Source organism: Ciconia boyciana, chromosome 4, assembly GCF_034638445.1.
Source record: "Ciconia boyciana chromosome 4, ASM3463844v1, whole genome shotgun sequence".
NCBI lineage: Eukaryota > Metazoa > Chordata > Aves > Ciconiiformes > Ciconiidae > Ciconia > Ciconia boyciana.
In genome coordinates this window covers 33,880,198-33,934,157 of record NC_132937.1, presented here as the reverse complement: position 1 = coordinate 33,934,157, position 53,960 = coordinate 33,880,198, and the positions used below count along the sequence as shown (strand labels likewise).

Here is a 53,960-nt window from a genome sequence, read left to right as displayed (position 1 = left end):
ATTTCTGGAAGGGTAAGATACTGAAATAGGATAGTATCTCTCAGTAGAGATCCAAGAGAGTTGTTATGAATGCTAATGTGTCACCAAAATCGGGAATCAAACTCCTTAACACCAATGTAGTATTAAGAAGCAGGCATTCTTTATTACAGCACTGGATGCACAGGGGATAGTTCCACCTAGCGTGCATACCGCAGGTTGCATCAGCCGAAACATATATTCTTCAATTACAAATTTCCTGGAATGACCATACATATTCATTCTATTTCCTGGAACTAATTATCATATTTGCATGGTCATTACGCATGCGTCCTTGAGCTCCGAGGGGCTTCTGTGGGGGTCTCTGGTGGTCCTGGGTGGTCGTACAGGCGTGTCCTTTAGTTGACCCTTTCTTCTGGACATGCGCAATCCCACCTTGCTTATGTAACTTGCTTCCCTTCTTCATGGTGCATGGTCCCTAACAATGATTTGGCACCCTTAACACAAACCAATTATTCTAACCACCCTTGACTCTGTCAAGATGGGCTGGGGCTGTACTGGGAGCATAGCAGCATGTCCGTACTACTCCTTGTCCTACTGTCTTTGGGCATAGTAGCATATCCATAGCCATAGGTGTACAAACACAATATTAAAGCATTGTCTAACCTGCTCCTATCTCTGTGTTGCCTAGTTACAAAAGAACGAACTAATCATTTTGGTTATGTCTGGTTACATTTCCCCCCTTTGGAAGTTTTGAAATAATCATCTTTTCAATACTTCCACTCTTAATCTTTCATATCTCAACATAAGCAGGTGGCTTCTCTCCCGGCATTGGTGTACGATGCTTCATCACTGATTTAAAAATTGCTACAGAATTCCTAGACATTGTCTGTGTCAACATTTTCTTTAAACATTGATAAACCAAACAAATCACCAAAACAACTATCATCAAAATGATTAGTGTCTGTAACAACTCAGTTATCCATCTTTTAAGAGGAAATCCAAAATGTCCCAAAATTTGGCCTAACCAATTTGTTTGCATTTCACTCCTTAAACCTTGAGTCTGCTGTGCCACCCTCTTTGTATCATCTATTTGTTCATTCAAAGCAGCTGTAACATTTGGGATGTGCACACAGCAATCTTGCTTTCTGTAAATCCACAATCATCGCTTCAATTCCCCCATGTGTTTCTCTCTGTTTTTTCTCTGCTATTTTTATCATTATTTGTGGGGTAACTATGACTTGTCTGGTGGATGTTACCCACCTCATTTTCTACTGCTCTCAACTGTTCTGCCAATAATCTATCCAATTTACCATAATTTGGTTTCAGGGTTGGACGTTTTACCTGTTTTACTGGTACTAGGGCAAGGATGCTTTGCTCTGCTGCCTCTCTAGCAGTTTTATCAGCCAATCAGTTGCCCACATTTACCATGGTTTGTCCAAATTGATGTGCTTTACAATGCATTACCACTACTTCCTTGGGCTGCTGGATGTCCTGGAGGAGTTGAAGAATTTCTTCCTTATATTTAATGGGCGATCCTTGACCTGACAACAGTCCTCTTTCCTTCCAGATAGCTCCATTTGTGTGAATCTGCTTTCTGTGCTGATGTATTCACAGGGAGAGCTTCAGCTTTCATCACTTGGGTGGTGGTGACCACTGCATACCCCGCCATCCGTTTTCCATCTCGGACAAAGCTGCTTCCATCCATAAACAGCTCCAAATCAGGATTAGGCAGCGGTTCGTCCTTCAGGTCCTGTCTGCTAGAATATACCTGTTCAATAGTTTGCAAACAATCATGGTGTAAAGACTCACCCATTTCCGAGCTCAAAAACATTGCTGGGTTTACTGCTGTTGTAGTTTTAAGTTCCACATCATCCTGTTCCAAGAGAGTGACCTGGTATTTGAGCGTGTGGCTCGGGGACAGCCAATGCCCCCCTTTTTGCTCCAAGACAGAAATGACCATATGTGGGACATAAACCGTAATTTTCTGCCCCATGGTTAATTTCCTTGCTTCTTGGATTAAGAGTACAGTTGCTGCCACAGCTCGCAAACATCCAGGCCATTCCTTGCTGACATTATCCAATTGCTTAGAAAAATACCCAAGGGCCTGTTTCCAAGTTCCTAATTTTTGAGTCAACACACCCAAAGCAAGATGTTATCGCTCATGTACAAACATTCAAAAGGCTTTGCTAAATCTGGGAGTCCTAACGCAGGTGCGGACATCAAAGCCTTCTTCAGATTTTTAAAAGCTGTCCGACACTCAGGTGTCCACAACAGGTGATTCTCCTGGGATCCTTTCAAAGCTGCATAATTGAGGATTCACAGTCAGCGAAAGCTACGCAGGGTTGGGCTAAGAGGTACCTCGGTTGGTAAGTCTCTGCTAGGCGAAAGCCTGTGGAGCGGTGCCCAAGGGGGAGTCTTCAACAGGGGGTTGAAATCTCCAAGGTTGGGATTTCTGGCAGGGGGCTGGAATCCCAGAGGGAGCTCCAACAAGGGTTGGGGTCCCTCTGACTATTGCCTGTGATAGTGCACAATCACAACCACTAGTCTTTTGGGAGATGGGTACATTTCCGAGTAAGAAACCCATCCCACAAAGAACACCTTTGGGATGTATTTTAAAGCATTGGAAAGATCTGGGGGGTGATCCTTTGACTCGGAAACAATTAATTGAATATTGCAATCATTGGTGGCCAATGTATACTTTGGAAGGTGGGGAGAAATGGCCAAAGAATAGTCCATCACAATATAATACCATCTTCCAATTAATGTTATTTTGCAAAAGGTAAGGTAAATGGGATGAAATACCTTATGAGGTATTTATTTTTGCTTTGAGAAATCATCTGGAGTGGCAAAAACAGTGTGGGATTATCCAGTAAGATTTTATGGTATTGACTTTGGAAAAAAACAGGGAAGGAATAAGCGTTTAAGATGATGTTGCTTTGCCTGTAGCATTGGAAAAGGGAATGTCCCAAAGGGAGAGCATTGGATCCTTCGCTACAGGCAATTAAGTTGATGACTCTGAATGATGAGAACTGAAGGAGACCAGGGGAGTCAACCCCAGCTGAACGCCTGGTTACATTAAAGCTGGGGAATGATGAAGTAGAATTTTTAGTTGATACAGGGGCAACATATTTGGTATTAAATATATGCAAAGGGGGGTTTAGTCATAAAACTATAAGTGTTGTTGGGGTGACAGGGCAGAAGGAAAATCGTCCATTTTTACAACCTTTGAAATTCAAATTGGGAAAGCAATGGGTAACTCATCAATTTTTGTATATGCCAGAATGTCCATCATCTTTGTTAGGAAGAGATATATGGAGTAAATTGAATGCACAAAATAATTTTTTTTAAAAATGGGGAGACTCAGCTGTTAATACCTGAATCAAAAGCTGTGGAAGCGAGAATTTTTATGTTACAGAACACACCAAGACCGAAGGAAGAAATTCCTGCAGAAGTGGAGGATGCAGTAACACCCTTGGTATGGGCTAGTGGAATTCCAGGTCAGTCTAAATTGGCGGAACCAGTAAAGGTTGTTCTAAAATCTGGAACTAAACCAGTAAGACAAAACAGTATCCTATTAAGTGGGAAGCTAGAAAGGGGTTGGAAGAATTAATAATGAAATTTTTGAATTATGCATTATTGATAGAGTGTGAATCAGAATGTAATACCCTGATATTGCCAGTGAAAAACCAGAATGGCAAGGAATATAGGTTAGCTCAAGATTTAAGAGCCGTAAATCAGACTGTTCAAGACATTCACCCAGTAGTAGCTAACCCATATACCTTGCCGACATCCTTAAAAGAAAAGCATAAGTGGTTTAGTGTACTTGATCTCAAGGATGCTTTCTTCTGCATACCTCTAGACAAAGATAGCCAGGCATATTTGCCTTTGAATGGGAAAGCCCACCACTGGACGCAAGACACAACTGACCTGGACGGTGCTACCTCAAGGGTTCAAAAATAGTCCTACGATATTTGGTAATCAGTTGACAAAGGAATTGGAAGCGTGGAAAAAAGAAAATTCAGAAGGAATAATATTGCAGTATGTAGATGACATTTTGGTAGCAGCAGAGACTCGAGAGGACTGTTTACAAGTGACCATCAGCTTGCTGAATTTTTTGGGACAAGCAGGATACCAAGTATCAAAAAGCAAGGCCCAGATTGGGAAAGAGACTGTGATATATTTAGGCATTGAAATTTTGCAAGGACAAAGAAGATTGGGAGCAGGCAGAAAGGAAGCAATTTGTCAAGTTCCAGAACCCAGAATGATACAGGAATTGCAGACATTTTTGGGTATGGTCGGGTGGTGTCGACTGTGAATCCTCAATTATGCAGCTTTGAAAGGATCCCAGGAGAATCACCTGTTGTGGACACCTGAGTGTTGGACAGCTTTTAAAAATCTGAAGAAGGCTTTGATGTCCGCACCTGCGTTAGGACTCCCAGATTTAGCAAAGCCTTTTGAATGTTTGTACATGAGCGATAACATCTTGCTTTGGGTGTGTTGACTCAAAAATTAGGAACTTGGAAATGGGCCGTTGGGTATTTTTCTAAGCAATTGGATAATGTCAGCAAGGTGTTGCCGTGAAAAGCCGAAATCAGGACTCAAAGTAATAAGCTGTATTCAAGGGATGTATCAAGTGGCTCCCTTTCTGGGAACAAAATCAATGGGAGGTTAACCAAGTACCCATGTGGCAAAGGGAAAAAATGGGAGGAAATTTTGAATGTTGCTAAACAGGGGACCTTTTTGGTGGGATGGTTAGCTGCACATCAAAAGGGAGATCATCCAGCCCACATTTGGAACAACCAAGTAGATTCACTAACCCATTTAACTGCGCTTGCAGCAGAAGCTGAAGGAGAAAAGTGGGAACATCTGTTAGAATGGTTATACGTGAAATGTGGTCATTCTGGGGTTAAAGACCTTTTTAAAGAGGCTAGGAGCAGGGGTTGGCCTGTTACTCGGGAGCACTGTAACATGATCATTTCTGCTTGTGGTCAATGCTGAACCCGATTAGAAAAACATCCCTTGCAAGGACCACCCCCCTCCATGTGCGAAGCAGAAAGGGACTCTGGGAAACCTGGCAAGTTGATTATATAGGACCTTTTAAGAAGTCAGGTGGGAAACAGTATGTTCTTGTCAGGGTGGAAGTGGTGTCAGGGCTTACCCAAACTGAGGCCATTGCACAAGCAACTAGGGATAACACGGTAAAGGGGCTGAAGCTATGGTTTAGTTACCTACCAAAACCCCAATCAATTCAATCAGATAATGGTATCCACTTTACTGCCGGGGTGGTTCAGGAATGGGCAAAAGGCGAGGGGATACAATGGGTATTTCACACACCCTACTATCCTCAAGCTAATGGGATAGTGGAAAGAACAAACGGGTTGTTGAAGCGTGCCCTTAAACCCCACAATTCCAGATGACCTGCACGTCTCTCCGATGCTGTAACAAAAGTGAACAGTCGCTGGGGGGTAAATGGATGTCCTAGGCTCACTGCGTTTTGCCCTAAACCCCCTTCCCTTGTCCCTGGGAAAAGGGAAACAAGGGACCCGGTGAAACCACTCCACTATCCAGGACAACCTGTCTTGGTAGACTTACCAACGATAGGAGAAGTATCCTTAACTCTGAAACTCTGCTCAACCTCTATGCTTGGATAGCCACTGACTCCCACAGAAGGGATTACCGAATCAACACTAAGGATGTGTTGGATGTGTCGAATCAACACTAAGGATGGCACGATCCATCAACAAAAGGATGGATCGTGCCATCCTTTTAAGCCTGTTTATTTTGCTCTATATATTTGCAGGTCGTCGTAGAAACCTTCGTGAACCCTATGTTTAGATTGTTACCCTTAGTGGTCATTTGCGTCGTTTGTGTGAGTCTCTTTATTGGTTTTTTTTTTATGTTGTAACAAGGCGTGATGCTTTGGAAAGCCCTCTTCCTCCCCTTCGCTATCCTTGGGGAGGGAAGAGGAAATGAGTCTCTGAACCTTGCCTGGGAACCAATTCAAGGATTCGTGCACATTTGGAACCATACTAACCAAGGGGTTTGTGTTCAGATTCCCAAGTCTTCAGGAGAAGGTATTGATTTTTCTATTATTAATCTTAATCTCTCCAAGTTATTGGAGAATAAGTTAAATACAGTTGTTAAGAACTGTATTGCCAACTGTACTTGGGGCAGAGTAAGAACCCTGTTTGAGAGTTAACATAACAATGATTTTGCTTTTGATGAGGCCTGGAGAGTGAATCAGGATGCATTTTACCAAATTTCCTCAGCAAATTGGACTGATCTTTGGAACAAAACATGTTACAGATGGAATATGAGTGAACCGGTAACTCCTATATTGGGAGCTCCGTTTATATTACCATTATCTCTCTGTCTTGAAGATTTGATGGATATATATAATGCGTCAGGTAAATGGTGGAGCCAAACTCACTGCGAGAATCCCCACAGGATATCATGTACCCAAATCCCTTATTGGCCTCCACCCCCTGAAACAGAACCTTTTGAGCATCCCTGTATGGTTAAATGGTCTCCTATGTGGTGCATACAAATTCCCGATCTCCCAGGCCAAGAATATGGTAAAATTAACAGAACCAGATATGAATGGGCCTGGTCTATCAAACATATATGGTATGGAGACACCGATCCCAGTCGTCCCGTTGATGAGAAAAATGTTGAAATCCCGTCCCCTGAATACTCCCAGTTAATGAACTGTACCACAATCTTAAATTGCACCACTGGTGTGGGAAATCCTATTGAGACATGGTACATCCCCGAACTTCGAACTTTTATGCGGGATATGTGTACTTGCTGGGGATACCCTTCCCAAGGTTTCAGAAATTTAGACAACAGATGTAACGGAACCTGGAGAATGAGAAGAACTGTGATTAGATGCAGTATCCCTACTAGCCATGGTCCAGAACATCGAAAGGGTACCTGGGTACTCAGAAACTATTATTATCAATGTAATACAGCATCGTACCCAGCCCTGCAAGGAACATTATGGGGATGTTTGAATGGAAAAATATATTCCCAAATTAATGTGAGAAAACATGCCGGATTACAATGTGGAATAGGAATTCCCGCTATGTGCCCTTCTAGAGTGTTTGATTTCTCAATGCCTCATCAAATCAGAAGGCACCGAGAAAGTGATGGGCCCAAGGTGCGAACCAAGTGGGTGGTGCATGGAATATGAGTACCCGATTATTATACCTGGGGCATGACAACATCTGTGATGTTGGAGAATATATTTACCCCATATGTGACTCTTGAAAGGCACCAGTTGGTTTTAGAAAATTTGACCTGGCAAGTACACGTCCTAAGAAATTGGACCAATTATGCCTTTGGGGAAATGAATGTACATATTCAACAAGTGTCTAAAATGACGTTACAGAACAGACTAGCTTTGGATATGTTATTGTTAAAAGAACAAGGTGTATGTGGGATGTTAAATCTTTCTTACCGATGGAGAATGTTGTCTCACCATACACAATGCAATTACTACCCTGGAAGAAGCGCGGAAAAAGATGAAAGAGGTATCGGAGCAGACTGGAGAGCTTTTCCAAGCAATACAACCAAAAGACTGGTTTGACGGCTAGAACCCTAAATCTTGGGTTGCCTCTCTCTTAAGTTCACTGGGACTTACCAGTTGGGGCAAGTGGCTTTTGAATATTGTTATAATGTTAAGCTGTGGGTTCTTATTTTTGATTGTTGGCCTTGCCATTGTAAAATGTATGATTTCGTGAACTTTGTCTTCTCTATCCTCTCTATCCATTATGTGAAAATTACCACCCTGGATGAAGATTATATAGACAATGTTTGAGCCACGGGGTGGTGTGAGAGACTGAAAGAGTTAATGTCTCAAACATTGTGGCGAGGCGCGGTTTGCATGGCAACGGCAGGAGTCAGCTAGCACTGGACGTGGAAAGTGTGTCGGAGGACGCGCAGTTCTGGATTCTGATATATCTTACATAATGACTTACCATCTATGGCCAGAGGTCTCACAGAGTTTGTCTGAGGAAGAGGCTTGCGACCACCCGAGAGACACCTCATGACCACCACCCCCCCCAGTGCCTGCGCAGAAGATTGAGAACTTTCTAGAACAAGAACCATATAAGTCTTCAAGTGGTGTAACCGGAGGCGGGGACTAGAGTATTAAACGACATGCCCCCAGGGAACCAGGTGCACGCCCACCACCAGAGGATTGCCACGCCTGTCATTGCGGGATCCAAGGGTGGTGATACTTTTCCTTTCTCTATCCTCCTCTCTACTCCTTTCCTTTTCTCGCTTGTCTCTTCCTCTACTCTTCCAATATATGTAAGTTTGGGATAAATTGTGACAGGTTGCCCAGAAAATAGCTCCATTGCCAAATCGCCTCTGTTCATTCATTGGGCTTGCCAGTTCGTTAAGTTTGTCCGTTTGTTGAATTCGCCAGTTAATAAAGTTGCTGGCCAGACTGTTCCTCTGAGTCATTGTCGTGACTCTACCGACCACGCGGCTCTGTCGAGCAGAGATGGACCTTTGTCGGTACACAAACCGTCAGGGAATCAAAAAGATTCACCCATCTCGCAACCCACCGAGTGGGACAAGACAGGCAGTGATGCCATAAATGCTGGGGTTCTTGCCTTGCTGCAAGTTGGCCCAAAGAATGGCATCGTTTATCATATTCAGGAAGGAGACAACAGCATGCCAGACCTTGTTGTTGAACCACACCTACAAAGCACATCAGCATCAGAAAGGCACTATGCACACCAGCTACCTAACAGGCTCCAGAGCCCTGCAAAATGTCCCTACATATACTGAAGATGTATCATTTCTTCCCACCTCCCTCCTCCAGCTATGGTTTGCTGAGATAGGACATACAATTTGACCAATGACCAGCAGTGGTTGCTGGCAGCAAGAGCATGTCCCTTGCTCTAGCACAGAATTCCCACCAACTCCTGTGATTTTGGGTTGGACTCAAAGAAAGAAATAGATTTAGGGGGAATCCACCCAAGAACACAAGTTGTATTTGCTCCACGAGCAAGCAATTTAAACGCATACATCCCTGCTTTGCACAGTTGCAAAAGGCAAACTGCTAGGATATTGCTCATTAAAAGTAGCGCCAGGTTATCAGAGGTTCAAATAGCAGGCACAACAGGGGGATATGGATTGAATTTACCTTTACATTGTTCTTTGTATCCAGGCCTTTCATGAAACTCACCAAACCATTGAGAAACCTGTTGCCGTGAAAAGCCGAAATCAGGACTCAATAGTCGGGATGACTATTAAGCAGGTATTCTTTATTGCAGCGCTGAGCAGCACTGGGGAGCGCTCCGCCACAAGTGCTCTGCCAGGTTAGCACAGCACATCAGTTCATATACAGAAAAATCATACATATTCATCAGATTTCCTGAAAAGGGCAGTCTTATGGTGATGAGTTCCCAGAATTCATTTACATAGTCCAAGCATGCGCAGTAAAATTAGGGTTAGGGTCTTTTCACCCTCCCGGTGGTCTTCCATAGTCTTCCTCACATTGTCCACTAGTTGAACTTTGGGCTTCCTTTGTCCATATATAGTCATTGAATTAGCTCATCAGTCCTTCGGCCTCATCAGTCATTAGTCATTAGATTAGTCATTAGTCATCATTAGCCATTAGATTAGTCATTAGTCAGTCATTAGATTAGCTCATCAGTCCTTCGGCCTTGGAATGTTACAAGGGGGTCAATTTAAACTAGTTATTTGGTGCTTATCTTTGACACAAACCTCTTGAGTTCCTGTTATCAGTGATTTAATTAGGAAGCCTAAGGAGCTTGCTCAAGGCCTGTTTAGTCCTATCAGGTAAGAAGTCACAGGAAATGTCCTATCATCAACTCTGCTCAGCAGGTAACCAAAACTATCTTTGCAGGGGAAGAAAACAAAAGAGAACAGGGATGCAAGTGAAACTAAAAAAAAAAAAAGCAAGTCTATGTATCACAGTAAGGTCTTAGTCAGGGATTATCAGAGATTTAACTCTTTCATTCCCCCCTTTTCTTTTGAGGGCTTGTAGCTTACTTGCTACAGTCCTCAATATACAGTCTTATTACGTCTGAAATGAAGCTTATTACACAAAAACTACAATAAAATCAATAAAATCACTATTAAAATAGTAAGGCTCTTTAACTACGACTAGTAAAATATTTCAAAACTTTTTAGGCCTAAAAGGGTGTTATCCTTAATTATTTTACGTTTGCAAAATTCATAATATTTCATCCTTTTCAAGGGTCTGAGTAAAATACCTTCCCGTTTCTACTTGATGCCTAATCTTGTTTCTTTTCCAATCACTGTACGTCTCTGCTGAATTCGGTGACACCAAAGAAAACACTTAAGAAATACACAAACAAATATTCCTAAAATCACCAAAGTAATTAATCCAATGAATAATTGTTTCAACCATCCAAAGTTGGGAAGCCAAGAAGTCAATTTATCCCATAAATCTCAAAGCCCCAATGAAGTATCATCCGAAGATACTTCCTGGAATATTCGTGCTTTCTCCCAGAGTGCATTTAGATCTGCTTCTATCTGCTTATCTTTATTGATATATGCACAGCAACTGGTATTAATGATCATACATACACCTCCTTCTTTGGCAGTCAATAAATCTAATGCCATTCGATTTTGCAACACAACCTTACTAAGGGAAGATACTTCCGTCTGTAAAATTTTTATAGTATTTATGGTTAGATTTTCCATCTGCTCTAGAACTGCAGAAATATTTACTATGGCCTTTTCTAGCTTGCTTACTCCTAGCCACGGTAAGAACCATCTAACAAAGCTATGAAATTTTGTTCCCCTAATTACAAGTGGGTTGTCTTCTCGCTTAGCCCGTTTCCAGGATGTTCTCAAAATACCTCTAGGTATTTGGGACTGATTATATATTAGATGCTGACTAACTAAATGACCTATGGTACACATTCCCTTCCATCCTGCAGGGAGTTGCTTTCTGCTGATACCATCACCACACAGCCACCAATACCTGTCGGGTAGTTTGCAGGGTCCATCGGTGGCTGTGAGATTAGCTCCATAAAATGATCCTTTGCTTACCCATCCAACCGATGTATTTCTACTGGCATCCCACTTGGTAGGGCTATAGGTTTCTAACTGGGTTCTATTACAGAAATTAATATATGTCACATTCAATCCCGTCAAATTCCAAGTTCCTACTTCTACCGCAGTCTTGTTGATCCAATAATCATTCCACCCATTCCTACAGGAACAGTTATGATATTTGTTATCGGGGGGACGGCACGGACAATTATTGGATCTTGCCTTCCATAGGCAACTATTATTGCTAACTAGAATCTGGGTGTTATTTTTTTAGTATCTGCAGGCCGAATCTTGGTCCGATCCCATAGCTTGAATTATCATAACTACAATATCCTCCATCTTGTCTTTTCCAAAACTCGGGCCAAGTATTATTGTCGCAATTCTAATGAGTCGACCCTATGTCGTACAAAGGGAGTCTCATGTTACCTCTCGGTAGGGCAGTACAAATCCAACAATCCTTAGCCCCTGCGACATTCGCTATCATCTGAATCGCATTATAATACAAGTTCTTGTTCCAAGCATCTACTGATAAGCTTAAAGTCAATAAAGTTATCATCGTAAGCGTAATTTCAAATCTCCAACACTTTCAATGGTCCATCACAGTTGAGAAGCTTTCTTTACTTGGGAGCAATGGATCCAAGCTGTCTGCTCTTTAATCTTGATTGCAGTGACAGTGGTTAGCAACACCTGATAAGGTCCATTCCACTTCTCCTCCTATGGGTCACCTGAAAAATTCTTAACATAAACCCAATCCCCAGGGCTAAATGGGTGGATCAGGTGACCTAACCCTTTTGCTCTGGTTCCCAGAACACTCTTATTAATCTTTTCCAATTGTTTTCCTAAGGATATAACATAATTTTGTAAATAATTATTTCCCAGCTGATTCAAATCTTCCCCTTGATATTTGGCCTGATATGGCCTCCCATATAATATCTCAAAAGGGCTCAGATTTTCTTTGGCCCTAGGTTTTACATGTATCCGAAGTAGTGCAATAGGCAGTGCGTGATACCAATATAGGTTTGCTTCTTGACATATTTTAGCTATCTGTTGTTTTATCATGTTGTTCACTTTTTTCTACTTGCCTGCTGGCTTGTGGTCTGTAGGGTGTGTGTAATTGCCAATTGATTCCTAATAGCTTGCTGACCTGTTGCACTACTTATGCACAAAAATGTGTACCCCTATCTGATGAAATGACCGCAGGTACCCCGAATCAAGGTATTATTTCATTTAATAATACCTTAGTTCCTTCTCTTGCTTTGTTTGTCCTATAAGGGAATGCCTCTGGCCACCCAGAAAAGGTGTCTGTAAGTACCAATAAGTATCTGTACCCCCCTTTTCTTGGAAGTTCAGAGAAATCAATTTGCCAGTGGTCCCCTGGTACATTTCCTCTCCCAATACTTCCTAATTGTGCCCGGTTACCTGTATTGGGATCATTTTTCAAACATATTTCACATTGCTGAGTCACCTGTCGAACTACAGTATACAAATTTCTCCCTATTAATTTTTTATTTAAAAACTTATACAGGGAATCTGCCCCCCAATGTGTCTTATTGTGTTCTTCTTTAACGACTCCCCATACCTGTTTGGCAGGAATTACAATCCTGCCATCACTCAAGTGGGCCCATCCTTTGGAGGGAACCTGCCCTCCCATTTCTTCTATTAATTCTTTATCAGCCCTAGAATATTCAACATTTTCTTGGTCACCTAGACTCCTACTTCTATTATCCGGAATTAAGGTTAAAATCTTTTGCATTCTCTCCGCTGCCTGTTTAGCCTCATAATCAGCCAACCTGTTACCTTTTTCCTGGTCAGTGTTACCCTTCAGGTGTCCTAAAGATCCATTAAAGGGCCACTTTTCACCATCTTCTAATTTGTACAGGGGCCACCACTGATTACAATATTTGATGAGTGTTTTCTTATTCACGCTCCCACCTGGTTGTCCCCCTATCTCTTTCCAATGTGCTAAGATACATCCTAGGGGGCTTTTCTTTACAAGACCACCACTTTGCTGTCCCCCCATTCTACCTTATTGATTCTGTACTTCCGTTATTCTCCCACAGATTATTTTAATAATCTCAACCTGTCGCGCTTTATCCTTCCACTCTGACCACATTCCACAATTCTCACATTGAATATCTCATCCAAATACAACCCATAAATTTTGGTCACAAATAAAACAATTTATGAGGAAAAGCGGTTCACATTCATTTTCAGGATGAGACACACAGGTCTCCAGGTTTTCCACACTCACTTTGCAGTCACACCATGTCTCAGTCACTCACCAGTCACACCAGAGTTAACTCAGCTCATTCACACTTAGTTGCCGATTTCACAGTGCCCGACGAATATATCCAAATTTAATACCAATAAACCAATATCCGAGTTCGGTGCCAGTAAACCCGTACCGCCAACAGTACAAAACTCATGCCGGTTTCATAAGTGTACCAATACCAAAAGGCACGTTATTGCAGAAGTCCAAGGCTTAACCCGTGCCTGTACCAACGTACTAAATACCAAATGTATACCCTCAGGCACTAGTAGCCTGGTATACGGCGCTCAGCGTAGGACGTCTCCTACGACTTACGAGAACCTTCCAAAGGACCGGTCCCAAATTCCAAAACAGAAAAGATTTAAAGAATACCTTTTTTCCTTTAGATGGTCCTTGTCTGCTCCCGCAGTGATCCGACTGAGGCGAGGAGTCCCTCCAGGAAATCCCGCGGGTACCCTAGGGAGTCCTGTTCTCAGCGGGTCCTGCAGCCGAGCAGAGCGGGTCCCATCTGGGGTGCCAAACTGTTGCCGTGAAAAGCCGAAATCAGGACTCAATAGTCGGGATGACTATTAAGCAGGTATTCTTTATTGCAGCGCTGGGCAGCACTGGGGAGCGCTCCGCCACAAGTGCTCCGCCAGGTTAACACAGCACATCAGTTCATATACAGAAAAATCATACATATTCATCAGATTTCCTGAAAAGGGCAGTTTTATGGTGATGAGTTCCCGGAATTCATTTACATAGTCCAAGCATGCGCAGTAAAATTAGGGTTAGGGTCTTTTCACCCTCCCGGTGGTCTTCCATAGTCTTCCTCATGTTGTCCACTAGTTGAACTTTGGGCTTCCTTTGTCCATATATAGTCATTGAGTTAGCTCATCAGTCCTTCGGCCTTGGAATGTCATAAGGGGGTCGATTTAAGCTAGTTCTTTGGTGCTTATCTTTGGCACAAACCTCCTGAGTTCCTGTTATCAGTGATTTAATTAGGAAGCCTAAGGAGCTTGCTCAAGGCCTGCTTAGTCTTATCAGGTAAGAAGTCACAGGAAATGTCCTATCATCAACTCTGCTCAGCAGGTAACTAAAACTGTCTTTGCAGGGGAAGAGAACAAAAGAGAACAAGAATGCAAGTGAAACTAAAAATAAAATGCAAGTCTATGTATCACAGTAAGGTCCTAGTCAGTGGTTGTCAGGGATTTAACCCTTTCACTAGTCAAGGACTTTTCAGCTTCCCATGCTCTGCCAGGCGCACAAGAAATTGGGAGGGGATACAGCCAAGATAGTTGATCCAAACTGACCAAAGGTCTATTCCATACCATATGACGTCATGCTCAGCATATAAACTGGGGGGAGTTGTCCAGGGGGTAACGATTGCTGCTCGGGGACTGGCTGGGCATTGGTTGGCAGGTGGTGAGCGGTTGTATCACTTGTTTTTTCCTGGGTTTTGTTCCTCTCTTGGTCTCTCGTTGTTTTCCTTCTCATTACAAATTATTATTATTTTTTTTGTGTGTTCCAATTATTAAACTGTTCTTATCTCAACCCATGAGTTTTCTTACTTTTGCTCTTTTGATTCTCTCCCCCATCCCGCCAGAGGGGGAGGGTGAGCAAGCAGCTGTGTGGTACTTAATTGCCGACTGGGGCTAAACCACAACAACAGTAAATGTAATTACTTTTAAATTTAGTCACTTGCCTCTTATTAAAAACTGAAACAATAATGTACAAAGAAACTAAAAAGCCTCAAATACTTACCTACTTGGGAGAAGCTCATACAGTACTATAAAACTTTCATACTTAATCATGTATGGCAATGGAAACCAAATGAGCAGTTTGCAAATTATATATGTAGAACTGTATCCCATATTTCCCAAGTCATTAGCATTTCAGATAGATGAATTAAAAAATAATTTCCTGTTGCCTGTTGAAACTATTTTGTTTGGTTTTTATACTATTTATCAAAGATAAAAGTTGAAAAGAGTCTTCTACAGCAGAAAAGGTATTTTTATTCATGATGTTACTTTTTAAACATTTTTAAATTTTCAAAACAAAATTAAAGAATTTACCAAACAAAAAGCTACCTAGATAAACTAAATTAATAAGTTTGAAATGTTAAAATGAAACCTTAATTTATTTTCTATTCTTATTTTGAATTTTTCCCTAAAGGAAATATTCGGCAGCACTGATTGATACAAGATAGGGAAGCACTGAAACATTAAACCTTTATTTTTTCATAAAAAAAAAAAATATTGTGGGAGAAAGCTTAATTCAGTTGCCATGGGCTTGTGTACTGGACACATGCTAATTAAAATATTCATTGAAATGTTCAAAATTAATCATAGATTAAATTTTAAAAAATGGGTTAAGCTATAGTACAGTGCCACTAACTTTGCTTTCATGTACTTGTTAAACATGGGTTTTGATCTTTTATCTTTTCTATCCCAAGAGAACAGTGGAATAATCTCTTTCCAAAATGAATATGCTCCTATATTTAAATTAATATGATGTTCTTTTCTTAATTCGTAACTATTTGACAACTATGCTGAGAAAGTCATACTGGCTGTTTACGCTCCAATATATAGTGTTTTAGTTCATTAAGGTAGAGACTAAAATAAAAGTCTCTGCCTTCAGTTAAAGGGGAAAAAAATAAACGCACTTTCTAAAGTGTAGTATAATTAAATGCCATCATGTTATTTCACTTCTTTAAAAACAAAAAAATATTCCCTTAAAAAAAACCTCCAGATCACAAAAAAAGAAACTTGATACTTCTGAATTAAGTTTGCTCATTTCCATGCAATAACTGGCAAATATAATGGAAGTCAGGATTAAGGCAATGTCACCATTTGCACCAAGTTCTTGTCTTACTACTATAACATTTTTCTTACTGGTTTATAATCAGGAATACCATATGTATGGTATGTAACTAGTCATACTGTGCTTTCAGTCAAGTATGTAATCCACACACATATTTCTCATAAGGATTTACATATTGGTAAAGATGGTACAGGGCAGATTATTTGTATAGCAGAAGTCTAAGTATGGAGCTAAGATTTTAAGAAACTGAATACCCAGCTTAGAGTATGTGATTCTGCTTAAGAAGTAAAGCAGAGTTTTATGGAATTCAAATCTATTTACATTGCATATTGTTTGCAATGTGCATAATCAGGGTGGCAATAAAAGTTACTTTTCTTAGCTGGCAATTTCCTTGGTTGAGTGATGCTATGGAAAAATATCACAGCTATTTTGGCCTAACTTAACAAATGCATGCAAGAATTTCTCTATTAAATATGAATAAAATGTCTTCTGTGGGTAACTCATGATGTTCCAGTTCCATCCATTTGCTCAGGATGGAGTGTCACATTAGTTAATCCAGTTGAAAGAACAATCCGTATCAGGTGTCTGGACTGGAATGCCAACTCCCAAGATTTATTACCTCTTCACAGGGAAGTAAGAAATACTACTCAGCTGGAAGATAAACTTGCTGAAACTAAGCCCTCTTTGAATCATCCTCTGGAATATTCCTCAGGCACTAAAGTGCAGTGGGCTTTTCTGTGTCAAATTTCAAACTAGTGATATTTGTCCCCAGATGTCATAAGCTCTGAGAAATGCACAAGAGAAGAGATTTAAATTACTTATTTTCTGCAAACCAGTCCTACAATACCTAGAAAAATAAATGGAGTATCTTATAAAAAGTGTGTATATCAATTATTTCTGTGACTTTAATTCAATGAGGATCCAGTTTTCAGTGTAAAATTCCACCCATTACTACCTACGGAATTAGTAGGACACCATAATAAAACTGAATGCAGTCAGAATACAAGCAGCTAGAGGTGCTATGATATCATGAACTTTGTCCAAGTTGTATGAACAACTTGTTGTATTTGTGTTATACAGATTGTTATCTGTATAACAATCAATGTTATACAGTTGTATTGTGTTACACAAGTTGTATTTGTGTTATACAGATTATAAATGACTTCTAACATTGTGTAAATCATTCTCTGTGCAATGCTTTGCTTCCACAGTGAGCCACAGATAGGCAAGCAAACAAAAAAACCTAAAACAAACAAAAACCCCCACTATTAATTTCATCCGTGAGACTAAGACAACTGAACTGTATATATATGCATCCTTGAAACATGCAGAAATATATTTGCTCTCACAGTAAACACTCAAAGTTCAACATCCATTCTTTTGGTGGAGAGAATTAACAAAATGGCTATCTTAATGCTAATGGCTATCGATACAATGTTATATATGACAACAAATAAACAGGAAGTGGGTCAGAAGAAGAAAAACATTATTATACCATGCTTATCGTCTCTCTCTTGCAAATATTGGTCAAAAATGTTTTTAAAGTATAGGAATAATGTAATATGAAATGTATTTTTTTCTCTTGCATACATTCTGCATAATTGCTTGGAAAGAATGGAAGTTTCTTTTTTTTCCCCATTTAAAATGAAAAAGCAAACAGGTTGTAAGAATGAAAGGAGAATAATGGTTGAAAATGTTTCTGTAGTAATCCTAAAGCAACAGTTTATATTAGTCATTTATTATGCTTGTTTTTCAAAATCAGTTACTGAAAGTTATATACTTTGCCATGCTTAGGTTTTTTGTTTACTGGTTAACTGTCAGCTAACAAATTTGTACCTTTTTTCCCCTAAGGAGCTATTGATGCCAGATGCAAAGTGTTTCCTGTGAAAGAGTATCCCTTTACCACTGGCATTCACTTCAGTAGTACATTATTGCAAACATCTGGAGCACAAAAAACCACTGTCTAGATTGTTTCCTAAAGCATCTAAATCAGAATAGTCCAATGCAAGAGAAATGCCTGAGTAACCCAAACATGGAAAAGGGCTATGGAAAGGTAAAATAGAGTACACCAGTAAGAATACAAAGGTAAAAAATGCAATTCTTTAATTTGCAGGCCTACAGCAGATTTATACAGTCTCTATCTTAAAGCCCACTCCAGTTACTGCAACTGAAAACCAAATTGTTCTGTCATACACAATAAAGCAAAGGTGAACATTCATACATTCAAGGCCTTCATTTTAGATTGGTGAATTATCTATTGACAGACAATGAATCTCTGCTACTTCCTCCCCTGCTCCCCAGATTCAAATTATATTAAAAGCCAGAAACATAAATGGGATGGATCCATTACTGATGAACATAAGACTGGATTCTGTGAGTGCCAAGTAGTCCTTTGAGGTACTGACTGTTCTCCAAGCTACAGCATGAGAACACACTGGTTCTGTCCATGCCTCACAGAACTGGGCCCATAATGCTATAGACCCAATTACTAAGAGATGTCAATAGGAATTTTCCATACTACTACATTCAGAAAATTATAAATGAAAAGATGTGCTCCTTCTCTTATTCAGTGTGTTCACTAATTATTACATAATTTAATATTATCTGTTATTAATGTGGACATTAATGCTTTTCTGCTATAATTTTTTATTTTAAACAATATTTTCTATAAAACAATCTCCTTGCAAATTCCTACAATCAATTTACCTGGAATCAGTCAAATAATTTCTAGCAGTCTCTCAGGACCTATATAACCTATTGTTAAAATTTCAGTTGCACAGTGATGCATACCAGTACGTACATTTTTATCTAATGCTTCTTTTAAAGCGATGCCAGTCATTTTCCAGGAAATAACGTTTTCAGTGGATATCCGAATGTCTCATTCACCAGTCATTCAAACAAAGTGGCTATACTTACTTACCTCAGCTCTGAACGTGTTCCCGAGAATTTGCAATTCTCTGCAGCTGTGATGGGAAAACACAGAATTTCCCTTCTCCAGAATAGTTACTCCACAGTGCAGTTGTGGGAGCATCACCTCCATTACTGACTTTTTGCACCAGAAACAGGCAGCACTATTCTGTTCTTCATCTGGAGTTTTGCTATGAGCCAGCAATTAGGAGTGTTACATTTTGGGGGGCTGTTTTGGTGTGTAAATATTTTTCTCTGTCAGAACTGGTATAACTTGTCCCCGTGTCTGGAGAGCACCGAGGGGGTCTCCCCGACGATACAGAGCCGTGCACTCGCCCCAGCGGGCTGTCGGGCAGGGACGACGACGATGATGCGGGGGGGGGGGAGGGCGCTTCTTCTGGAGGAGTCATCCTGCCTCCTTCTCCTTCCCTCTCTTCCCCTGGGAGTACGGGCGAGGGCGATGCCGTGAGCGCTTCCTCCTCCGGTCCCTCTTCCAGGTCTAGTGTCCGTGCGGGTGGAGCGAGGCGCAGCAGACTGCAGCCGGGCCCCTCGCGCCGCTCCCGGGAGCCGATGGCAGCTGCACAGTGCGGCCACCTGGCAGAGCGCGGTGCAACGCGGCGGCCCCGGCGACTTTAGGAGTCGGAGGGACGGGGCCGAGCGGCCGGCAGCTGCCGCGCTCTCTTTACGTGCGTGCCCTCCTGGCTGTGCCAGGCTGCTCTGAAGGATGTCTGCCCAGTCCAAGAGGACCGCATCCTCCTGCTCGTCGCCGTCCGAAAGGCCGCCGGCAGCCTCCAAAGCCAAGGTGAAGGAGCAGATCAAGAACATCGTGGAGGATTTGGAATTAGTCTTGGGGGACCTGAAAGAGGAAGTTAAGGAGGTGAGAAACGCCGGGGGAGGCGGGCTGCGCGGGGCAGACCCCCACCATCTGCTCCATGGAGGACGAGCACCCCCTACGGGCGTGGGCTCCGCTCCCACCGGAGCTCGGTCACCCACCACAGGCTCGTTTCATCACTTCTTCCCCGCGGGCCTAGCAATTAGTCTGTGCTGGGCGCTGGGCGGTGCAGCCACCCCCCACGGGACCGTGGAGCTGCGCCCCTAGGGGCCGGGCAGGGTGCGCCCGGCTGCTAGGCGTCTCCTCCCGGGGGCTCCCCACCTTGGCGCACCGCTTCGGAATTTTTTGCCGGCTGCCAAAACACGGGAGGGTGTTTCGGAGAGCTGCGAGACCTACAACCCTGCCGGCTTCTGGGCTGCGCCGTGCCGGCTTCCTGGATGTGGGAGAGGCGGTAGGCGCGACTTCCTTTCCGGCGCCAGCAAATTAACTTTTCAGTTGCACGGGGTAACCCCATATTCACCCCCAGGCTGCAGCCCGGTTCGGACCTCCTGTCTGACGGGGGCTGTGGGGTGCTGGACACCCCCCCCCTCCGCACCCGCCGCCCGGGGCGAAGGGTCCTTGCACGGCTCGGGGGCACCGGCGCGGCGAAGTCTGCCCCTGCCTCTTACCGCGGGGATGTTCATAAGCAGCGAAAGGCTGTAGCTGAAGAAAAACGACTTGGCTGTCCTTTTGGAGATTTTCCTATTATCTTGATTTTGCTACACAGCTAGCGGGCAGATGTTAGGATTGTGCACTGAAGTTCAAGTCCAAAATCTCCGTTCACTGCTTTGTAATCCTGTATTTGACGTTTATAACAGACTGTCTTCTGTTGCTGCAGAAGCACATTTTTCAGGACCAGGAGAGATTGTGCTGTAATCTGTCCCATGAATGTAAATCATTCTCCACACATAATCAGTCCTAGCTTTCCATTAGTGAGCAAACAAGACCTCAGTAGGTGGAGATCATGTGTCATCATTTACCGTGGCATGTTTTATCTAAGTAAACTTGTCTATTCTGGTTGACTGCATCTGTGAAAGAGAACCAGATTACCTCTACTTGATGGGGAAATGACTTGTGTGGGACTCCTTTTCCCAAGTAGAAGTGAAATGTAAAATGAAGCTGTAGTGATATGGTGCTGTAATAACTACTGTGTACATGTGAAAGGATGAAAGGATTACCAAGAGCATCTATTTTGAGAAAATAGACATATTTTTATAATAAGGTTAGTTAAATCTTGTTCATAATTGCTCATGAGTAATAGTTTTATCTAAATATGCATTATAAAGATCATAAATGTGATACTATGTCAAATAAATGTTGCATATACAATTATCTGTGTTTGCAATATTATTGTTATGTGCTGAATACACTTTGTACTGCATTTAGTTTCAAAAGTCAGTACAAGTTTGCTGTGTGACTACCTCCAATTGTTCACCATTTATGGTATAGTCTAAATCTATAAAAGACTTCTTGACATATCTGCAACATATACCTTTTTATGTGTGTGGTTTTAAGGTTTTCTTCCAATGAAGGAGATATTCTTGGCGTTTTCATGTGCTTCCTACTGCAGATTGCCTTGTAGTACAGACATAGGAAGCATAGTACAATATTTTTGTGAATATAAACTATTTAATCTAGGTTAAAACCCCCAAATAGGGAAAAAAATAAACAGAGACAATAAAAATTGTTACTGTTTTAATAGTATAGAGTATGAGGAAGTTTATCATAAAGTCTTTTTCCCTTATCAGTCCTTTATCTTTGTTTTCGTTCTGCTTCTGATTTTTGTATGGCATTTATATAGGATGCAAATTATATCTATGACATGATAAATTAACATACACAGAGTGCTGTGGCATTGTGGCTAGACTACTTGCAGAACTTGTCTCCTGTGACATAGACATGTGCTTTACATAATTTTCTCTGTTCACATATGTATGTCCTCTAGTAGAAGTGGTTGCAGATAATACACAAGGCATCCTTTTTTTCAGGAAGCATGTCCTGTTTCTATCCCTATAGAAAAACAGCTCTCTGAAGAAATTATTTTATTTAAGGACATCAAAAGAGAACAAATTGTCTTAGTGGTTTTTTTACCATCTCAGAGGAATAATGAAACTGGAAAGAACTGTAGAAACTCAGGCTAAGTAGAAGCATTTATAAGATGAGATGGTAGTTCCATGTGGTTTCCTGTATCACTGCAGTGTGTACATTATCAGGAAAGAAATCTTAAAAGTAGGTAGACTACTTTCCTAAATGAGAAGGCAAAGGTGTTCCATTAAATTCGGCAAGATTTTAACAATTTTCTTTTTATGGAGGTTCTGTGATGTTATTCTGCAAACAATACATTCTGCATGAACATTGAAACAGCATTATCATCTTGATTTGCAGACTGCTCTTGGGCCTCTGCTACGCCTCCTTGCCTTCTGTAACAAGGTTCGTAATTTTCACTGAAGATGTGAAGGAACTGATAACTATAAAAAGTAGGAATAAGAGTTACTGGTGAATTTTGTTGCTTCTTGGTAAAACTTCAGGAAGTTACAGAAGTTAGAACTGGTGACATAGAATGAAAGACTGGCAATAAATGACAGGAAGAGAGAAAGTAAGAAAGGGGAGGAATGTCGACAGTGGAGGAAGGTAGATGGTGGAACAGAAGGCTTTGCTTGACTGTTTTCTCTGGTTAAAAAAGGAAGATGAAATTGGAGTCAAAGACCTTCCAGCCATAAACTCAACTTTTTAGGTTGGAAGGCCCACTATAATGTTTTTCTGAAATTTTATGACTTTTCTGTGTGGTGGTCTATGTTTTATTTAAGAACAGAGAACTAAAAAGAACATGCTACATAACTGAATCCAGGACCCTTCTATTGCAGGCAAATCACATAATGTTTCTTTGTGAGTTTATCTAGCTCCATTTAAAATATATCTAGATTTTCGGGGTTTTTCTTTTCTTCCTACTGTTCCCATTAGAAGACTATTTAAAAAAAAATTGGATGTAACAGCTGGGAATCCTTTATGGTTTTTTGCCTTTTTTTTCATACTCAATTTATTTTTTCCTAGTGTGTCATTCAGCTCAAGTAGTTCTTGAATATTTCTTCCTCTACCTGCAGTCTATACTTTGGTACATTATTAAAGAACAGTCTTACTCACTTTAGTAATTTGATAGAATATCCCTTCTTTTGAGGAAACAGAGAGCCTTTCCACCCCGTTCTGATTGAGTTTCAGAAATTTATACAATATGGTAGGCGAGATCTGACCAGAGCTTTGTACAATGTTTCTTCTCTACTGGGACTAGCTCTTCTGGTACATCCTGAAACTGCATTTCCATTTTTGTATCAGACTGGCAGCTGATAGCCATGCTGTGATCACCTCGTACACAGAGGGCCTTGTCTGCGCAGTTATATGAATTGGTGAACTTCAAAGAGCCAACTAAATGTATAGAATGAAGCACAGGCCTCAGGGAAACCCTAGGCCTCAGATGGTTGTAGCCTGGGAGAGTGCTTGAGGACAGTACTTGCCATGTTCTTGTACTTTAGCATAGTGTATGAAAAGCCACCTCCAAAGTAGATCCAACTTAGGGAGGAGCTTTCTCTGAAATTATGCCCTTTATCCCTGCTATTCTTAAATTGTGTTTTGCCTGCATAAACTTCCTCTTAGTCACCTAGGTCTGGCTGGGATGGAGTTAAATTTCTTCATAGTAGCCCGTATGGTGCTGTGCTTTGCATTGATGGCTAAAACAGTGTTGATAACAAACCAATGTTTTAGCTGCTGCTGCTGAACAGTGCTTGCACAGCATCAAGGCTTTCTCTCTCACCTGCCTCCCCCAGAGTGAGTAGGCTGGGGGTGGGCAAGAGGTTGGGAGGGGATGTAGCCAAGACAGCTGACCCAAAATGACCAAAAGGGATATTCCATACCATATGATGTGCTCAGCAATAAAAGCTCAGGGAAAGGAGGAGGAAGGGGGGATGTTCGTGGTAATAATGTTTGTCTTCCCAAGCAACCACTGTGTGTACTGAGACCCTGCTTTCCAGGAAGTGGTTAGACATCTGCCTGCTGATGGGAAGTAGTGAATGAATTCTTCTTTTTGTTTTGCTTGTGCATGCAGCTTTTACTTTCCTTATTAAATGTCATTATCTCCATCCATGAGTCTTTTCTCCCGATCCCATAGGAGAGGTGAGTAAGGGATGTTTGGGAGTAATGGGTGTTTGGCCGCTGGCCGGGGTCAACCTACCACAGTCCTTTTTGGTGCCCAACTTGGGGCCTGAGATAATGACACTTTTGATCTGAGCATGATACAGCTGCTGTTGTTAATTGGCAGGCTTCTGTGTGGGTCATGGAGCTTGCTTGCTTTACTGTATAATAGAGTTATGGGTTTGTTAGTGGCTGCTAGCAGCTCTTGCTGTTTGCTGCGTTGCTTACCTCTCTACTTTGCTGTGCCTAGGAATATTTTGATAAAAGCAATGACTATGTGCTAGGCTAGCATATGGCCCTGGAGTAGTATAGGGACAAGTGATATACAAGAAGTGACAGGTGCTCCACCTCCAGCTTCTGGCAGAAGTCCCACCCCTCTCCCAGCAGCTGCACATGCCATTTGCCCTGGAAGCCACTCCTCTCTTTTGGTCACATGGTCTGTTGTCATTGGGTGGCAGGACCAGTCACCCCTACCACTTTACCTGGAAGTACATCAGACCCGGAAGGCCTTTCCCTTACATACAAAGGTGGGAGCCATTTTGTTTCAGTCACCATTTTGGCAGGGAGCTACCATTTTGTTAAATGTCATAACCCAAGTGTTTTCATGCTACTCTGTGATTAGCTGACAGCCATTTCTTTACAACATCCTACCCACGTGTTCTCAAGTAGCCCTGTGATTGGCTACCCACTTCCTTTGGACCAGGAAGTGCTCAGATATACAAATATATACATTTATATACAATATATGCATACATATAGAAATATATATAAAAAGAAGTGTACAAATATGCATAAATGTATTTTTATTTATACATAGATACACTATTTTATATATATATATACATGTAGAAGTAAATGTATGGGTATATATTTTTATATATACATTATATAAAATGGATAAAACATTTAATAAGAGCTAATGGAACGAATAATTAAAGTTTAAATGTGAATGGTAAGTAATTAAACAAAAGTAAAAGGCAGGTTCAGGGTCCCCCACTTTACAAGGCTGCAGAAAAAGCCCTGATATGTCTGGGGTGGGGGGGAACTTTGGATGGTAGAGGGGGGAATAAAAAGGGTGGGGGGAACAGACCCCTCCTAGGAGGCTCACTAAGGGCCCCCTGGTGCAAACCCTGTCATGTGCAAAGAAGAGACTAATCCTGTGAGCTGCACTGAGAGGCCCTTGCGTCTGGGCCCAGCCCAACAAGATGACCATGCAGTATTACTGGGGCAGACTTTGAGCTTTGCACGGTGCTGCAAGACACAGGCAACGCTGTCTGCGAAAATGGAAAACCAGGAAAAAATGCCAACTTGAGAAGAATATGTACGATGATAAGTAAAATATGTGAAGGGAATCCCAAAAAAGACCATGCGAATCAGAACCGGCCAATGGGCTCATGAATTACAAAATGGATTTCAAGGTGTCTATGGTGGTTTGACCTTGGCCAGCTACCAGACCCCAATCCAGCCAAAGTCTCAAAGTCTTACTCCCCCTCCTCAACATGACAGGGGGACAAAATAAGATGAAAAAGCTCATGGGTCAAGATAAAGAAAGGGAGATCACTTACCAGTTAGTCACAGGCAAAACAGACTTGACTTGAGGAAGATTAATTTAATTCATTGCCAATTAAAATAAATTTATATGGTGAGAAACAAAGACAAAAAACTAAAACACCTTCTCCCCTCCACCCCCTGCCTTTTTTCCCCGAGCGGGACAAGGAGTGGGACAAGGAGCGGGACCGGGAGCGGGACGGGGAGCGGGACAAGGAGTGGGACAAGGAGCAGGACCGGGAGCGGGACGGGGAGCGGGACAAGGAGCGGGACAGGGAGTGGGACCAGGAGTGGGACGGGGAGCGGGACTGGGAGCGGGACGGGGAGCGGGACAAGGAGCGGGACAAGGAGCGGGACATGGGGAATGGGGCTTGCGGTCAGTTCATAACAGTTCGTTTCTGTTGCTCCTTCCTCCTCATGCTTTTCGCCTGCTCCAGAAGTGGTCCTCCATTGGCCACCATTCCTCTCAGGAGAACTTGCTTTTCCATGGGCTCCTCTCCATGGGCCACAGTTCCTGGAAGGACAGCGTGCTCCAGCATGGGCTCTCTCCACGGGTTGCCATTTCCTTCAGGGCATATCCACCTGCTCCGTCTTGGGGTCCTCCATGGGTTGCAGTGTGGATATCTGCTCTGGCATGGTCCTCCACGGGCTGCAGTGGGACAACCTTCTCCACCATGGTCTCTTCCATAGCTGCAGGGGAATCTCTGCTCTGGTGCCTGGAGCACTTCCTCCCCCTTCTTCTTTGACCTTGGTGTTTGCAGGCTTGTATCTCATACTTTTTTTCCCTCATTCCTCACGCACTGCTGTGCAGCATTTTGCCTCTTCCTAAATATGTTATCTCAGACATGCCACCAGCTTCACTGACTGGCTCACCTTTGGCCAGCGGTGGGTCCATTTTGGAGCCAGATGGAACTCGCTCTGACACAGGGGCAGCTGCTGGTTCCGTTGCCAAACTGGCTATGTCCGGCACAGGGGCAGCCCCATGCCTCTTCTCAAAAAGGCTACCCCTGCATCCCCCCTGCTACCAAAACCTTGTGTTTTGGGTCTGTCTGGGATGGAGTTAACTTTCCCCATAGCAGCCCTCATAGTGCTGTGCTTTATATTTGTAGCTAGAATGGTGTTGATAACACACCAGTGTTTTGGCTATTGATGAGCAGTGCCCACACAGCATCAAGGCTGTCTCTCCAACCCCCCCATCCCCCCAAAGGCCAGTAGGCTGGGGGTGGGCGAGAGGTTGGGAGGGTACATAGCTGGGACACCTTACCCAAACTGACCAAAGGGATATTCCATACCATATGACATCATGCTCAGCAATAAAAGCTAAGAGAAAGGGGGCAGGGGGGCATTCGTTATTAAGGCATTTGTCTTCCGAAGCAACTGCTATGCGTACTGAGGCCCTACTTCCCAGGAAGTGGCTGGACATCACCTGCTGATGGGAAGTAGAGAATAAATCTGTTTTTTTGCTTTGCTTCCACATGCTGTTTTTTCGTTAAAATGCCTTTATCTTGACCCATGAGCTTTTTCATCTTATTTTCTCCCCCTGTCCTGCTGAGGAGGGAGAGTGAGAGAGTGGCTTGGTGGGCACCTGGCAGCCAGCCAAGGTCAACCCACCACAGTCCTTTTTGGCGCCCAACATGGGACCTGAGACAACAACAGTTTTGAACTGAGTGTGCTGTAGCTATAGTAGTTATCAATTGGCAGGCTTCTGTGCAGGTCACAGAGTTTTCTAGCTGCACTGCTTATCTCTTTATTTTGCTGAGCTTGGGAACATTTTAATTCAAACAATGGCTATGCGCTTGGCCTTGGCATTGATGTCCTTACTGTGCTGGGGGAGCTATCTTGTGGAGAGGATGAGAGAATACACCTCCCTCTTCCTATCCAGGATTGATGTGGGTGGGTTTGTTGCACAGGCTCCCGAGGTCCTTGTTCACCTTTACATGAGCTGTTTAATACTACTAACTCTGTGGGCTTATTGTTGGGTTTGTGGAATCTGGTGTCATCCTGGCGTAAGAGAAGACAACTTTTGGGCGAGGCTATACTGAAGCATGCCCTGAGGTGGCTGGTCCCTGGGTGGCAGGGTGTGTGGAAGGATTTGGGCAGGTGCCGAGGGTGGTTATCACCTCCCATAGCCTGGGATTTTATACCTGAACAGGCAAGTAATCCTGGTAAATTGACGTGCCACCTGATAGAAGGGTGCCTTGCCGACCCCAATGAAAACCAACAGCCTCTAGCACTGTACTGGGGCTTGGCCTGTGCCTATTGAGCCACTATTCAGTACTATCAGAGGAGCATGGTTAAGACAGGGACCCAAACCACCTCTGAGGATGCCATGTTTGAGACAGGGACCCAAACCACATCTGAGGACACTGTGGTTGAGATAGGGACCCAAATGCCAACTACAGTAATTGCCCCAGTAATGAAAAAGAAACAGTGGGCAAGGAGGTCGATGAGTCCATATCATTGATTAGTAAGGGAGGAGGAGGTAGAAGGGTCTGATCAGGAAGCTGGTCCTTCATCAAAGAAATGGGAGGAAGAAGTGAGAGAAATTAGACAAGAGGAAGAAACTACCCAGTCCCTGACCTCGAGACAACTTTGAGACATGTGGAAAGATTACAGCTGCCAGCCAGGGGAGCGGATTGCTGCCTGGCTGCTCCTATGCTGGGATAGCGGGGCCAACAGTCAGGAATTAGAAGGTAAGGAAGACCAACAGCTGGGATCCCTTGCTAGGGACCAGGGAATTGACAGAGGAATTGGAAAAGAGGCAGCAATCCACAGTCTCTGGAGGCAGCTCCTGTCAAGCATGAAGGCAAGATATCCCTTCAAGGAAGATCTTGTGAATTACCAAGGAAAGTGAACTACTGCGGAGGAAGGCATCCAGTTCCTGAGAGAATTAGTGGTGCTGGAAGACATCTACAGTGACCTGGACAACCAGGTCTCCAAAGATCTGGATGAAATCCTGTGTATACGAGCCATGTAGAGGAAGGTGGTCCAAAACGTTCCAGCGTCATATTCCAACAGCTTGGCAACAATGTATTGCCCTGATTCGAATACACCAACTGTGGAGAGAGCATCTTCCTGACTCCGACATTTTGAAGAAAATCTCTCTCTGTCCTCGTCCCCACCAACCAGCGCCTCGGCTGTCAGGGGCGCCCCATGGAGCCAGTACCCTCTTCCCCCAGCCAGAGGGAAAGGGAGTCCCAGGTGCATGCCGCATGGCAGACTCTGGTTCTTCCTGCATGACCAGGGGGAGGACATGAGGAAGTGGGATGGTGAGCCCACCTTTAAGCTGGAAGCCTGTGTACACAAACTGAGGGGGAAGACAGCTGCTAAGAAAGGGCCACCCAAGAAAGCTGTCAGTTCAGTTGCTGTTGAGATGGAAGAAGGCAGTCAGTGATCCCCCAAACGTAGAAGGACTGAGATTGCCTCCCTTGATTCTGGTGAAGGTGCAAGGGTCAGACAGTGAATACTCGGGAACAGTATTCCGGAAACAGAACCGGGAACAGAGGGTCCCTGCCTTTGGCCAGGAGGACAAAAGGGATGACTGGGTTTACTGGACTGTGTGGATTCAATGGCCTGGCATATCAGATCCACGGAAGTGTAAGGCTTTGGTAGACACTGGTGCACAGTATACCCTAATGCCATCAAGGTATAAGGGAACGGAACCCATCTGGATTTCTAGAGTGACAGGGGGATCCCAATAGTTGTCTGCATTGGAAGCTGAGGTGAGCTTAACAGGGGACAAGTTGCAAAAGCACCCTATTGTGACCAGCCCGGAGGCCCTGTGTATCCTTGGCATAGACTACCTCAGGAGAGGGTACTTCAAGGACCCAAAGGGGTACTGATGGGCTTTTGGTGTAGCTGCTGTGGATATAGAGAAGATTAAACAGGTGTCTACCTTGCCCAAAGGTAAGAGCTTGAGGAGGAAGGAGTGGCAGAGACGAAGCATTATGGGCTAACTGCAACCCCCATTCCCCTGCGCTGCTTGGGGAGAGGAGGTAGAAGAGTCAGGAGTGAAGCTGAGCCTGGGAAGAAGGGGGGGTGGGGGGAAGGTGTTTTTAGTTTTGTTTTTATTTCTCATTTTCCTGCTCTGGTGTTCATTGGCAATAAATTCAATTAAGTTCCCCAAGACGAGTTTGTTTTGCCTGTGATGGTAATTAGTAAGCAATCTCCCTGTCCTTATCTCGACCCATGAGCTTTTTCATATTTTCTCCCCCTGTCCTGTTGAGGAGGAGTAGTGATAGAGTGGCTTGCTGGGCACCTGGCAGCCAGCCAAGGTCAACCCACCACAGTAGGGGAAGAGCTTTCTAGGTCTTATGTACTTCCAGGTAAAGTGGTAGGGGTGGCTAGTCCTTCCAGCCAATCACAACAGACCATGTGACTAGAAGTGAGGAGTGTCTTCCAGGGCAAATGGCATGTGCAGCTTCTGGGAGGTGGGTGGGCCAAAAGCTGGGGGTGGGACACCTGTCACTTCTTATCTTGTATATCAGTTGTTCTTATACTACTTCCTGGTACTGATGTCTTTTCTGTGTTGGGTGGGTTTCCTTGTGGAATGAGTGAGGGATTACACCTCACTCTTCTCTGGGATTGATGTGTCTGTCTTTGTTGCAAGGGCTCCTGAGGTTCTTGCACATCTTCATGTAATCTGTTTCATCCTATTATCTAACATCATTGCCTTTTTTTCGGGCGTGCGTAACCTGGTTTCATCCTGGCGTAAGACAAGACAACTTGTTGGTGAGGCGACTTTCCTGTTGGCTCCAGTGTTTTCAGAGAATCACAGAATGGTTGAGGTTGGAAGGGACCTCTGGAGGTCATCTGGTCCAACCCCCCTGCTCAAGAATGGCCACCTAGAGCCAGGTGCCCAGGACCATGTCCAGATGGCTTTTGAATATCTCCAAGGAGGGAGACTCCACAACCTCTCTAGGTAACCTGTTCCAGTGCTTGGTCACCCTCACAGTAAAAAAGTGTTTCCTTATGTTCAGATGAAAACTCCTGTGTTTCAGTTTGTGCCCACTGGACACCACTGAAAAGAGCCTGGCTCCATCTTCTTTACACCCTCCCTTCAAGTATTTATATACATTGATGAGATGTCCCCCTGTGACTTCTCTAAGCTGAACAGTCCCAGCTCTCTCCGCCTTTCCTCATAGGAGAGATGCTTCAGTCCCTTCATCATCTTTGTGGCCCTTCACTGAACTCTCTCCAGTATCTCCATGTCTCTCTTGTACTGGAGAGCCCAGAACTGGACACAGCACTCCCTCACCAGTGCTGAGTAGAGGGGAAGGATCATCTCCCTCAACCTGCTGGCAATACTTTGTCTAATACAGCCCAGGATACCCTTAGCCTTCTTTGCCGCAATGGCACATTGCTGACTCATGTTCAACTTGGTGTCCACCAGGACCCCCAGGTCCTTTTCTGAAAATCTGCTTTTCAGACAGTTGTTCCCCTGCACGTACTGGTGCATGGGGTTGTTCCTCCCCAGGTGCAGGACTTTGTACTTCCCATTGTTGAACTTAATGAGATTATTTTTAAGAGTATTTTTCTTCCTTTTTGTCCCCATGGGCCAGTGTCTTAGTTGTCAGGGGTGCCCCACGGAGCCAGTTTCCCCCTGCCGGAGGGAAAGGAAGCCCCAGGTGCAGGCTGCATGGCACTCTCTTGTTCTTTGTGCATGACCAGGGGAGGACATGAGGAAGTGGGATGGCGAGCCTACCTTGAAGCTAGAAGCCCACATACGTGAACTTTGGGGGAAGACAGCTGCTAAGAAGGGACCATACAAGAAGGCCATTGCTCCATTTGCTGTTGAGACAGTAGAAGGCAACCAGGAATAACCCAGATGTAGAAGAAGGGCTGAGAATTCCTCTCCTGATTTTGGTGAAAGGATTCCAGGTATGACACTGCAGGGGTCAGATAGTGAATACTCTGACCAGGACTAGGGGGTCCCTGCCTCCAGCCAAGCAGAGGAAAGGGACAACTGGGTTTACTGGACTGTGTTGACTGGACAGGGTGGCACATCAGATCTGCAGGAATATAACGCTTTGGTGGACACAGATGCACAGTGTACCCTAATGCCATGTACTGGATCTAGCTGGGATGGAGTCAATTTTCTTCATAGCAGCTTGTATGGTGCTGTGTTTCGGATTTGTGACTAAAACAGTGTTGACAACACTGCAGTGTTTTAGTTATTGCTGAACAGTATTTGCACAGCTTTTTCCATTTCTGCCCCACTTCTGAAACCACTGACAGAGAAAGGCCTGCCAGCCTGGAAACTAAACCTATGAACCAGAAGCATCCTTGAAAAGTGCAGCTGACCTCTTTGAAGTACGGCCGGGGTACCTAGAAACCGGAGGCATCCTGAGATACCACCAATAAGCACAAAAACAAGGGACTGTAACAGCAACTCATCTTCTGAAAAGGTGGAAAACAGTCTGGGAAAATAAAATGGGTCTGAAAGAACAGAAAACATCATAATCTATTGGCTGTTCCAGGTGAAAAATAAAACTTAACAGCATCTATTGGCTGCTCGAAGTGGTGGTGTCCTATGCCCTCTTATGTCTCTATGATATAAAAATGACTTAATTTTTATTCAAAGATGGAGCCTCTCTATCTGAGAACTTCCCATGCTGCACGTACTTTTCCTTTCCTAAACAGGCTGAATTCTCCACAAACTTTCTACGAGATCTTGGACCCTCATTGGGGATGCTTGGCTGACTCCAGACTCTGTGACATGGATCATCTTTGAAGTGAGACTCTGTCTGTTATCTTATTGGTCCCCCTTTTTGACCCTTTCTCCCCCCTTTGGAGTTGGTTTGGTTTGTCCTCCCACCTTTGGGATGATTTTGCCCCTTCTGAAATCTGTCTAATTCACTTGATACCGTATTATATATCCATATAAGTAATCTATCATAATATATCTACCATTATATTGTTGATAAGTTGCTTCAGTAACTATAAGTTTGTAGTAACCTGTATTAGTATATACCTACTTGGTTGTTGCTATATGATTGGTTGTTGCTATTATTGACTGCTGCCATACTATTGATTGATACTATATTATTGATTGCTGATAGTAATTTGTAATAGCTTGATATATATATATATTCACTTTATTAATCATAGGTATACTTGCTAGTGGTGATTTTGTGGTAATCTGTAATAAAGTAGAGAAATTTAGAGGATAAAAGCCTCCATGTCCTTGTGTATTATGGAATCCTACAAACCCACTGTCGAGATCTTTGCACACCTGCAGGCCAGGTAACCCTTTAGGTTGTGACATTAATTGGTGTCAGAAGTGGGATACTGTAAAATACACAGGATGTAATGGATGCAGACACTTGGGAGAAGGTACTAGAAAAACATGGAAAGGTAGTAGAAGAACATAAAAAATTGCCCTGTGAGTGGAATTTCAATAGTGGCAGGAAAGTGTTGGGCTTCTCACACCAAGTGAGTAGGCTGGGGGTGCACAAGAAGTTGGGAAGGGACACAGCTGGAACAGCTGACCCCAACAGACCAAAGGGATATTCCATACCATATGACATCATGCTCAGCAATAAAAGCTCAGGGAAAGGAGGAGGAAGGGGAGACGTTTGGGGTTATGGCATTTGTCTTCCCAAGTACCATTAGGCGTGATGAAGCCCTGCTTTCCTGGAAATGGCTAAACATTTGCCTGCCAATGGGAAGTAGTGAATGAATTCCTTATTTTGCTTTTCTTGTGCACACAGCTTTACTTCACTTATTAAACTGTCTTTATCTCAACCCATGTGTTTTTCCCGCTTTAGCCCTTCCGATTCCCTCCCCCAGCAGGTCCATTTTGGAGCTGGATGGAACTGGCTTTATCTCACATGGGGGCAGCTCCTGATCTCTTCTCACAGAAGCCACCTCTGCAGGCCACCCCCACCCCCTGATATCAAAACCTTGCCACGTAAATCCAACACAACAAGACAGTTAAAAATGAAACTCACACCCCTCCCATATTTGAAAAAGTCCAAAATGGACCTGCCGCTGACCAAAGCTAAGCCAATGAGCAATGCTGGTGGCGCCTCTGTGAAAACGTATTTAAGAAAGGGCAAAAAACGCTGTGCAGCAGCTGTGAGAGAGACGAATGAGAAAAATGTGAGAGAAACAACCCTGCAGACACCAAGGTCAGCAAAGAAGGAGGGGGAGGAGGTGCTCCAGGCGCAGAAGCAGAGATTCCCCTGCAGCCCATGGAGGAGACCATGGTGATGCAGGTTGTCCCTCTGCAGCCCATGGGGGACCACAGTGGAACAGATATCCACACTGCAGCCCATGGAGGACCCCATGCCGGAGCAGGTGGATATGCCCTGAAGGAAGCTGCAGCGTGTGGAGACCCCACTGTTGTGGGATAACCTCAGTCGGCAGCTAAGTGGGATGGGGGAGAGAATGGGATGGGGGAGAGAATCAGAAGGGCAGAAGTGAGAAAACTCGTGGGTTGAGATAAAGACAGTTTAATAGGGAAAGCAAAAGCCGTGTGCACAAGCAAAGCAAAACAAGGAATTCATTCATGTGGTGGGTTGACCCTGGCTGGATGCCAGGTGCCCACCAAAGCCTCTCTATCACTCCCCCTCCTCAGCTGGACAGGTGAGAAAATATAACAAAAGGCTCATGGGTTGAGATAAGGACAGGAGATCACTCACCAATTACCATCACAGGCAAAACAGACTCAGCTTGGAAAAAATTAATTTATTACCAATCAAAACAGAATAGGGTAATGAGAAATAAAACCAAATCTTAAAACACCTTCTCCCCACCCCTCCCTTCTTCCCAGGCTTAACTTAACTTCCGAATTCTCTACCTCCTCCCCCTGAGTGGTGCAGGGGGACAGGGAATGGGGGTTGCAGTCAGTTCATCACACATTGTCTCTGCCGCTCCTTCCTCCTCAGGGGGAGGACTCCTTATACTCTTCCTCTGCTCCAGCATGGGGCCCCTCCCACGGGAGACAGTCCTCCATGAACTTCTCCAACATGGTTCCTTCCCATGGGCTGCAGTTCTTCATGAACTGCTCCAGTGTGAGTCCTTTCCATGGGGTGCAGTCCTTCAGGAACAGACTGCTCCAGCGTGGGTCCCCCACAGGGTCACAAGTCCTGCCAGAAAACCTGCTCCAGCGTGGGCTCCTTTCTCCACAGGTCCACAGGTCCTGCCAGGAGCCTGTTCCAGCATGGGCTTCCCATGGGGTCACAGCCTCCTTTGGGTGCATCCACCTGCTCCAGCGTGGGCTCTTCCACAGGCTACAGGTGAATATCTGCTCCACCATTAACCTCCATGGGCTGCAGGGGGACAGCCTGCTTCACCATGGTCTCCTCCATGGGCTGCAGGGGAATCTCTGCTCCTGCACCTGGAGCACCTCCTCCCCCTCCTTCTTCACTGACCTTGGTGTCTGCATAGTTGTTTCTCTCACATATTCTCACTCCTCTCTTCTGACTGCTGTTGCGCAGCAACTTTTTCCCCCCTTCTTAAATATGTTATCACAGAGGCGCTACCACTGTCGCTGATTGGCTCAGTCTTGGTCAGCGGCGGGTCCGTCTTGTAGCCGGCTGGCATTGGCTCTGTGGGACATCGGGGAAGCTTCTAGCTGCTTCTCACAGAAGCCACCCCTGTAGCCCCCCCCCCACTACCAAAACCTTGCCATGCAAAGCCAATATAATTCACTACTTCCCATCTGCAGGCAGGTGTTTAGCCATCTCTAGGAAAGCAGGGCTCCATCACATGTAATGGTTACTTGGGAAGACAAAAAGCCATAACTCCGAACGTCCTCCCCTTCCATCTTCTTCCCCCTAGTTTTATTGCTGAGCATGATGTCATATGGTATGGAATACCCTTTGGTCAGTTGGGGTCAGCTGTCCCAGCTGTGTCCCCTCTCAACTTATTGTGCACCCCCAGCCTACTTGCTGGCATGGCAGCATGAGACACAGAGAAGGCCTTGATGCTGCGTAAGCACTGTTCAGCAATAGCTGAAACATTGGTGTGTTATCATCACTGTTTTCAGAACAAATCCAAAACATAGCCCCATGTAGCTTGTGCTACTATGAAGAAAATTATCTCTAGTTAAACCAGTACACCCATGCAGGAGCAGGTTTTCTGGCAGCCCATGCAGGACCCACTGCAGCCCATGGGGGACCCACACTGGAGCAGTCCATTCCTGATGGACTGCAGCCCATGGAAAGGACCCATGCTGGAGCAGTTCTTGAACAACTGCAGCCTATGGGAAGGACCCACGCTGGAACCATTCATGAAGGACTGTATCCCGTGGGAGGGACCCCACGCTGGACCAGGGGAAGAGTGTTGGGAGGAAAGAGTGGCAGAGATGAAGCATTATGAACTGACTGCAACCCCCATTCCCCATCCCCCCCTGCACTGCTGGGACAGGGGGAGGAGGTAGAAGAGTTATGAGTGAAGCTGAGCCTGGGAAGAAGGGTGGGATGTGAGGAAGGTGGTTTTAGTTTTGTTTTTGTCTCTCATTATCCTATTCTGTTATTAATTGGCATTAAATAAAATTAATTTTCCCAAGTCGAGTCTGTTTTGCCTGTGAACGTAACTGGTAAGTGATCTCCCAATCCTTATCTAGACCCATGAGCTTTTTCATCTTATTTTTCCCCCCTGTCCTGCTCAGGAGAGGGAGTGAGAAAGCAGCTTGGTGGGCACCTGGTGGCCAGTCAAGGTTAACCCACCTCACTTGTATAACTAAGTCTTCCCCATTTCACTTGGGCTAAAACGTGACACTCTTAGAGCAGCTTAGTTAGCTGATTATAGTTTGCAGTTAAAGAAGAAATACATAGCTCCCTATCCCTTTTTTCCCTACCCCATGAATATAAGCTCTTTACCATAATATTAGTTGATCCATTGTTACACTGCAAATACAGTTTTAATGTACTCTTGGACACAAAGTTATTATATTATGATGGAGCTCCTCCCAAGTCAGATATGCCCTTTTTACTGAAAGCATGACTTCACTTGAAAGGCTTTGAAAGAATGAAAATTTTAATAAAATGCCTTATTTGCTCTCAGACAATATCTTTAAATGTCTGTATTCATTTGAAAAGGAAAATTCTAGCCTTCTCAATGAAAAAAGGGAAGGGAACCAAACAAGAGTAAGTTAGAGATACAGTGGGAAAAAACCAATTCAGATCTCCCATATAGTGAGGGTGGTGGAATTAAATCCCAGCTTCACCACATGTGTAGAAACCCTCTTTATGAAGGACAGGTAGAAAAAACATCCTGAGTGTTTGTAATTAGCATCAAAAAACCCCCAAATCTGTTGCTTTAGAAAGCAAAACCCAATCTCCTTTGTAGAGAACAATGTCATACTTTAGTGGTGAAGGGAAGCCTGAAGTCTCTTGACCCCCTCCTGTACCAATAGGATGGTATGTGAAACTCTTGCAGGTAATTTTTCATGGGTTTTGACAGACTGAACTCCTTTGTTCTCATGTCTCAGTGCCTTTGAAACAACAGTGTTAAGGATTTTGCTACTGTAACTAATGAATTTCTTCAATAAAAACAGGAAACAGAATCAGAACACAGCATATTTATGTTAAAAAGTTTTTATTTTGTTTATAAAACACTTTCTTAAAATATTAATATGTGGACACTGTTGGCAATTTAAAAAAAAACCAGAACGAGGAAAATACTAAAGCTGACATTTTCAGATTAGATAAATAATTTTTATGTTTCTGAGATGCTAACTATAAAAAATGCAATTTATTTCAGGGAAGTGAGACAGCAATAGCATTTAATGATTTCTTGTCTAAGTTCAGGTCATAAAAAACCTTGCTAGTCTTGCTAGAAGACTAATTATTGGCTCTGAAGTTAAAGATTGGTATCTTTAACCCTTCCTTGAGAATTCCTGTGTATTCTTTCAGTCATCCTTTTTTTGCCATTGTTAATTCTCAAAATTTTAAGATAAATGTGACAAAACTTTTTTATAAAGCTTTGGAAACCAGGTATTAAATAAATATCTAGCTATTTAAATGCTATATGATCTCAGAATATGTGTAACAGTTTTCTTACAGATCTGTAAATATAATTTAAACATAGGTAAAATTGTATACTTATGGTTCTGGGTAGTAGGGTTAACCATGAGAGTTCTCCAAAATAGGAATTGCTGGGTTAAAGGTCAAAGAGAGTTAAATGGAAAAAACAGATCATTCAATATAGCTGAAATAATTTTTCGAAAGTCTGTCATTCATGATACAAGTTTTATATGATCATGACATAAGTCCTCTTCCTTGAGTGCCTCAATATCAGTAAATTTGTATTAATTACTATAGATTTCCTATTAATATAGAAAATATTAAATCAGAGGTGCCAAAACATGAAGGTGCTAAGAGAATAATGAAGTTTCTACCCAGAAATCAGCATCTTTCAAGAGTCTTCCAAAGGCTAAAATGGATTAATATTCCAGTTGCCATGAAAGTTTGATGAGGTTTGGAGACCTAATTAACTTAAGATCCTTGAAAAATCTGCATTTCACATTTTAGCTCATATCAACTAAAAATGAAGCACATGCTTTTCAAGAGAGAAGATACTGAATCTGAGAATCACATTGGCATGGGAGAGCCAAAGTTTTATGAGAGGCTATGACTGAAGAACGAAAGGCTAGAGCATGTTTCCAGTAGAAAGTTATGAGAAGTATATCTCAGGTGAAAACTAAGTATTTTGCATCCTACCCAACATTAATTTTATATAGAACTATTTGCTTGTGTTTTACATGTAAAAATTATTTTGAACAAATCAGTGGACAACTTATCAGTTGTCCTTATAGGTGACTTCAACTTCCCAGATGTTAACTGGGACTATCATACAGCAGACACAAACAGGTCCAGGAAATTCCTGAAGCATGTTGAAGATAACATTTTGATACAGGTACTAAGGGAGCCGACTAGAAAAGGTGCCTTCCTAGATCTGTTGTTTGTAAATAGAGATAGTCTCGTGGGTGAAGTGATGATTGGTGGCTGTCTTGGCCACAGTGATCATGAAATGATTGACTTTAAAACTTTGGTGATATGAGAAAAGCTGTCAGCAGAGCTACTACCCTGGATTTTGGGAGAGCAGACTTTAGGCTGCTCAAGGAACAAGTTAGTAAGGTCCCCTGGGAATCTGCTTTCGAGGGTATTGGAATCCATAAATGTTGGTCACTTTTTAAGAGCCATCCCTTAAGAGCACAGGAGCAGGCAACTGCAATGTGTCAGAAGTCAAGCAAGTGGGGCAGAAGGCTGGCTGGGATGAACAGGGATTTAGGTGGAAAAAGAAAGTGTATGGACTTTTGGAAGTCAGGCTACACAGGACTACAGAGATGATGTTCGCCACCGTAGGGAGAAAATTCATACGTCCAAAGCTCAATTGGAGTTGAAGCTGACCAGTACTGTAGTGGATAACAAAAAAGGCTTTTTTAAGTATGTTAACAGTAAAAGGAGGACTAAAGAAAACATTGGTCCATTACTTGATGAGGTTGGTCACATCATCAATAGGGATGAAGATAAAGCAGAGACATTTAATGCCTTCTTCTCCTCTGTCTTTAACACTGATGATGGGCCCTGAGACCCCTGGAGCACTGGGTTTGAGGACCGTGACTCGGGGAGTGATAAGCTCCCAGTTGACTTTGAACTTGTACAGGATTTGCTGCTGCAATTGAATGCACATAATTCTATGGGGCCCAATGGGATTCATCCCAGGACTGAAAGTGTTGGCCGATGTTATTGCGAGACCTCTCTCAGTTATTTATCAACAGTCTTGGGAATCTGGAGAGGTCCCAGTTGACTGGAAGCTAGCAAATGTTTTTCCCATTTTCAGGAAGGGCAAGAAAGAAGACCCTGCTAATTACAGGCCTGTCAGTCTCACTTTGGTGCCTGGTAAAATTATGGAGAAGGTTATTCTGGGAGTTACTGAAAAACACTTGAAAGACAATGCAGTCATTGGTCAAAGTCAACATGGGTTCATGAAGGGAAAGTCATGCCTTACTAACTTAATATCCTTTTATGACAAGGTTATCCACTTAATGGATGAAGGGAAGGCAGTGGATGTGGCATTTTTTGATTTTAGCAAAGCTTTTGATACTGTCTCTCACAGTATCCTTCTGGACAAAATGTCCAGCATACAGCTAGACATGTACACAATACAATGGGTGAACAATTGGCTGAAGGGTTGGGCTCAAAGACTTGTAGTAAATGGGGTTACATCAGGCTGGCGGCCAGTCACAAGTTGTGCTCCCCAGGGCTCAATTTTAGGGCCAGTTCTCCCCACTGTTTTTATTACCTGGACACAGGAGTTGAGTGCACACTAAGTTTGCCAATGATACTAAATTAGGAGGAGCTGTGGATTCCCTCGAGGGTAGAGAGGCCTTACAGAGAGACCTTGATAAATTAGAACACTGGGCAATCACCAATTTAACAGGGACAAATGCCAGATTTTGCACTGTACTAGTTTTGGCTGGGCTAAAGTTAAATTTCTTCATAGTAGCTAGTATGGACCTATGTTTAGGATTTATTCTGAAAATAGTGATGATAACACACCGATGTTCTAGTTATTGCTGAACAGAGCTTACACAGCATCAAGGCTATTTCTGCTTCTCACACTGCCCTGCCAGCGAGTAGGCTGGGAGTGCATGAGAAGTTGGGAGGGGACATGTCTGGGACAGCTGACTCAAATTGACCAAAGGGATATTCCATACCATATGGCGTCATGCTCAGCAATATAAAGCTGTGAGGAAGAATGAAAAACAGGGGACGGTCAGAGTCATGGCATTTGTCTTCCCAAGTAACCATTATGCGTGATGAAGCTCTGCTTTCCTAGGGATGGCTAAACACCTGCCTGCTGATGGGAAGTATTGAATGAATTCTTTATTTTGCTTTGCTTGCGCACACAGCTTTTGCTTTCCCTATTAAACTGTCTTTATCTCAACCCATGAGTTTTCTCACTTTTGCCCTTCTGATTCTCTCCCCCATTCCACTGAGTGGGGAATGAGGAAGCGGCTGTGTGGTGCTTAGCTGCCCACTGGGGTTAAATCACAACATGCACCTGAGATGGTGTAATCCTCGATGTACATATAGACTAGGGGACAAGAGGCTGGAGTGCAGCTCTGCAGAAAGGGATCTGGGGGTTTTGGTTGATGGTAAGCTCAATATGAGTCAATAATGTGCCCTGGCGGCCAAAAGGGCCAACCGTATCCTGGGGTGCATTAGGCACAGTATAGCTAACCGGTCAAAAGAAGTGATTGTGCCGCTATACTCTGCATTGGTGCGGCCTCACCTCGAGTACTGTGTGCAGTTTTGGACTCCACAATATAAGGAGGTTATAAAAATATTAGAATGTGTTCAAAGGAGGGCAACAAAGATGATGAAAGGAATAGAGTGCATGACTTATGAGGAGCAGCTGAGGATACTAGGTTTGTTCAGCTTAGAGAAGAGGAGACTGAGGGGTGACCTCATTGCTGTCTACAGCTTCCTCATGAGGGGGAGCAGAGAGGGAGGTGCCGATCTCTTCTCTCTGGTGTCCGGTGATAGGACACGAGGGAATGGCTTAAAGCTGCATCAGGGGAAATTCAGATTGGATATTAGGAAAAAGTTCTTCACTGAGAGGGTGGTCAAACACTGGAACAATCTCCCCAGGGAAGTGGTCATGGCCCCAAGCCTGTCAGTGTTCAAGAAGTGTTTGGACAACACTCTTAGATATATGGTTTAACTTTTAGGTTGCCCTGTGTGGAGTCAGGAGTTGGACTCGATGATCCTCGTGGGTCCCTTCCATCTCAGGATATTCTATGATTCTATGAAAATATGCCTAAAATGAGAAAAAAAGCAATTCAGAATAACTCTCAGTGGACATATTAAAGCTGATGCATTCAAAACCATGTATTATTTGAACCATTAACACTATTATGTTTTGACCATAAATATTAAATTTATTAAAGTGAAAGACATGAAAATACTGAAATGAGAATCAGAAATGTTTCTTTTACTATTTAAAAAAACCCCACACAGCTCATAAATGGAGGAGCTGCCAGTGGATGGATATTGCCATGCTGTTAGAAGTCTATGACAATACAAAAATGTTTGAAATTCCAATAGTTAAGTAGTAACTTCTCAGACAAAGAACATTTGCTATAAATTATAAAACATGTAGCAGTATATTGGCAAGATAAATGTTTTTTAAATAATCAATACATTATTGATGTCGATTTTAAATAGTTTAGTTCCTGAACATTTCCAGAACATACTGAACCCAGAAAATCATAGTATTACAAAAAAACCCAGTATTTTGAAAAATGAAATGTAATCAAATAATATTAATAAAAAGTCATGAACAGAGTATCACTGTACTGATGCATCATTGCTATCCTGGAATTTCTCTTTGTGAAATCCTTTTGTAGCTCTTCTGTCCTCAGAGTTCTTTGAAAGGATTACTGCTTTGTATTGCTGTATCTATGTAGAGAAAGTTCATTTTTTTGCTTCTTGAGATTATTTGTTATATAGGTGAATCTCACTGTAAGTCTTTGCAAGCTGCAGTATTCCTTAAGACCTAACCTCTAACCATTGTTACAGGACTGTGACAGTGCTCAAAAGTATTGAGCACTTCATAGTTAAAGGGATTGTTTCTTAGGTATGCAGTATTTGAAGCCAATCATATATATTAAATGCTGGCAAAACAGATTGCAAACAATGTCAAGTAAAACCATGAAAGCTGGTGAGTATTTGGAATCCTCTTTGGCTTCATAACGCCTCTAAATGTCCTTTGTTTGGGCAGCAACGCTCTCCGAGGTGTCTACTCCCTAAAGCAATTTGAAGCTGTAGAAATTCTGCTCTCATAATTGTGTCTCAGCTAAAGCTGACTGCCTCTATAAATCACATTGGTTCTCCTACACTTGGTGATTACTGTTCTATTTTTTTCCTTGACAAATGCTACTTTGATAAATTTAAGTTGGCAGGCATGCTTGAGGAAGAGTTTATATTTATCACTCCTTTATATACATTATTTTTTCCCCTTCAAAATCAAGAGCTGGCATCATTCCCAATCTTGTCTCTCACTCTCAATCAAATCACTTTGGGGAATATACAGTAGTTATAATTGTTTATTTGAACTCAATGTTAGGTTCCAATCACAGCCAGATATCTAAAGGGAAACTATTTTTTCAAAAGTTTCAAACAATACCGTTGAAGTTGTAAGAAGTGATTAGTAGTGCTGTGGTGTGTATGAGACCACATCTGGACTTCTTGTGTCCAGCGTTGGGTGCCCCAGTATGAGAAAGACATTGACAGACTGGAGAGAGCTCAAAGGACATCCAGATGATGATGGGGCTGTAGCACATGGGGTGTTATGTGTGGTTATGTTATGTTTGTGAGGAGGCTGAGGGAAATGCATTTCTTTATTCTACAGAGGAGAAGGCTAAGGGGAGCACTAATGGCTGTCTTCTGCTACTTAACAAGAGAACTTTGGTTAAATGCCTTGGTTCTTGGTTTTCTGTCTTGCACAGAAATGTCAAAGATAGAAAAAGCTGCTAAATTTTAGTCATTTTCTGTTGTTGTGGCTTAACCCCAGCCAGTAGCTAAGCACCACACAGCCGCTTCCTGTGAGAGACTGAAAGAGTTAATGTCTCAAACATTGTGGCGACGCGGGTCGCTATTTGCATGGCGGAGAGCGGGAGCAGGAAGCGGAGGACGTTGAGAGCGCGTCGGAGGATGCGCAGTTCCGGGTTCCGACGGACCTTACCATCTATGGCCAGAGGTCTCACAGAGTTTATCTGAGGAAGGGGCTTGCGACCGCTCGAGAGACCCCTCGTGACCACCCCCACCCCCCCCCCCGTGCCTGCGCAGAAGATTGAGAACTTTCTAGAACAAGAACCATATAAGTCCTCAAGGGGCGTAACATGTTCAGATGGAACCTCCTGTGTTTCAGTTTGTGCCCATTGCCTCTTGTCCTGATATGCATATATATAGTGCTGCTCAGAGTTTGTGTTTATGCAATGAGAGAATATGTCGGGTTTGGGGGAACAATCAACAGTAAAGCCTCTAGCATGTCGATGATACTGGATAACAAACAGAGAGCCAGTGTCAGGTCAGAAGTGCAGAGTAAGAGCCTGTGTGATGTAGGCTGCTGAGACTGAAGGAAATGTCAGATATTTGTCGCCAGTACAGAAGCCCAGTGACTATGAGCTGAGGGGAGATGTACCACAGCTTAAAAATAAGCTTCCCTATCCATGTAATATTAAACAGAAGCAAAAAGCAATTAACCTGAATTTATATTCCAGCTTTGTTTTCTGTGGCATCTGGCTGAAATTAGGTTCTACTCTTCTAAATCTATTTGTTAGGGCAGCCTGCAGAATTCTTGGTTTTTGTAGTTCAGTTATAGTGTTCAATATATTTGAAATTCTGACTATTCCTTTTTGTACTTTATATGGGTATCTGCATTTCTGGATGCATAGCCAGCCTCTTAGAGGAGGCTGCACTCCTGATAGGCTCTTCAGCCTAGTTTCCAGTCAGTATTACATTTGAAACCTGAATTCAAGTACATTCTTTTTAAAAAATAAAAAAAAAATCTTGCCTCCTCACACAATGAGATAGGGAAAGCAATGCTATAGGCAAACTAGGACAGTAGGAAAAGACCAGCTCTTTCCTTCTCAGGAAGTTTCAGCCATGTAGACAGCACATTTGTTATCTTTTGATCAATATGATGTGAATAAGGAGTAAGATGCTCATTAATTCAGTTAGTCCATCTGAGCAAAGTTTGTACACGTTGAAGTTACCTGTTCTATTTCTTTGAATACTTCAATGCTCTTCATATCACCAAACATGTCATGTTTTTCTTACCACAAACCCCAACGGTCAAAATATCAGCTTCCTAGTCTATTAAATGCTGTGTTTCTTTCCATTAAGCTATTGCTGTATTTGCTTTCATGCAAAGTTGGAGTATCAGTGATACTCATCATATGCTTCCTAAATGTGAAGGAAACTACATGTTAAAGAAACATCAAAATTCAGTTTCTTCTAAAGTTTCTTCTTCCATATGAGATGTAGAGGGACCTCATAATTAAAATATGAATTTTTTTTTTTCCTTGTAATCTAAATCATCTTTAGGGATATTTCTTGTACATTAGGGCTAAGGTATCTTGTTCTTCCTTTTATGGAAAAGCTGTCCAGCAGATAGTATTATTTAATTATGACATTTAAAATAGAGGATGAATGATTTTCTCTTAAAAGCTGTTTTGCAAAGTGTTTACTAACGCAGAAAAGGGGATGGCAAGAAAAGGAATTATACATAATTGTAAAAAGAATCTTTACACATAGCAGATGTGAATTCTTAATTGGTTAAAGGAAATGACAATCAAGATCACTAATTTTCTTTTCCACTTGCCAAAGGTATATACTTAAAGTTTCAGGAGGAATACTTTTCTTCCCCTCTGCTGTGTAATGGGAATGAGGAAGAAATACTTAAACTTTTTTTATAGAACTGCCGTCCTCTGGAGAGGGTAGATTGAAACCACCTATAAGATAAAGGCCAGGAAATTATTGCCCTTTCAGAAAAAGTGTGGAAGACTCCTGGGAGATTATTATTTTTTTTTTTTAGAGAGAAAATTAAATGTATTTGAATCTTCTAGTCTCTTAATCTCTTCATGTCATCAACTTGCATTTCATCAAATTTAAAAAAAATAAGTTTTCTACTAGTGTTTAAAAAAATCTCAGCACATGATCCCAGGCCACATTATGAGCTACATAAATTCTTCCTCAATCCCTATATCCTCTACCTTTAGATCCCCAGTATTTAAAAATGGCCACAATGGAAAATGTAGAGGAGTAAACTCGGGTGGATGTTCCCTTGCTCTTTCCTAGACACCTCAGCATTCCTATTCAGCTTTGCTATTTTTACTATTTCATATAGCTACATTAGGAAATAGGCAATTAGAGCACTGATATTCTTTCTATCACCAAGTCAAACACTAAAAGGGTTATAATAAAAATTTCCTCTTCTCTAAAACTGTTCTGTAAGTTCCAGTGTGGCAGATAGGGTGTTAAATCCAGTATATCCAGTGTGGCTCATAAGTGTGAGATGGCAGAGCAAAGATGCTGCTGACTTCTCTGCCATCCCTCACATAGTTGACACGGTGTGGTTGACATGCCTGGTACGGTTGACACACCTGAGGGAAGGGATGCCATTCAGAGAGACCTGGACAAGGTCGAGAAGTGGGTCTATGTGAACCTCATGAGGTTCAACAAGACCAAGTGCAAAGTCCTGCACCTGGGTCGAGGCAACCCCCAGTATCAATACAGGCTGGGGGATGAAGGGATTGAGAGCAGCCCTGCAGAGAAGGACTTGGGGATACTGGTGGATGAAAAGCTGGACATAAGCCGGCAATGTACGCTCGCAGCCCAGAAAGCCAATCATATCCTGGGCTGCATCAAAAGAAGCAGCGTGGCCAGCAGGTTTAGGGAGGTGATTCTCCCCCTCTACTCCACTCTCGTTAGGCTCTCGTTAGGGAAGTAATTCTGCCCCTCTCCTCCGCTCTGGTGAGACCCCACCTGGAGTACTGCATCCAGCTCTGGGGTCCCAGAAGACAAGAAAGACATGGACCTGTTGGAGTGGGTCCAGAGGAGGGCCACAAAAATGATCAGAGGGATGGAACACCTCTCCTATGAGGACAGGCTGAGAAAGTTGGGATTGTTCAGCCTGGAGAAGAGAAGGCTGCGGGGAGACCTTATTGCGGCCTTTCAATACTTAAAGGGGGCTTATAAGAAAGATGGGGACAGACTTTTTAATAGGGCCTGTAGCAATAGGACAAGGGGTAATCATGGTTTTAAACTAAAAGAGGGTAGATTCAGACTAGATATAAGGAAGAAATTTTTTACGATGAGGGTGGTGAAACACTGGAACGGGTTGCCCAGAGAGGTGGTAGATGCCCCATCCCTGGAAACATTCAAGGTCAGGTTGGACAGGGCTCTGAGCAACCTGATCTAGTTGAAGATGTCCGTGCTCATTGCAGAAGGGTTGGACTAGATGACCTGTAAAGGGCCCTTCCAACCCAAACCATTCTATGATTCTATAGCTGAAACTGCCCTGATTTGCAGTTATTATTGGATCGATGGGAAATCACATGGATTTCCATGCAATATCTTATGCAATATATGCACATGAACGTATTTTCAGTAATATTTTTGGAACATGATGTGTATGGTTTTTGGATGTGAGTAAAAATATTCAGGCAGATATTTAATTGTGATTTTACATACTGTATTTAAGTATATATTTGTAAGTATAGGAAATATATAACCACAAAGTGTGAACATTCAAAAAAGTGATTTTGTATATGGTGCCTTCATGTGTTTTCTTTTTAAAATCATCACTAGTATAATATTGTCTTTCAATATTTCTAAGCAAACAGATTTTTTTCCTCATTTCAACTGTTAAGCCCTGACATTTGTGTCAAGCAAAGGCCTCTTGCTTATAGCTTTACATACACAAGCTTCACCAAAAACACTAGCATTACTGAGGGAATGGTGTCTGAGAACTGTTTCTTGAAATTGAATCAGCAAGGGTGTCGTGGTTTAACCCCAGCTGGCAGGGGTAGAGTTAATTTTCTTCATAGTAGTTTGTATGGGGCTATGTTTTGGATTTGTGCTGAAAACAGTGTTGATAATACAGGGATGTTTTAGTTATTGCTGAACAGTGCTTACACAGAGTCAAGGCCTTTTCTGCTTCTCAGGTTGCCCCACCAGCGAGTAGGCTGGGGTTGCACAATACGTTGGGAGGGGACACAGCCAGGACAGCTGACCCCAACTGGCCAAAGGGATATTCCATACCGTATGACATCATGCTCAGCAATATAAAGCTGCGGGGAAGAAGAAGGAAGGGGGGGACGTTCGAAGTGAATGGCATTTGTCTTCCCAAGTAACCGTTATGAGTGATGGAGCCCTGCTTTCCTGGAGATGGCTGAACACCTGCCTGCTGACGGGAAGGAGTGAATGAATTCCTTGTTTTTTCTTTGCTTGCGTGCACGGCTTTTGCTTTACCTATTAAACTGTCTTTATCTCAACCCATGAGTTTTCTCACTGTTACCCTTCCAATACCACCGGAGGGGAGTGAGCGAGCATCTGTGTGGTGCTTAGTTGCCGGCTGGGGTTAAACCACAACAGTTCTTTCTGGCACCCAACATGGGGCTCGAAGGGTTCGAGATAATGACAGATTTGATTGGAATGTGCTAGATGATAGAATTTATAGCTGTTATTCCTGTTTAGCTATTAATTGGCAGGCTCCTGTGCTTGCCATGGGGCTTGCTTGCTTCACTGTATATTAGAGTCTAGTGCTCGTTAGTGGCTGCTTTTTGCTTTTGCTGCTTACTGTACTGCTGTACTGCTTATCATCTTACTCTGCTGTGCCTGGGAACATTTTGATAACACCAATGGCGATGTGCCTGGGCTGGCAGCTGGCCAGGGCATCGCTGCTGTTTCTGTGCTGCTGTACTGGACAGGCTCAAACTCCAGTGTGAACTCGAGTCGAAGGGACTGTGACCTGTGGATGGGTCCACGTGGGAACAGGACACCCCAAAGAGTCTGTAGCCATGGATAAGTTCATGCCGCAGCAGGTACACCTCTGAAGGGATTGTGGCCCAAGGATAAGTCCATGCTGGAGAAGGTACACCTTGAAGCATCTGTGGCTGTGGATAAGTCCATGCTGCAGCAGGTACACCTTGAAGCATCAGTGGCTGTGCATGAGGTCACGCTGGAGCACCTCAAAGCATGTGGCCATGGATAAGCCCGAGACAGAGCAGGTACTCCCCTGGAGGGACTGCAGCCATGGGTAAGGCCATGTTGGAGCAGGTTTACTTCTGAAGGGACTGTGGCTGTGGGTAAGGCCACGCTGGAGCAGGTCTATCTCTGAAGGCATTGTGGCCCATGGAGAAGGCCACACTGGAACAGGTGCACCTCAAAGCAACTGTGGCTGTGGATAAGTCTATGCTGCAGCAGGTATACCCCTGGAGAGACTGTGGCTCATAGATAAGGCTCTACTTGGAGTAGGTACACCCCTAAGGGACTGCAGTCTGTGAGAAAGTCCAAGCCGGACCGGGGCAAGGGGAGGAGTTAATTGCAATGTTAAACCCTATAACCTGGTCCAAAGGGACCAGGGGTGGAGATTATAATGGAAACACCTTTAAATGGTTGTAACCCATGATTTGAGTTGCACGTTATAGGAATCACTACAGCAGAAACCACCTTAACCAATGGAGGACAAGCCTTATAAGAAGCAGGGCAAGTGCAGCAGTGTCCCGACCTGAGCTGGCTTTGGTGCCCAATAACTCCAAGCAACACACCACCTCTCCTGTCCTGAGTGACCACCATAAGAGATGGACCCCAAAGTCATGGACTAAATGAACTCAATGGACATTTTGTGGACATTTTGTGAACATTTTAAGGACATTTCACAGGGGTGGTCCATAGCCTAAGGGAATGATATCTGTGTATTATATCAAAGGATGGGAAGGGGGGTGGTGGTTAATGAGAATGTATTGCATCGTGTGGGACCTGAGCATGATGGAAATGGTATGGAATAAGGGGTGGAGAATGTGCTAGTTTTGGCTGGGATAGAGTTAATTTTCTTCACAGTAGCTCATATGGTGCTATGTTTTGGATTTGTGCTGAAAACAGTGTTGATAATACAGGGATGTTGTCCTGGTTTCAGCTGGGATAGAGTTAATTTTCTTCCTAGCAGCTGGTATAGTGCAGTGTTTTGGATTTAGGATGAGAAAAATGTTGATAACACACTGATGTTTTAGTTGTTGCTAAGTGGTGTTTACACTAGTCAAGGACTTTTCAGCTTCCCATGCTCTGCCAGGTGCAGAAGAAGCTGGGAGGGGACACAGCCAAGACAGTTGACCCAAACTGACCAAAGGGCTATTCCATACCATATGATGTCATGCTCAGTATAGAAACTGGGGGGAGCTGGCCGGGGGGTAGCGATCGCTGCTTAGGGACTGGCTGGGCATTGGTCGGCGGGTGGTGAGCGATTGCATCACTTGTTTTTTCCTGGGTTTTGTGCCTCTCTTGGTCTCTCATTGTCTTCCTTCTCATTACAAATTATTATTATTATTTTTTTGTGTTCCAATTATTAAACTGTTCTTATCTCAGCCCACGAGTTTTCTTACTTTTGCCCTTCCGATTCTCTCCCCCATCCCACTGGGGTGGGGGAGGGTGAGCGAGCGGCTGTGTGGTACTTAATTGCCAACTGGGGCTAAACCACCACAGTCCTTTTTGGCGCCCAACGTGGGGCACGAAGGGTTTGAGATAATAACAGATTAACCAGAGCGTATTAAGGGATTTAGATCTGTTAGTAGTTGCGGGCCACAATATTGATTCATCTGTTCTCGATATTGGTTTACCTGATCTGCACCATGCTCATTTTTTTGCTGTACATGTTAAAGATCGGTGTTGGTTTTTGCAGTTTGCTGTGCTCTGCAGTGATTAGTGATGTTTTGCCTGGGAGATTTGTTATTAAAGCAGTGGCCTTGAGTTTACGTTGGTATCTAAGTGCTGTACTGAAACCATTACTGTACGTCGGGTACCACCTCGTGGAGACAATTAGCAATTATACTTCTTCCTCAGAGGTTCTTTGTGGAGGAAATACAGAATGGCACCTTTGCTACCTTCTTCTACGATGTTTCCTCCTTCATTACAATAACTTTTCAGTATCTTGATCATCCTTGGGTAGTGAAGATACATCTATTGGTATTGCTTGGGAATATTGTTTCAGTTTTGTCTAAGGTTAATAAGCATAATAAGGTTAATAGGACAGTGGGCACCTCCAGTGTTTTGGAACTTCACCCCTGAACAAGTGCAGAATCCTGAAAAATTAGTAGAATATTTGGAAAAAGTATGCTGTCACCCTGGCAATTCCAGAAAGACACAGATCACTGCAATGTGCTGGGGTCTGGCCCATGCCTATTGAGCCCTGTTCAACACTGTTCAGCACCCTCAAGGATCTGGTGACAAAACGACAGACACTGCGGCTACTCCAGCCCCCCCCGCAACAAGCACCATGGCTACTCCAGCCCCCCCGCGCCAGGCACTGCGGCTACTCCAGCCCCCACTGTGACAGGCACTGCAGCTACTCCAGCCTCCCCTGCAACAAACAATGCAGTTAATCTAGCCCCACCTGTGACAGATAATGCAGTTCAACCAGGGAACCAACCTGCGTCAGTATCAGTCGCCCCTATACATAAGAAGAAATCTTGGAAGTGAAAGACAGCTCGTTTAGAAAGGGAAGATGACAAAGCAGGGCCATCACAAGGAGAGGAAGAGGAAGAACTTGTGGACGAGACGGAAACCACCCGATCCCTATCCCTGAGTGAGCTGCGAGATACACGCAAAGATTTCAGCCATCATCCAGGTGAGCACGTTGTCACCTGACTGCTCCAATGCTGGGATAATGGGGCCAGTAGCCTGGAATTAGAGGGTAAGGAAGCCAAGCAGCTGGGATCCCTTTCTAGGGAAGGGGGCATTGACAAAGTGATTGGAAAAGGGGCACAAGTCCTCAGCCTCTGGAGGCGACTCCTGTCAGGCGTGAAGGAAAGATATCCCTTCAAGGAAGATGTTATATATTGCCCAGGCAAGTGGACCACCATGGAGAGAGATATCCAGTACCTGAAGGAATTAGCCATGCTGGAGGTGATTTATGATGACCTGGACAACGAGCAGTTATACAAAGATCCAGATGAAGTCCAGTGCATGCGACCCATGTGGCAGAAGTTGGTACGGAGCACACCAGCATTGTATGCCAACTCATTGGCAGTAATGACCTGGAAAGATGGAGAGGAACCAATGGTGGATGAATTGGCTGGTCAACTCCGACAATATGAAGAAGGTCTCTCTTCCTCTCTACAGGCCTGTGTCTTGGCTGTGGAGAAACTGTCCCAGGAGGTCCGGCAACTCAAACATATGTCCTACTCCTGACCTGTACAGACCAGTATCTCAGCCGTTAGAAGTCAGCATTCTTCTGCTCAAGAGAGAGGATATAAAGGGTACACACCATGGGCCACCCTGTGGTTTTACCTATGTGACCATGGAGAGGACATGAGGAAGTGGGATGGAAAAACCTACCTCGACCCTGGAGGTGCGGGTACGTGAGTTGCAAGTAAAAACAATCACACAAGGGGGTTCTTCCAGGAAAATTGCTGCTCCAGTTTCCAGTGGACAGTTCCCCAGACAGAGTAAAAGAGCTGATCTTACTCCTGATTTTAATGAAGACACTCCTGACTCGTATATACAAGAAGTGGGTAACGAATACTATGACCAGGACTAGGGGGGCCCTACCTCCAGCCAGGTGGAGGAAAGGGACAACCAGGTTCACTGGACTGTGTGGATCCGATGGCCTGGCACATCAGACCCACAGGAGTATAAGGCTCTAGCAGACACCGGTGCACCGTGCACCCTAATGCCATCAAGCTATATAGGGGCAGAACCCATCTGTATTTCTGGAGTGACAGGGGGATCCCAACAGCTAACTGTATTGGAGGCTGAAGTGAGCCTAACTGGGAATGAGTGGCAAAAGCAGCCCATTGTGACTGGCCCAGAGGCTCCGTGCATCCTTGGCATAGACTACCTCAGGAGAGGGTATTTCAAGGACCCAAAAGGGTACCAATGGTCTTCTGGTATAGCTGCCTTGGAGACGGAGGAAATTAAACAGCTGTCCACCTTGCCTGGTCTCTCAGAGGACCCTTCTGTTGTGGTGTTGCTGAGGGTCAATGAACAACAGGTGCCGATTGCTACAACAGTGCACCGGAGGCAATATCGTACCAACCGAGACTCCCTGATTCCCATCAATGAGCTGATTCATCGACTGGAGAGCCAAGGAGTGATCAGCAAGACTCGCTCACCTTTTAACAGTTCCATATGGCCAGTGCGAAAGTATAATGGAGAGTGGAGACTAACAGGAGACTATCGTGGCCTGAATGAAGTCACGCTGCTGCTGAGTGCTGCCGTGCCGGACATGCTGGAACTGCAATACGAACTGGAGTCAAAAGCAGCCAAATGGTATGCTACAACCAATATCACTAATGCGTTTTTCTCAATCCCTTTGGCAGCAGAGTGCAGGCCACAGTTTGCTTTCACTTGGAGGGGCGTCCAGTACACTTGGAATCGATTGCCCCAGGGGTGGAACCACAGTCACACCATTTGCCATGGACTGATCCAGATGGCACTGGAACAGGGTGAAGCTCCAGAACATCTGCAATATATTGATGACATCATCGTGTGGGGCAATAGAGCAGAAGAAGTTTTTGAGAAAGGGAAGAAAATAGTCCAAATCCTCCTGAAAGCTGGTTTTGCCATAAAACAAAGTAAGGTCAAGGGACCTGCACAGGAGATCCAGTGATTAGGACTAAAATGGCAAGAAGGACGTCGTCAGATCCCAATGGATGTGATCAACAAAATAACAGCCAAGTCTCCACCAACTAGCAAAAAGGAAACACAAGCTTTCTTAGGCATTGTGGGTTTTTGGAGAATGCATATTCCAAATTACAGTCTGATTGTAAGCCCTCTCTACCAAGTGACCCGGAAGAAGAACAATTTCAAATGGGTCCCTGAGCAATGACAAGCCTTTGAACAAATTAAACAGGAGATAGTTAATGCAGTAGCCCTTGGGCCAGTCCGGGCACGGCAAGACGTAAAAACTGTGCTCTACACCACAGCCAGGGAGAATGGCCTTACCTGGAGCCTCTGGCAGAAAGCACCAGGGGAGATTCGAGGTTGACCCTTAGGGTTCTGGAGTTGGGGACACAGAGGATCTGTGGCCTGCTATACTCCAACTGAAAAAGGGATATTGGCAGCATATTGAAGGGGTTCGAGCTGCTTTGGAAGTGGTTGGTATTGAAGCACAACTCCTCCTGGCACCCCGACTGCCGGTGCTGGGCTGGATGTTCAAAGGGAGGGTCCCCTCTACACATCATGCAACTGATGCTACGTGGAGTAAGTGGGTTGCACTGGTTACACAACGGGCTTGAATAGGAAACCCCAATCGCCCAGGGATCTTGGAAGTAATCATGGACTGGCCAGAAGGCAAAGATTTCAGAATATCGCCAGAGGAGGAGGTGATGGGTGCTGAGGAGGCCCCACTGTACAATAAACTACCAGAAAATGAGAAGCAATATGCCCTGTTCACTGATGGGTCCTGTCGTATTGTAGGAAAGCATCGGAGATGGAAAGCTGCTGTATGGAGTCCTATACAACAAGTGGTAGAAACTGCTGAAGGAGAAGGTGAATAGAGCCAATTTGCAGAAGTAAAGGCCATCCAGTTGGCTTTAGAAATTGCTGAACGAGAAAAGCAGCCACTGCTCTATCTCTGTACTGATTCATGGATGGTGGCAAA

At 43.7% G+C, this 53,960-nt stretch overlaps 2 long non-coding RNA genes and 1 pseudogene across 2 annotated transcripts; 1 reads left to right on the top strand and 2 right to left on the bottom strand.

The window, feature by feature from the left end:
* Positions 1–10,192: 10,192 nt before the first annotated feature.
* LOC140651434 (endogenous retroviral envelope protein HEMO-like) lies at positions 10,193–11,198 on the bottom strand (annotated as a pseudogene).
* A 5,528-nt stretch (positions 11,199–16,726) lies between these two features.
* Positions 16,727–20,256, bottom strand: LOC140650649 (uncharacterized). Its single transcript, XR_012042109.1, has 3 exons — positions 20,172–20,256; positions 19,032–19,874; positions 16,727–16,895 (listed from the first exon to the last, which is right to left on the bottom strand). It is a non-coding gene; the product is annotated as an uncharacterized lncRNA (long non-coding RNA).
* Positions 19,475–31,382, top strand: LOC140650650 (uncharacterized). The gene is made up of 3 exons (XR_012042110.1): positions 19,475–19,895; positions 30,335–30,540; positions 31,290–31,382. It is a non-coding gene; the product is annotated as an uncharacterized lncRNA (long non-coding RNA).
* Positions 31,383–53,960: the final 22,578 nt, after the last annotated feature.